The following is a 72089-nucleotide window of genomic DNA, read 5'->3' on the forward strand; positions in this document are numbered from 1 at the left end:
CTGTTACATATAATAAGATCGTTGGGCAGAGATTGGCGGGGTGGCTATCAGAGGACTAAATGTCAGACTGTGCAAAGAAAGCCAAGGAAATGTCAGAATCTGTTTTGCTGCAGAGCTGATATCTGGAAATGCATTGTTCAGCTGCTTTATTTAACAGATCCAGCGGTTGTCAAACTGATTGAAATCTGTTATATAGCGTGAAGGCAGAACACAGCAAGATTTCACCTCACTGACATTCAGTTCCGTAACAGTGAGGCACATATAAAAAGATACATCATAATATTATAGTCCAATTCATCAATGCATTCATTCTATACAAATATTTGTATACCGTACATGTTTGTGCTTTTTTATGGATCAGTTGTGCTGCATTGGACTTGATATTTAATGATCTTTCAAGGGACATTATCTCTTCTCAGCATATGGAGAAATTGTGCAGAGATAAATACTCAGCAGTGAGATCAGTATTGCATGTCAGCTGTGCTATTTATATTCATCATCATTCATACGTTCTAAAGTAATGGAGATGAAGAATGGGTTTGACTGAGGCTGAAGTACTATAAGATGATGTGACATAGTATTCAGTTTCCTAATAACCTAAATATAACTGACAAAACTAAATTAGTCACTAGTGTTTGTATATTAGTCCTGTATGCCATTTATTTCTGTTTTCTTACTATTTATGTTCCCTGCACAGTTGGTGTGGAGCGCCCACAATTTTGTGGTACATGTACAATAATAACAATAGGCCACTCTATTCTATTCCAATGTTGACTGTCACGACTAGTAAATCTCTGTGAGAATGTTGATGAAAAGTAAAGTTTTTATCCACATGCCGAAACATGAAATGTTAACAACTACCACTTTGTCTGATACTCTCTTTGTGCTTAAGTATATTTTCTGTTGCTTTGGTAACTAGCGAAAGGTGCGTGTGTGTGTGTGTGTGCAGAGCGGTGAGCATAGTGGATAAAACAGTTGGGTTATGCCAAACACGCCCCTGTTCCTATGTACCCCTTTATGTGTCTATGTCTCCCTCTCTCTTCATTGCTCACTCTCAATCTGATACCACAGCAACCATAGCACGAAACGTCCTTGCTTGTTATTAGGAAAGGTTGTAAAGGGCCGGTAGACTTGCAGTGAAGGAAGAATGAAAAAAAGAAAGGCTGGTATTAGAGTTTCTGTTCACTGTTCTCCTGAATCCTCCATTAGTTATGCTGCAATAGGTGTAGGCTGCTGGGGGATTCCCAGCAGCCTACACCTATTGACTCATTATTTCCTCTTCAGTCACCTTTCTCACTCAACATGTGTTAGTAGAACTCTCTGCATTGAATCATACTCGTTATTAATCTCTGGCCCTTTTCCACAGCATGTCCTTCATCCTGTCTTCCTTCTCTCACCCCAAATGGTGGCAGCAGATGGCCCCGCCCCTTCCTGAGCCTGGTTCTGCCGGAGGTTTCTTCCTGTTAAAAGGGAGTTTTTCCTTCCCACTGTCGCCAAAGTGCTTGCTCATAGGGGTCATATTATTGTAGGGTCTACCTTACAATATGAAGCACATTGAGGCGACTGCTGTTGTCATTTGTCGCTATATAAATAAAATTGAATCCCCCCCTTTCTCTTTAATCCTGGCCATAACAACATCAAATCAAGTCTGTTTTGGTATCATTGCAACCTGCCTATTCCACAACTCACCTCGGGTAACTTCCATTCAGACTTAAAATCTATCCAAATTCAGTTAAGCAGGTGCAAGGCAACAGTTTTTTTTTTAACCCTTTCAAGGCTGATAGTGGATAAAATGGAAATCTAACCCACAGAGGACGTTTGAAACCACAGCTTTTTCCTCCTTCTTTGAAAATATTAGAATCTGCTTTTGCATATTTAGGATAAGCTTTGTCTTACTGGTAGTATATAAAGAGACAGCTGTTCTTCCCTCCCTTAAAGCAAACACAAGCATCTGCCATCAGAGTCTGACCTGTATACTGAACAAATTATCCAAATTGGCTGAAAATCTGGGAAAATACATTTTAATGACACACAAACATTTTAAGATTGAACAATGTGTTTTATTGGCAACCTTGATTTGTATACAGCTGAATTTGAAGGATTTGTTCTCCAGTGTAGTCGATTTTAAATAAGTTAAAACATATTAATAGGAAAAATTAATAATAAAACAATTAGATTCTTAAATTTTGTAACAGAAACCATTTACATGGGTTATCAATCTAAATGGAAATTGTATTGCCAGTTTTATTGTTCAGTAATGCATATCTTTGTTGTAGAAATGTATAGTGAAGTTTTGAGAGAACTATTTGCATGTTTACCAACACTGACATCGAGCAGATACACTTGACTGCGAAACAGCAGTTGAGCTGGACTCGAAACACTTTATGTACACAACACTAGTGTGGTAGACCAATCAGATTCTTGGTAATTTGGCACCAAGAATCTTCCTCCACTCTAGCTGAGTCCCCATAACTCCTCCATCACAAAGCCTGGTGATCATCAGTCAGAAGTAGTCCAAAAAATTAACTTTAAATTACGTACAATTCTACTCTGTAAGCCTTAATTGGAAACAAACTTTTTAAGAGCTCTCTGGCTGTGAAAACATGAGCCAGGCTTTGTCATGTAGGTGTTTCTTCCTGTATCGATAAATTCCCTTTTATAAAGCTCTCTCTGTTTGTTTTTTCACACCAGGGCCATGCGTTGTGGTTTTTCTAGGTTGGCTCGGAATTTATCAAGAAACCGCGATGCTAATTCGTCGTCCACTAGTCGCCCGTCACTGGACAACGTAACTGTCATCAGCTGCTTAGTGGACAGGGTCTGATCATCCTCACAGAGCTGCAGTTCAGCCCTGGACGTCCCAACAGCAAGGATACATGCCTGAGGCGGGTTAATCACAGCACTGAAGCCACTGATTCCGAACATCCCTAGGTTAGATATACTGTGGGATAAAAAGAGAAAAAGATAGCAGGCGTATTACGTCAGTGGTCAAACTTGGCTGAAGATAATAAAAGGTCAAGATGATACATAAAAACTAACTAAGCAGACAGTTAAGATTATTAACAAAATTAAGCTCAAGAACTGCCCCTAAATATTGTGCACATTAAACAAAACTGACCTGAGGGCTTTCTGATGTTTGCATTAATGGGAGTTCTGGTTCAGGGAATGGAAAAACTAATAGGTGAAGGATATAGACATAATGTATATCCTCAGGAGAACGAAGAAAGTGGCGTCTCCGTAGGAATCCATTGCTTCTGCCTGACACAGAAACCCCATTTGTTTCTAAATGACACCATTAATTCTAATGAGTTAAAAAGCCCCCCCCCTTCACGCTTCTGCAATTGATGGAACAGTAACTGATGGTCTTTGTTGCCCAAGAACACATTCAGTTCAGGCTCACATGAAATGTAGACTATGCATAATATATTGGCTCACTGTGAAACCAGATTTTAATCATAAATGTGGAAATGTATAATGGCTTATTCTTATTACTGAGTTTCAAAGGAACATTGGGGAAATAGTATTAATAGGAAGACAGGAACCACTTTTTGACACATTACAAAAAAAGTTCATTAAATTGCAATTAACTGAGACAGCAGTACTAATAATAAAAAGAAAAACCTGGTAAAAAACACTGACTATAATAACAACTTTACCTAAATGAGCCTCCCTGGTATTCCTCAGGAAGCAGTTTCCCATCTCGAGCCTTCTGGGCTAGAGCCTATAAAAACACCAGATCGATATTCTTAAAGAAATAAATACATTTGATGTATGAAACAGATCAAATACAAAATAGCCAGAATACATGTGTGATATACACAACAGACTTGGAAATGTAGATAAAACCATAAGCATGTGCTGTACTGATTAACTGTAAGTTATTGTACAGTCTGCAACACAAAATACAGAAAAAAAATGTTTTCCTGATAAGGTTCAGCTATTCTCTAAAGCAACTAATGAAACTAATATTAAAATCAAGGTTTCACATTGAAAAAAAGACAGAATAAAGAAACGCAAATGGAATTCAAAACTGAAATTGCACTTTTAAATGTTCACCATGGTCCTGATAGAAATAGATTAGTATCCTAATGTGCATGGGTAAATTAAAGAAATGGGAATGAAAAGCACCCAGAACTGCAGATGAGGCATCTGGTGACACATTAGTTCAGCTAGGTTATGTGAATCCTTGCTCTCTCACAGCATGAATGCTGTCTGAAAAGCTTGGCAAAAACCCAATATAACTGAGAAACAAAGCACGAAAAAGGTATTGTTTCTAGTGCAAACACCTGGTTCATTCAACCTTCTCCAAGAAGGATGGTGATATCAAGCAGTAAAACATTATAAAAGTGCATGCTCCACATTATACCACAGACTGTGTTGAAATAATGAAGAGCTTATTGTTAAAATGCACCACTGAACTTATCTTTTTCCTAAGTTATTGGCTTATTTGAATAGAATTGTTCTTAAAGGTTAATGGTGGGATATAACCAACACAGAAACTTGAGAGTGACTCAAAAGACGCAATAGAGCATGGTGGGTACAATTATGATAAGAGCACTAAGTGCAAAAACAGTCATGCTCCTCTCCATCAAATCAACAGCCAGCAGTGCTCTATTCAGACATTGTGTCGATTTTAATTCGAGACCTATGAAAATCAGCAAATGCACATTTACCTCAAAGCATCAGCAGCACAAGTAAATTGAATAGCTGTGGGTGGTAAAGAACACTTTGAAGGCTTAAGTGGACTGACATGTGTGCAGTGTTACTGCTCGTGCTTTAAAGCAGCTGTTGTGTATGCAAGTATGTTAGCACTGAAACATTCTGATCTGGCATCTGAACAACTGACAGGTATTATATTATTAGAACTAAAATAATCAAAATAGGTTAAGACAATCAATATAAAAATAATACATTGTCTTCTGGGAGTCACAACGAATCAGTAGCAATATAATTAGAAAGAACAGAACACTTTGACCACATAATTTCAGTTCTCTAAAGAAAAAAACAAAAGAAAACAATTGTTTTTCAATATAATGAAAAAGGAAGGAACGCAAAAAGGAACAAAAGATAAAAAAGGAACTGTTTGTGATGCAAAAGGGCTTGAGAAACATAGCAGCGCTTCTGGTCTGACCTGGACCACCACGGCAGCCAGTGGAGGCAAACTATATAATAATACATGTATATATTTCAAAGCAAGCAACTATGTGTATTCAATTGGTTGATGAAAAAATGTAAAATTGTATTGTGTACACAACTGTCTACACATATTCACCTCTAGTTTTGATAGTCAAAGTCAAAGTGAAAGTCAACACAAACAGAAGCACTCGATTTTAAGCAATCGCATTTTTTGCAAAAACTGATCACATGGGTTTAGGCAGTTCCAGTAATAATATGTCTAAAACCTAATCACACACCCACTGCTAAATCCAACCACCAACCTGATGACTATCACTGGCATACACGGACATGCACCGTGCATCAAATGTACTTTCACCCCTCCCAAGTTTAAATTAGCACTCTTGCATGAAAAAATTGCATTTTACTAATACAGTTTCCACCACTGTCACTGCAACAGCTAAGGTTACACGTACTATTACTTGTGCTGACACTCAGCTGTGATGTCGATAATGTTAAAGCAACAATGTGTCATTAGCGCCAAAGGTGTTCTAAAAGTCAGCCCTGCTTCTTGATTATGGAAAGAGTTTTGCATTTTCAGGTTTTATGACTGATAGCTGATGAATCCAACATAAATGTGTACAAAGATAAGTCAGTCATAAAAACAGGCTCTGAAGTTTAGGGAATTTTACATGGGGGTCACTGTACATGTCAAACATTACATTTTTTATTATCATCATCTATTTCAAAGTCATTCATAATTCATCGATTTGTGATGTATGTGTCTTTGATAGAAGTATGTGGCTCTTATCATTAAGTATCTTTTTTGGTGCTTTGCATTTGCTGAGCAAGCTTTGTAACAGTTCCCAGGTGTTTATGAGAAAGCAAAAAAAGGAAACAAAGAGTATTTTTACTTCATATACCATATCTGATCGATCTCTTCTCCAGACATCAAAATCCAAATCTACTGGCCTTTATAGTACATATAAAGTGCTTCTCCTTTTCAGTTGATTAACTCTGTACAACACTTGGGGGATATCAGGTTAAGCTCTGCTATCTGCTGACTTGAAGCTAGCTTAATGACAAATGCTGTTTTAGCCACCACCACTGAGCTGGTGAGTAAGCTGCCCACAGAGTACTAATTTGGACTTTTCCATGCAGTACGTTTTGCTTTGGATTTATTTATTTTTACCAAAGCAAGAAAAGAAGAAATATCCTCTTCAGGAAACATCATCTTTTCAAGAGGTTTTCCAAGCTCCAGAGTACACAATGGTCAAAAATCATCTGCCCATGATCCCAGATTTTGTCTCAGAGCTAACCACCAAACAACGTCTGCACGTGTCACTGCACTCTATGGATTTTGAGATTCTCAGTTTTCTCATTTCCCCCCTATGAGGAACAGAGGAGCTTGTATTGTGTCTGGTGTGTGCACTACGTACCTTCATTGACAGAAGTTCGAATATGACCAGTTGTTTGTCTGCTATGTTAATTCAGCTAGAGGCAAAGCACTGTCTAAACAGGGGCTATCCCCCTGGACCTCCCAAGGTTTGTCTTTGCCTCAGGGTGTGACAGCATAGTCCACCAGGGAACTGGCAACCTCATGAGCCCTATTTAAAGAGGTTTCTGTGAATTATATTTGAATTGCAGCTAGTTGGTCATTACCGCACTCTTGTTCAGTTCTATTAGTGGTGCTCTGACACTGGTTCAGTGGCTACTCTACAGGGTGTGTACATATACTCCATACTGTATTTGTTATACTGAATGAATCAACTGGAAGGGAACAAAATGTTATTACTACAACTTCTGTTCCCTGAAGGAGAGGAAACGAGGACTGAATGATGCTAATGGGAATTAATTAAAATTATAGCCTGAGAGTAAATGAGATTCTACCACAAAATCCGTTAGGGTCCAGTCAAGTCTAAATCTCAAATCTATTCCTAGTTACAATTCAATGGAGAACTCCATATCTAGAACTGAAAGAATACAAAGAACACCTTTGCATTTTGAAGTTATAACTCTCCAACCAGAAACGAAATCAATGGAAAAATGTTTTGAGAAAACACAGTTATTAACTCATAGCATTTTAAAACAATGATCATGTAGTTGTTTTTTGCCTTCAACTCCTTTTATTTTCAAGTTCTTTACCTTAGCATTGGATGAGATCTCCTGGACTCCTTTGTTTGCAGCATCCTTGATGATTGGAGTAATGAGACCTTTGTCTGTTGCCACAGCAATAGAAATATGCACTGAATCAAGTGCACGGGCTCCATCACCAGACCAAGTCACATTCACTTCTGGCATTTCCTAGGAAACAGGAGTCAAAGGTCACCTCATGTCCTCATGTTATCAGGGATAAATACAGGCAAAGAGAGATAAGCTCTCTTCAGTCGAGGTGTGTTAAGCTGCTTCCTTTTTTCTACAGAGGTTGCTACGGATCCACATATTTGATTTGGCACATGTTTTACACCGCATGTCATTCTTGATGCAGCCCTCCTACTTTATCTGGGCTTGTGACTGGCACTAGGAGATCGTTAGTTTGTGATCCCCTTGGGATGAATTTGTATTTCCTCCTGCTCTAAACTGTGAATCTTTTGCGTGTTTTTAACAAATACTCATCAGAAGTGGAGCCTCTATTATAAAATATTAGCGGTAATACAAATTAACTTGACATTTGAGTGGTACACAAATACATTAGTTTATCTAATGTAGTGCAGACGCTGAACCAAACATATTTTCGTCACATGGGATGCCTTACCAACAGTAAAACGCAGTGTCTGTGACGGTGCCTGTGTTGAGTGGCAAATTATTATCATTATGATTTTTTTTTTATAATTCTGTCCTGTCTGGTAGCTTTTGCAATCAGAATTAGGATATGAATTCACTGTTGTGCCAAACACATTTTGCTTTTTTAAGATTAGCTCTATAATCTAAGGAGCTTGGAAAAAAAGCGTGTGGACTTCTTTAAGTTGCTTGAAGATGTTTCACCAAGAAGCTTCTTCAGTTCTAGGATCAAATGGTGGAGAGTCCCAAATTTAAGTCCTGTGGGAGTGTCACCCCATAAGGGACAATGGACACCCTAATGATCCTGTACCTAATTACACGAGCCAAGGTGTGAAAACAGGTGTAGGTCACTATCAGCCAAGGTTTGGGGTGAGCTCATTGTGAAGCATAGCCCCACCCTATCATATGATTTCCTGAGTGGGCGTTAAGGCATCTGGGAAGGGATCTCAAAACTGGATTATAGACGGCAGACAGTTGGTGTCGTAAGCCACCGCCTCTGTTCAAAGATGGTCGCTCACAGTGGACATACAGTGGCTTACAAAAGTATTTGGCCCCCTTGAACTCTTCCACATTTTGTCACATTACAGCCACAAACATGAATCAATGTTATTGGAATTCCAGGTGAAAGACCAATACAAAGTGGTGTACACGTGAGAAGTGGAACGAAAATCATACATGATTCCAAACATCTTTTACAAATAAATAACTGCAAAGTGGGGCGTGCGCAATTATTCAGTCCCCTGAGTCAATACTTTGTAGAACCACCTTTTGCTGCAATTATAGCTGCCAGTCTTTTAGGGTATGTCTCTACCAGCTTTGCACATCTACAGACTGAAATCCTTGCCCATTCTTCTTTGCAAAACAGCTCCAGCTCAGTCAGATTAGATGGACAGCGTTTGTGAACAGCAGTTTTCAGATCTTGCCACAGATTCTCGATTGGATTCAGATCTGGACTTTGACTGGGCCATTCTAACACATGGATATGTTTTGTTTTAAACCATTCCATTGCTGCCCTGGCTTTATGTTTAGGGTCGTTGTCCTGCTGGAAGGTGAACCTCCGTCCCAGTCTCAAGTCTTTTGCAGACTCCAAGAGGTTTTCTTCCAAGATTGCCCTGTATTTGGCTCCATCCATCTTCCCATCAACTCTGACCAGCTTCCCTGTCCCTGTTGAAGAGAAGCACCCACAGAGCATGATGCTGCCACCACCATATTTGACAGTGGGGATGGTGTGTTCAGAGTGATGTGCAGTGTTAGTTTTCCGCCACACATAGCGTTTTGCATTTTGGCTTCTTTCACTCCTCTTTCAAACCATCTGTCCTCTCTGTCCAAAATGTGAACATCGGCATCCTCGAAAGAGTGACCTTAGTCCTTAGATGCAGATGGACAGCTGAGTCTTGTCCTGTGGAGGTGGCTCTTCTATGTTGTGCCATGCGCTTGCGAAGTAGCTGTTTGGTCTCTCCAATGTAGAGGTCTGAGCATTCCTCGCTACACTGTACAGCATACACTACATTGTTAAGTTTGTGTTTAGGTTTGTGCTTAGATCGCAGACACCAAACTGTCTGCAATCTATAATCCAGTGTTGAGATCCCTTCCCAGATGCCTTAACGCCCACTCACATCCTGGGTCATTTGACCTCAGGAAATCATATGATAGGGTGGGGCTATGTTTCACAATGAGCTCACCCAAAACCTTGGCTGATAGTGACCTACACCAGTTTTCACACTTCGGCTCGTGTAATTAGGTAGAGGATCATTAGGGGGTCCATTGTCCCTCTTGGGGGGACACTCCCACAGGGCTTAAATCTGGGACTCTCCACCATTTGACCCTAGGACGGAAGAAGCTTCTCGGATGAGAGGTGAAACGTCTTCAAGCAACTTAAAGAAGTCTAGACGCTTTTCTTTCCAAGCTCCTTAGACTACGATGACCTGGATGACTGAGAACCTTCACAGACATTAGCTCTATAAATTCTCTGTAGGTTCCTCTCGTACAGGGTTTATTTCTTCATTTCTATTCGTGTTATTAAAGTTATTACATTATATGTGGCATACAGTATAACAACATCTAAGACAGGACAGGAAGTCATAAAAAAAGGATAAAGTGCAAACAGAAATGCATGTATCGCCAACTGCCGCACCTGTAAGAAAAAAAGACAATCATCTGGAACACAAAAATTCAAAACTGGGTACATAACTCAACATTCTTCTTGTGGGGAGTGTGTGTGACAGAGAGAGAAAGGGAGACTAGGTGTGTGTGTCTTTGCCATGAAATCTACTAGAAAATGAGGGTGGGAAGTGGCAATATTGCAACACAATATTTTATATTAATATAATAAAATAGTGTTTTATAGTGAAAAATAAGTAAGTCATTATATTCTTACAAAATGTTGCTGGAATAACTACATTACCAGGAGGGCCACATCGTCCACAATGTCCAATGCCTTCCACATATTCTTTAAATCTAACAACAAATCTTAGACACATGTGTCCAAATGGTTTATTAAGCACTGGAAGAGATTAAAATTCTGGAAAACATCGCAATGTTCTAAAAAAATACAGGGTTAGACATGAACAGATGACCCATCTTAAGCAATTACACACATTGAAGAAACAAATGACAACAAATGAGGAGTACTTACTCTGAGTGTAACAGCTGCTGCCTTGATGATGAAGTCATTAACAGACACTTTAATCTGCTCTGAAAAGACAAAGAAGTTATGAGAATAACCTAATCTCTGCTTATTATTATCAGAATTAAGCCAAGCGGAAAGCTGGATAAGCTAAAAACGTATGGCTCTAAATGCCAAGGCAGAGTGAAAGTCGGGTATCTTGTACAAGACCTGCAATGTTTCAATTATCAAAAAACAGTCAGTTAAATAGGGAAAATTCTAAATGAATTAATTTCTATGTAAACAAACTGCAAGTGCATGACACTACACATGTCATTGCATGGGGAAAATGCAATATATTGTTGTTGTTCACTCCAGCTGATCAGAAGAGGCCCCTCTATGCCAAACTCAATGATGCGAATTTGCTTCATTCCCTGCTTGATGTGTAACACACATTGGGGCAGTCAGGCTTGGCATCAGAGCCAACTTTTACTAGGTTCCAATAATGCAGTACCAGACAGTTCTGAATGCTGTGAGCAGTATGATTAATGAGCTAACCGTGAAATCGCACTGGACGAGAACAATGAGAGTCCACAAAAACAACCGGCGAGAGAATCCCTCCGTACACACACAACCTTGCTAATAGGTCTGGAATGGCCATCCCATTTCCTCTATCACAGAGACAGGACCCAAAGAGATTTACTGTTTGTTTGACTGTGCTGAAAAGTTAAGCTAAACAAGGCCAATTACGTGACACGGCATTAAACTAAGTGTTTTAAAATTGGAATCTGACATAGTACTTTTACTTAATCAGCATGAAAAAATGGCCCAAAGTAAGCAAAGGCTCCATTTAGGAAATCAAGCCATTAAGGATAAATATTTTTCTTGTTTTGTGCAAAAGTGAATGTCACGTGTCAGTGTTCACTTTCTGGTTTGCGGTGGAAACTGTCCTTCAATTTACACACCCAAGATTCTGTTTCACAAGAAGTAGATGTTTGCTCAATAACCGTTGTTAGGGAAGGTTGTGAAGCTGAGGAAGTAATGCCCACACTGCTAGTTTCAACCAATGCTTCATTTGATATTAGAATTGCATCAGACTTACAGTATTCAATGTGTATAGTGTCTATTTTATAAAAATTATAAGATTGTAATGATCTATCTTTCTTGTGGTATTCACTGCCCCTACATTTACTGTTAAACCCATTTTTATTCCTTGGCTTTCAGTTCTGACTACTTTTATTTTGTCATTTCTTACTCAAGTTGTCTCATTTTATGCTTCCTTTCTTAAATCTCAGTTAATTATTTGAAATGTACAGCACTTTGGTCAACAGCTATCGTTTTAAATGTGCTATATAAATAAATTTGACTTGTATTCAGAGGCCTTTAATGCCATTTTTTTTAATTCAGTAATACTGTTATTTATCACATGGTGCACAACAACAGATCTAACACATCTAAGTATTAATACGATGCTGTACAATATTAAGAAATGGCTTTGGTAAACATGGCTCTTTCCTAGATCACATCAGTAGATGTCAGCCCTGTGAATCCAACTTCAGCCATTCACAAATCCCTGCTTAAGAATCCATACAGCATGTGCACACTCATCATGCTGAGTAACTCTTTCAGCGTTTATAGTTACTTGTCAAAATGTGGCAAGTACACAAAAATAGTGATACTGTTGATGCTTAACAAAAAGCACAGCAAACAAATAAAGAAATAAAGTTACAAGATGTGCCCTTCGTCAAGAGGAACTGGCTACAATTCCTCTTTGGATTTAGTTTGTCTAAATGACTTCTCTTTATGATCCCAGGCTGTCTCTGTGATACTGACAACAGGGCTCTGTTGCAGCCATAGATATACTGCAGGTCTTGCTCGTGGGGTACTGCTTCATGGATAGGCATTTAAACTTCAAAAGTGGCTAAAACATTTGCCAAGTACAATAATTTATCTGTCCATAAAACAAAAGTCACCTCCTCTGTGGAACACAGATGTGTGTATTGATTTGAAACACAGGAATGGACATGAACCACGAGATGAATGCTCGAATGAAGCGTCACATTAATATTCTGAAATCCACAGCTTCACAGATAAGCTGTCTTACAAATTTCCCTGTCAGTATGCATTAAGGGAGATACCACTTGCAGGACAACAACAGTGTTAATGAAAAGACACTAGTTTCAAGTGTTTTTACCTTTGGCTAGATCTTTGCGGAGCTGCATGACAGCAGCCATGTCACAGTCGATGGATGCATATGAATGGGGGATGGTGGTCTTTGACTGGGTTAGCCTTTGAGCAATCACACGGCGGACATTTGAAGCTGGAACCTCAGTGAAAGTTCCCTGGAGATGTGAAGGAGGGAGAAGGGGAGGTAAATAATTCAGTGAAGGAAAAAAAAGACATTTTGAGAGAGCCAACAGGGATATGGTGGACACATCTTCACTGCTACTAACGACTCCAAAAACGCATGAAGTAAATAAATGTTGACTGCAGCCTTGATAGTTAATGACTGGTTAAAAAGAATCCTCAGTCTTTGAGATGAACAAGCAGTGTATGAATGTGTGTGTGAATGGGTGAATGACTGGATATGTAAAGCGCTTTGGGGTCCTTAGGGACCATAAAAGCGCTATATAAATACAGGCCATTTACCATTTACCTTACAGGATACCACTAACTGATACTACTCAACAGGCATACTAAATATAACTGATAAATATCTACAGCAGCAATGTAAAAGTTAACCATGCAGAAATAGTTATTGTTTGAGATGAGACAATCCCATTACATCCTCTTAGCCAAAAGCAACAAATCCCCAAATGTAAAAGATGGCCTGCTCCATCTGAGTCAGTAGCTGAATTAGAGCTGGGCGATATAAGATTTTTTCATATCACGATATGTTTTTTTTCATTTCAGGCGATAACGATATATATCACGATATAAGCCAAATAACTATATTTATAAGATTTAAATGTGCCGTTGCTCACAAGTAAAATGTGAAATAATCAGCAGCTTGTTTTGATTTAAATATTTATTTCCCACAATAAGTTCAACAGGGTAGATGTACTTCAGGAACATGAGGCTTCAGTTTCAGATAAATAAAGGCAAATATTGCAAACTACACAAAAGGCAGCCGCTAAAGCGTTTAAGTTTCAAAATAGAACAAACAAAACAGACTACTAAATTGTCAATTCCACTTAGAAACAAAATATTAATTCTAAAAATAAATCTTAGTTTGTTTTACAGAAGAACAGACAAAATTGACTAACTTTTGTCAATATCAAATAAACTGAGAACTAAAAGGAAATTCTCAATCTCTCCTTGTTGTATAGCTTAGCTATTACCTCAGTTAGCTGCTTGAATCCTTCATTTTCGACCGTGTTTATTGGTAGCATGTCTTTAGCATGACAGTAGGCTCTGGCATTCGTTATGTCGCTATGTCTCTTAGCTTTTTTGTCATATGGTAAGACGCTGGATTGACTGTTGCTGCTTCGCAGGGATTCTCCTGGTTGTTTTCGATGACGAATTAGTGCTTTCAGTCTACGGAACTTCTCTGGCCCTTCCTTTCGACAATCTCTCCGGCATTGGAACAGTCATCTGTGTTCTCTTTGGTAACCTGATCACCCAAGCTCTCGGTTGATTTTTCTCTAGTGGGCACACTCATTTTCTCCATTACCCAGCCGGCACGGCGGCTGGCTGCTTCCCAAACAAATACACATGTGCGGCTTGGCACTTGTGCTGTACGTAACAAGTCACGTGACGTGACGCTGCGGCTGTGATTGGTTCGGCTCTGCGCTACTTAATTTGGATTGGCTGTGCTTTCTTTTTTTTTTTAAGACAGGAAGAGAGAGAGATGAGGTCTATCGCAATAGTTTCATTTTTCTATCGAGAAAAAGTTATTTCGCAATACATATCGTTATTGTTCTATCGCCCAGCTCAAAGCTGAATGATATCTGGCAGTTTCTTAGTATGACCCCAAATAGAAACTGCGTCATGTAAGAGTAGTTTTGAGAGAATGTGTGAGCAGTGCTCACCGGTGCTCCTGGTTTTCCCGGTACAGACAATGGAGGTATGTTTGGTCTGCTTCCTGGAGGTGGAGGACTGGCTGCTGGAGCAGAGATGGGACTTGGAGGAGTTGAGGCAACCACAGATGGCACTGCTTTGGGAGCAGGAGATGCTTTCAGAAGATTCAGTGCATCTCTGTTAAAAAAAAGAAACATTTTAACACTAAATGTGAGAAAGACACTTTTAGAAGAAAAAAAACACTACATTCATGAACCTCCACTGAAGCTGGAAGCACTGTATTCAACACCTTTTGTCCAACATACACTATCCTGCCTCTGAACATGACCAAACCATCTCAGCCTTGTGTCTTTCTTCATTCTCAGTATGAAGCCATACTGCTGCTCACTGATCATTAGCTCTCCTCTTAGCCTAGCTTCAACAACAGTCCTAGTGATTTTCCATTCACTGAGGCCACCCGGAGGAGTGTCAAAACTCTTTTGGATGCAGGAAAAGGCAGAGACCTCAAACTAGGCACAATAAACACACTGGACTGGGTCAGAGGTTTGTCAAATACTACTCTGGATAAAACTTTATATAAACTAAAAAATTTGCATTTGAAAAGTGGTGAAAAGCAAAAAATTCTACTGAAAAGGGGTAAAGAAGCTAAAATTTATACTGAAAACAAATTTTGCCATGAGCAGGATTCGAACCTGGCCCTCCTGGTCTTAAAGCAGATAGTCATCCCACTGAGCCAAACTCACTTTCCCAAGAAAACAAATGGAGAGACTGACAATTATGGTGAAATGAGCAGAAGCTGCTGAGAATCGTGCTGATAAGAGGAGAAATGGTTGAAAATTCTGCAGAAAAGAGGTAAATCAGCAGAAATTCTGCTGAAAAGTGGTAAAGAAGCAGAACGTTACACTGAAAAGAGGTGAATCAGCAGAATTTCTACTGTAAAGAGGGTTTTGCTGAAAACAGCTGAAAGAGCTGGAATTTGTGCCTAAAAGGGGTTAAGCAGCTGAAATCTGTGTTGAAAAGAGTTAAAAAAGTTCAACTGAGTACTGAAAATATTGTTGCCACAAGCGGGATTTGAACCCGGGCCTCCCGCTCTGAGAACGGCTGCTTATCCCACTGAGCTAAAACACAGCTCAAACCGGCAAGGAAAACTAGTGGCCCCACTGATAATGTGGCAGAAATGGGCAAAAAATATTGCATAAAAAATTCAATATCTCAATAAGTATAGAAGTTATAAGCACCAAAAGTCATAGCACCCATTAAAAAATTCTGCTGTTTCTGCTAAAGTTTGAACGGTGAAAATCGGCTGAAAACTGAGGGAGTAGTTAAGGTCCAAAAAACGTACGGAAGCAACTAGAACTAGAAAAAGTTGCATTTCCTGCGAAAATGCTGTGTGAATGCCTTGCAGTGGAATCAGAAAAAGCAGAAGAAGGAGAACAATCTGCAAACAAGAGCTGAAGAAGCTGAAATTTGTGTTGAAAACAGCTGAAGACTGAAATTTGTGCAGAAAAGATGTGAAAAACTAAAAATTCTGCTGAGAAGAGGTGAAGAAGCTAAAATTTGTGTTGAAAAGAGTTTAAAACTTTCACTTTTGCCATAAGCTGGATTTGAACCCCGGCCTCCCGCGCTGAGAACACCTGCTCAGCTCACTGAACCAAACTGGTTTTCAGGTAACTGATAAGAAGTGTAAAAGCTGAAAATTTTATTGAAAACGGTTGAATAAGCTGAACTTTGTGCAGAACAGAGGTGAAAAACAGAAAATTCCGCTCAAAACAGGTAAAAAATCTGAAAATTCCGTTGAAAACAGGTGAAAAAACTGAAAATCCTGCTGAAACCAGGTTAAAAAGCTGAAAATTCTGCTGAAAACAGGAAAGAAGCTGAAAATTCTGCTGAAAAGAGTTGAATCAGCAGAATTTCTGCAGAAAAGAGGCAAAGAAGCAGAACGTTGCGCGGAAAAGAGGTGAATCAGCAGAATTTCTGCTGAAAACAGGTTTCTGCTTAAAACAGCTAAAAAGCTGAGATTTGCCATGACTGGGATTCGAACCTGGCCCTCCTGGTCTCAAGGCAGCTACTCATCTCACTGAACCTAACTCGTTCTCACAAAAAAAGAGATGGAAAAACTGACAATTTTGCTAAATGAGCAGAAGCTGCTGAGTTTTGTGCTGAGAAGTGAAAAGCTGAAAAATTTGCAGGAAAGAGGTGAATCAGCAGAATTTCTGCAGAAAAAAACGGAAAGAAGAAGAACATTGTACTGAAAAGAGGTGAATCAGCAGAATTTCTGCTGAAAAGACAGAAAGAAGCAATCACAGTAGCTACTCATCTCACTGAGCCAAAGCAGTTCTTGTCCCAACAAGAGATATGATGAGAGAAAAAATATGCAGGGGGGGCCGAAGAAGCTGAATTGTTGTGAAACGAGGTGAAGAAGCATAACTGTGTTGGGTCTGTTCCCACAAACCCGCTAATTCTAGAAACTTATTCATCATGAATGAAAACAAGACAGTCAGCGATCGATTACTTGCGCAAGGGAGGCCTCATCGGTGTCCAGCACGAAAATGACCCCAAATCCGGCCTCCTCTCGCTGCCTTTTATTGAGAGACAGTTCACACAAAACACAGCAAAGCAACAACCACATGGTTCTAAGGCATTGTATGTATATGTGTGAACCTTTATATGTAAGTAAGAATGTGTGTGTGTGTGTGTGTGTGAGACCTCCTGCTGACCAAAGGGTCGTAAAAGCAGGAAGATTACAACACAAGAAACAGATCTTTCAGATAGGATGTATCTACAATAAAACCTCCCCCAACACAAAGTGGTTAGAGGTGCTCAGGATCAAAGGAATGGCTTTGATAATACTGCTTGAACTAAGACTGTACAAATTTAAGAAACACAATGACAACATTCAACAATTAGACCTAACAAACTGTATGCTAGAAACAGGTGAAAACACTGAAATAGTTCTGAAAAGAGGTGAAAAAGCTGAAATTCTTCTGAAAGAGCAGAAGAGGCTGAAATTTTTCAGCTACTCATTGAGCAAAACTGGTTCTCACTTAACTGAAAAAAGGTAAAAAAGCTGAAAATTCTGATAAAATTTGACTTTGGTGTACTTTGACTGCGATTTTCATTGCTCTTTGTACCTCTGTCGCAGAGATATGACGAGAGAAGAAACAGCTTCATTTTCGGAGTTTGAAAACTGAGAGGAGGATAGATTTCCACCCCTCAAACAAACGTAATTTATGGCTCAACGGTAAGATGACTGTAAAAACTGCTCCAACTGTGAGTGTCAGCAGTGTCTGAAGATGAATTGGCACAAGCCTCATGTCCTAACTTTGCTTTGTTAAGCTGATTTTGAACAGACTCTCCATTGACTTTCTATGGAGAGTTTTCAGACTTCGTGTTGCTCTGAGGCGATTTGATAAAAATCTGTAACTTCCACAACAGTGATAGTGACATTTTCTGAAAGCCAGCAAAAATTCCTACGTTTTGATGTACAATTTGTGGGGGTTGAGTGAAAATTGAGTGAGCAGCAAGAAGTTGTTCGGACATGAAGAGAAGTTTCAGAAAGGACCAGTGCTCACTCTGAGTTAATTGCATAGCAACCATAACAACGCATGTATTTTCTGAAAAATCACAAAGCTGCAAATAAAAACTTAAAGAGGCATTAAATTAAAACGGTAACAGTTATGAAAAAGCTGAATCACACAGGAATAGCCCAATAATTTGAGAACGTTTTAAAGTTTGAATTAGAGCTGGGCGATATAAGATTTTTTCATATTACGATATGTTTTTTTCATTTCAGGTGATAACGATATACAGGGAGTGCAGAATTATTAGGCAAATGAGTATTTTGTCCACATCATCCTCTTCATGCATGTTGTCTTACTCCAAGCTGTATAGGCTCGAAAGCCTACTACCAATTAAGCATATTAGGTGATGTGCATCTCTGTAATGAGAAGGGGTGTGGTCTAATGACATCAACGCCCTATATCAGGTGTGCATAATTATTAGGCAACTTCCTTTCCTTTGGCAAAATGGGTCAAAAGAAGGACTTGACAGGCTCAGAAAAGTCAAAAATAGTGAGATATCTTGCAGAGGGATGCAGCAGTCTTAAAATTGCAAAGCTTCTGAAGCGTGATCATCGAACAATCAAGCGTTTCATTCAAAATAGTCAACAGGGTTGCAAGAAGCATGTGGAAAAACCAAGGCGCAAAATAACTGCCCATGAACTGAGAAAAGTCAAGCGTGCAGCTGCCAAGATGCCACTTGCCACCAGTTTGGCCATATTTCAGAGCTGCAACATCACTAGAGTGCCCAAAAGCACAAGGTGTGCAATACTCAGAGACATGGCCAAGGTAAGAAAGGCTGAAAGACGACCACCACTCAACAAGACACACAAGCTGAAACATCAAGACTGATTTTTCTAAGGTTTTATGGACTGATGAAATGAGAGTGAGTCTTGATGGGCCAGATGGATGGGCCCGTGGCTGGATTGGTAAAGGGCAGAGAGCTCCAGTCCGACTCAGACGCCAGCAAGGTGGAGGTGGAGTACTGGTTTGGGCTGGTATCATCAAAGATGAGCTTGTGGGGCCTTTTCGGGTTGAGGATGGAGTCAAGCTCAACTCCCAGTCCTACTGCCAGTTTCTGGAAGACACCTTCTTCAAGCAGTGGTACAGGAAGAAGTCTGCATCCTTCAAGAAAAACATGATTTTCATGCAGGACAATGCTCCATCACATTGAACCAAGTACTCCACAGCGTGGCTGGCAAGAAAGGGTATAAAGAAGAGAAAAACTAATGACATGGCCTCCTTGTTCACCTGATCTGAACCCCATTGAGAACCTGTGGTCCATCATCAAATGTGAGATTTACAAGGAGGGAAAACAGTACACCTCTCTGAACAGTGTCTGGGAGGCTGTGGTTGCTGCTGCACGCAATGTTGATGGTGAACAGATCAAAACACTGACAGAATCCATGGATGGCAGGCTTTTGAGTGTCCTTGCAAAGAAAGGTGGCTATATTGGTCGCTGATTTGTTTTTGTTTTGTTTTGAATGTCAGAAATGTATATTTGTGAATGTGGAGATGTTATATTGGTTTCACTGGTAAAAATAAATCATTGAAATGGGTATATATTTGTTTTTTGCTAAGTTGCCTAATAATTATGCACAGTAATAGTCACCTGCACACACAGATATCCCCTAAAATAGCTAAAACTAAAACAAACTAAAACTACTTCCAAAACATTCAGCTTTGATATTAATGAGTTTTTGGGTTCATTGAGAACATGGTTGTTGTTCAACAATAAAATTATTCCTCAAAAATACAATTTGCCTAATAATTCTGCACTCCCTGTATATCACGATATAAGCCAAATAACTATATTTGTAAGATTTAAATGTGCCGTTGCTCACAAGTAAAATGTGAAATAATCAGCAGCTTGTTTTGATTTAAATATTTATTTCCCATAATAAGTTCAACAGGGTAGATGTACTTAAGGAACATGAGACTTCAGTTTCAGATAAATAAAGGCAAATATTGTAAACTACAAAAAAGGCAACCGCTAAAGCGTTTAAGTTTCAAAATAGAACAAACAAAACAGACTACTAAATTGTCAGTTCCACTTAGAAACAAAATATTAATTCTAAAATAAATCTTAGTTTGTTTTACAGAAGAACAGACAAAATTGACTAACTTTGTCAATATCAAATAAACTGAGAACTAAAAGGAAATTCTCAATCTCTCCTTGTTGTATAGCTTAGCTTTTCAAACAGTTTTAACAGTGACTTTAGTCTGACAAAAGCCGAATAACGAATTAGCGCTTTCAGTCAGACATTGAGCATCACCGCTTTATTGTATTTCTAGACTTGCTTTTCGGCACAATTTACAGTCTGCCGCTTACTCTGTTTTTGTCAGACTTGAAATAGCGAAATACCTTCACACTGAACTTCTATGGCCCTTCAGTTCGACAAGCTCTCTGGCATTGGAACCATCATCTGTTTTCTTTTCGGTAACCTTCGCCCAAGCTCTCGGTTGATTTTTCTCTAGTCGGCAAACTCATTTCCTTCATTACCTGGGCAGCACGGCTGCAAACAACACATGTGCGCCTTGGCACTTGTGCTGTACGTAACAAGTCACGTGACGTGACGCTGCGGCTGTGATTGGTTCGGTTCTGTGCTACTAAATTTGGATTGGGTGTTCTTTTTTTTTTTTTTTTCAAGAGGACAAGAGAGATGAGGCCTATCGCAATAGTTTAATTTTTCTATCGAGAAAAAGTTATTTCGCAATACATATCGTTATCGTTCTATCACCCAGCTCTAGTTTGAATGGAGTTTCTACATGAAAGTATGAGGATGTAGTTGAGTTTCAAAAACAAGCAAGTTTTAGCAGAATTGTGGAAGTTTCCCATTCATTTCAATGGGACAAATTAAAGGAAAAAAAGTGTAATATTTTAAAAAGTATAATAGTAATAAACACCAAAAGTCATAGCCGGCATTAGTAGAAAGAGCAGAACAGTTTAGAGTTTGAACTGAGAAAATCGGCTGAAAACTGAGGGAGTAGTTAAGGGCCAAAAAACGTACGGAAGCAACTAGAACTAGAAAAAGTTGCATTTCCTGCGAAAATGCTGTGTGGATGCTGTAACGCTGAAGCTGTCTGCTGAAAATAAATGAAAAACATGAAAAGGTGCAAAAATTGTATGGCATTGAAGAAACTGAAAATTCTGCTGAAAACAGGTGAAGAAGGAGAAATTTTTGCTGAAAAGTGGTGAAAAGCAAAAAAATCTACTGAAAAGGGATAAAGAAGCTGAGATTTGTACTAAAAAGAGGTGAGAAGAAATGTTGCCATGAACGGGATTTGAACCTGGCCCTCCTGGTCTCAAGGCGGCTACTCATCTCACTGAACCAAACTCGTTCTCGCAAAAGAAAGAGATGGAGAAACTGACAATTCTGCTAAATGAGCAGAAGCTGCTGAGTTTTTGCTGAAAGGGGGTGAAGACGCTTAAATTTGTGTTGAAAAGAGTTAAAAAAGTTTAACTGTGAACTGAAAAATGCCATAAGTGGGATTTGAACCCGGGCCTCCCAGTCTGAGAACGGCTGCTCATCTCACTGAGCTAAAACACAGCTGAGGCAAGCAGAAATAAGTGACCAGATGGATAATGTGTTCCATTCATTTCAATGGGCAAAAATATTGCAAAAAAAATTCAATATCTCAAAAAGTATAGAAGTTATGAGCAGTTGTGAGGCATTCACACAATAAAGTATAAAGAATAAAGAGAAACAGGAACTCAATATCAATTATCAATTATCAATATTTATGATGGCACCGCATGACAATCCAAATAGACAATGAAAACATGCTCGTTTGAAAAAAATCATGATTTTTTTCCAGCTTTATTTGGCTCAGTCTTTGTTGAACTGCACCTGATTTTCAGTTCCAGCCTGTTAAAGAGATAACAGATATCTTTTATTACCTCTAATAACCCTTTTCTTTTTCATTTTTTTCATTTATCAAATGATGACCTAATTTTTTATGTAAAAAACAAATCAAAATATTTTCTTCTTGACTGTTATTAACACAATTTCATCTGTGTGAAACAACACTTACATAACTAAAGTTGATATAAAAATGCATTATTCATCCACATGTTTCTATTTGCGCTACAAGTAACAGTCATCTGGTTTTTGTTTTTGTCAGCTTTTTGAAAAGGTAACATTCAGTTTCTTCTGGAGAAAAGGAATCATGAGAATCGTCCATTCTCAAACACCATCAGCACGGGTAGGATCCGGTGCCAACTGCAGGAAAGCTTATTCAAAACCTTTGGTCTAAGTAGACTTCCCTCTAGCCTAGTGAGTCATGGACAGCCTGACTTTAAGCAGAAAAAAACACTATCAAACACTGTATACTAATTATTTTGATGTAACACTGCATGCACATTAAACAACTGTTTGTATACAACTTGCAGGTCATCCTACACTAACTTGATATAACATAATAACACAGTCCCTTCATCAAGGCTCATAGTTCAACCTTTAAAGTTAAGGATTAAAATCACGCTATCTCGAGGACTCATTTGAATAAGCAGATGTAAAATGTGGATGTGGAATTGTCACTATGGTAACCCAGGAAATGAAAATTTCCAACATGTGGCTAATGTGCTAAAGCAAGCAAAGGCTAAAGCAATTTATTCAAATAGCATTACCTTAGACAAGAGCGCCTGGTTTACAAAAGTTAACAAACAGCATGAGAAACTAGAATTAATAGAAACTCTGAAAAGGACAAACAATAAAAACTATGCAATAACTGAAGGCATTTAAAGGCAGCATGACAAAAAAATATATAAATATAGCTCTAAATCAAACTAAAGTAGCTGTTTTGGCTCTTTTAGTCAAAATGTAATGGTTCCACATTAGTCTCCAGGCCATAGGTCCCACGACATGCCTTCAGCAGCCCTCCAATTTACAAGCTTTGCAGCTCTGTTTCAAACTGGAAAAAAAGGCTCAATACGTTTTGTTCAGCAAGGCTTTTGTGGGCAATATCAGACAACCAAGACAGCTGATTAAATTGGACAACTTGTGAAACTCGAGGTAATAATATTACCGTAAACACAGAATCTATAGTCTATAATTACATCAATCACTGAGCATTATATGAACATTTCTCTCTAACAGCCTACGGTTTCATAAACGTTGTAGAGAAAGTGATTGAAGATATTAAAGACTGCTATGCTAAGAACTAAAATGGGAAGAGAAAGGCAATAAAAGAGAGGTGGTACTAAGAAAACAGCCCTGGATAATTTTGATCCTACTAGTAAGAGTTGGAAGGAGCAGGTATCAGGTGTACTTGTTTGTAGCTCTTTAGTTCTAGTTCATCGGCTATGTAAGCGGTCTTTTGTCTGGACCAGCTGCCTCTGACCTCTAGCATAGCGCTAGGAATAGCCAAAGCCCCACAGCTGCCAATTTATTCCGTCTGGCACAGTTGCTCTTCCCCTTTCTTTTACCTATAAAAGTATGTGTTTGTAGAGGGAAAGGGGCAGCCTGCAAGTCCCTCAGCTAACCACAAAGGACTACAGAGAGTGTTTATTGATTACAGAGGGCTATCAATTTCAATACCACAAAGTATTATGAAAGTCCCATATAAAACCTTTATGTTATTGAATAAATCCAATTCAAGTCAACAGGAACCTACAGGGGCCACTTAAAGATGACACTGCAGATACCTTTTTTTTTGTAAATGTGGCTTTCTGCCATGCCTTTTTCACACCAACCATTTATATCCTTACTGACAGCCAAGGAAAAGGAGCTGCTGAAAGACTAGGAGAAGGTGACTGGAATATTAAAAAGGCACAGAGGCAGCACTCACAGGCACACATGAAAAGACACGTCTGAACACACTGCAGGGATGATGAATTAAAAACAAACAAACAAAAAAAGAAATCAATGCTGTTAAATTCAGGGGAAATTAAAATGACGTATTACTGAAAATAAGTGTAGTGTAATAGAGGATCAGAGTGCAGTCTGACTAGTGTTTTCTTAATGATTTCAGCTTTAAAAATAACATCAGTGCACAAGCACACATTCAACAGCACATTTCCACTGCAAAACTCAGAAATTAAACAACAATATTACTATATTATTGATTAGAATATTGTTTACAAATCAGGGTGTAACAAAAATTTGTTTAGATTTACATCTAAGTGTTAACATCTAAGGTAAAAGGGGTTAAATAACTGAACACTTTGGTATAAGTATAGGCCTCCCAAACTAAAGCTACTTCAAATGCACAGCAATGTGAAAGTTTCAGAATTACTGGCTATCCTTTTCACTAATGCAATCAAAATGAACATAGAAATGATATTTCCCCTGGATTATCACAGGGTTCATATATTCCTGTTGTGAAAATATAACAAACACAGCTTGTGCTGGTTTTTAATTAGCTGTCACAGCATTGGAGTCGATCACTGTTAATGACAACGGTGAAAAAGAGGAAAAAATGCATTTGTCTTTACACTTTCTGCTTTAAAGGCCTGCTGTTGATTATTGACCAGTACTTACACAGTACTTTTCTAATCTATTTCAGCACTCAAAGTGCTTTCTTACTATAAGCCTTTCTTTCACACATACATTCACACACAAGCACTTTTTTATATGACAAAGTGCGTTTTAAGCTAACACTCACACACTTATGCTTTAATGGATGAAACTCATGCAGAATATACACAAACTAGCAGATCGAAGCGCTGACTTTCTGTCAGTTACACAACCTGCTCTATGTTCTATGCCACAACCGGCTAGCATTGAAATTGAATGTGAATTTGGGTCTGTTTTTACTCAAGAAAGCACAAAGCTTATGTCAAATCGTTATAAAAACACTTGGTTTTAGTCTCCCTAAATATTTATTATTCCCTAAATATATACCATATACTTGAAATATGCCTTTCTGTGATACTGCACCAACCAAAAAAGTCACTGGTGGAAAGTAAAAGGCTAAAAACAAAAGCAAAGAAACCACTTGTTAAACATCTTCTCTAGCTGGTAAATCCCACGACAAGGAGTAGGGAAATGGCAAGTCTGGTAAGTAAAACTGGCCGGGCCCCCCAAGCTTTTACTGATATTATCAGTAAGTAAACAACATAGTATGCCTCTGTACCAATATTTTGTATCACCCCCGGCAGTGATAGCCTTGCCTGCAGAGTTTTAGTAGATACCAGCTAGGTAATGCCTTAGAAATAAAGCTTTGTATTTGTAGCTTTTTGCTTGCTTCGTTTGATTTTCTGATCGCTCTTTGAAGAGCACGTTGTTCAATAAAAGAAGGATGGTTAGCCTTTTAATTTTTAATTGAAAGAGTCCCTCTTCATTTGATTTTCTTTCAGCCTCAGCCTTTCTTTTCTGAGGACCTTCTGAGTTAATGAGGCAGCTTAAGTTTCATCAAGTGAATATTCTGCCAAAGCGTCCAAGCAAATCTGGAGCCCAGCTGAAGGTTTAAAGAGAGGTCTCTGAGCAACCACATGAAATACAATTAAAACTGCATCACTAATCGAACAATTTCACAACCTCGAAATGCTGACACACAAAGCACCCAGCATGTTTGTGCTTATAACATAGACAATTAATATAGCTTTGTATTAAAAATACATTTAAAAAATACATATTTAAATGTACCTAGTGTAGAACAGCATATCATACTTGTTTGCTGTTAAGAAACATTTATATACAATTTTTAGTTCGCAATCAAGATGCACATCTATAGAATGGGATTGCTAAAACAAAACAAGTGCCTAATAGGTTTTCTAAGCTTTCTTGCAGCCTTAAACTCACTTGTTAATAAAATTGGTGATATCTTGAAAACATTTAAATCACAGTGGTAAAATTATAAGAAGGATTATATTATGGGAAAAAGAAAAACCCAGCCTAGTTCTAGGAATAATCATTCTTTACAGCATTTAGTTTAAAAGACTTCATGCATACTTCCCGTTACTGTCTAATACATACACGCCCTTGTAAGCATATGGTCTGTGTTTCTATGGTCACCAGTGTGTCCCAGAGACTGGGTTGCTATGGCAACAGAAATTTCTTAATGAGATCCCCCAGCAGGGTGTTAGTTGGGTAACAAGAGCATTCAATCAGGTCCCCACTGACAGCAGGTAGCCATCAGAACCTTGTCCATTTGCCACTTTCTGTTGCATGAACTCACAAGATTTAAATACCTGACAGTTCAAACCATGTTGGAGAAATTACTTAATTTCTCCAGAAATTAAGTAATTTCTCCAACCACATTGACCTGTTCCTCTAACTAACATCTCCTTCCTTTAGAAATTTTGCAACGTTATGGTGACTGATTACCATACCAAACAATTCTTTTTAAGCTGATACATCACTAACAGCATAAACGGAGTACAGTGCTTGCAAAAACTGAGACTGATCATTTTAACTCCTTTCATTTAAACTCTTGACCTTTCAGACTGATCTGCATATGAGTTTTGTCTAGCTTCTGAATCTATTATGTTTGCTAAAATCTCTATAATCACTGGCCAATTCAAGGTTTGTGTGCAAACACTCAAACAACTGGAAATCAAAGATTAAAACATAAGCTATAAGTCATATGTGACATAAACATTTAAAACATTTAAATCACAGTGTGGGACATATGACATTACATTCCGTCATAGGCTGTAGTGTTGGAACCGTCAACAAAAAGAAGAAAAAAAAGAAGTTTTAAATTTTCCATCATGGATAAGCCTGACTGATGCACAGAAGTTTATTATTACAGGAAGGTATATATCCCATATGCTTGCCTTAAGCACCACATACCTTGCAAAAAAAAAAAAAGAAAAGACAAAAGAAAGTTAAGCCAGTTAAGTAAAACAAAAGAAAAAAAACAACAACAAAAAAAAAAAGTTGTGTCATTTAGGCACTTACTCCTTTGTGATTATTCCTCTAGGGCCTGTGGGTGTGGCCAGTTTTGGATCTAAACCGTGAGTGTCCAGAATGTGTCGTGCTGCTGGGCTCAGACGTAACCTGGAAAAGAAAACGAGAGAGTGGCTCAAAACTTTTGGTTTTAAAGACCTCATCTGGTAGCCTCAAGGTAGTTGCAGAGAAACTTCAAATGAGTTTTACATGGGACGGCTTACCCAACACCATGTGGTGACACTGAACTCCATTGCTTAACTATAAAGACTAATAGTGTAATTTAACATCTTTCTTCTGACATATCAGTCAATATTTTTTCGTTTCAAGCACAATAAAATGAACAGATAAAGAAATTTCTTTAACATTCATTACGTGCAGTTGATCATGAGTCCTTGAGCACGCTCTGAACAGATGAGCTGGTTGTTGTGTTTTTGCCTACAGACATGCGCTGCCAACAGGGAATTTGTAGTGTCCCATTTGGTGGGACACTACCAGTAATATGATGACTGAATTATGTTTTTCCTCTCTCTTTTTTTTCTTTTTACTTGTTCATTTATCAGATTTTGTAAAGGCCAATACTGATATATCAGCTAATAGATGCCAGTTGGGCTCTATAGACACAGTCCGGAAATTGGTTTCACTTATATGGTTCATTTAACTAATGCAACAATGTACACGATAACTTTACATCTACAAATATTTATACTGACAGTTAAAAAAGTCTTTAACTGTCAATGGTATTTTCCACTCTAGACAAGACTTCTGCACAGCATATCCATGCTTGACCTTTTGGCCCTGCCACAGTGATGTTATCAAAGTACAAATCTGAATATGTGAATGTGCTCAGCAAAAAACTTTTGCAAAACAAGTTCCGTTTGTTAGGGAGTGGTTCCTTTGAATTTTACCACAGTATTTATTGTGTAAATAGGGGCAGAATCTCACACATTCTGAAATGTGAACAGAAAAAGATCATCTCATTCAACATATTACATGGTGGTAGATACTGCAAAATCCAATCCAACCAGCACAATGTGCAGTAAACAAGAAAAGATAGCTCATTCATTCATTATGTATCTTAAGGCTACGGAATCACTTTATCTACTTTTGATCAAATTGGACTGCTAGAAACCACAATGACCTACTGTGTAAGCACATTGAGCTCAATGGAAAAACCAGCATGAAATTCTGATCAAGCTCGTCGTGTAACCAATAGGGGTTAAAAGGATTGTTCTGTAGAGTGAATAAAGGTCTATGGACTCTACATCAGACTTATTAAACTATACATTTGACAGATGTAATTTCAGTAAGCAAAAACAAAACAAAACAAAACAAACAAACAAACAAACAAACAAACAAACAAACAAACAAACGCGAAAGTGACACTCACTGTCCTGATGTGACTGGTTTTGGTGCAGAAGGTGGAGAGGGAGCAGAAGAGGTCACAACCGAGGTAGCAGCTGCTTGTGTAGCAGGTGTAGCTTCAGATGGAGGTGCAGCATCTGGAGAGGGGATTTCTACATGTTTCCAGTCCTGCCCTTCCTCCACCATGAGAGCAATGAGAGTGCCAAGGCGCACATTGCGACTACCCTCTTCCATCTGTAGAAACAGAGAGAAAGAATGGTAGTTGAAGAGTGTGTGTGGTCGGGGGGCGGGGTATTAGCAAAATTGGTTCAATAATTTCATAATTACAGGCAACACTGCAGGTGAATGGCTCTTTTGAAATAGATGAAGGGAAAGTGAAAGTGGGAAAAGTGGCATTCATCACTTAACCTGTGGTCACTGAACAGATGAACCTGCCAGGAATTATTAGGGGATCCCTTGAAAATGACGCCACCTTCTCAGTGACAACAACACTTCATTTTCTGCCACTCTTGAAGAATCTAACTCTGCTGGAATAGGTTCGTCGAGTGCACTGGATGATGTGCTCTTCAAAGCTGTCAACTATTGATTTACCATGTTCTTATGAAGTAAGCCAAATCCAGAGCAAGCTTTTTCCCCATTCTCCCGAGGCTGTGTGAGTTGTTGTTCCTCACATATTGAACAGTCTAAATGAAAGGCCAAAGCTTAACATAGTGTGCTCAACTGCTGCATTGGACCTCATTTCAAACCATATGTCCTTATTGAGCTGCCTCTAAACATGTAGCTCAATTTGATGAGGAGGACAATTAGGAGGATAAGGAACTAGCTATGTTGTTGTCAAAGGAGTTTGCAAAGAAAAGCGTCTGGACTTCTTTGAGTTGCTTGAAGACGTTTCACCTCTCATCCGAGAAGCTTCTTCAGTTCTAAGGTCAAATGGCCGAGAGTCCCAGATTTAAACCCAGTGGGAGTATCCCCAAAGAGGGACAAAGGACCCCTGGTGATCCTCTAATCACATGCGCCAAGGTGTGAAAGCGGGTGTGGGACCTAATCAGCCAGGGTTTCGGGTGAGCCCATTGTGAAACCTGGCCCCACCCTATCATGTGAATTCCTGAGGTCAGATGGCCCAGGATGTGAGTGGGCGTTAAGGCGTCTGGGGAGGGAACTCAAAACTGGATTATAGATGGCAGACAGTTGGTGTCGTAAACCACCGCCTCTGTTCAAAGATGGTCGCTCACAGTGGACATAGATGGCCTCTTTCACTCCTCTTTCAAACCATCTGTCCTCTCTGTCCAATATGTGAACATTGGCATCCTCGAAAGAGTGACCTTTGTCCTTAAGATGCAGATGGACTGCTGAGTCTTGTCCTGTGGAGGTGGCTCTTCTATGTTGTGCCATGCGCTTGTGAAGTGGCTGTTTGGTCTCTCCAATGTAGAGGTCTGGGCATTCCTCACTGCACTGTACAGCATACACCACGTTGTTCAGTCTGTGTTTTGGAGTTTTGTCTTTCGGGTGAACCAGTTTGTGTCTGAGTGTGTTGCTGGGTCTGAAGTACACTGGGATGTCGTGCTTGGAGAAAACTCTCCTGAGTTTCTCTGATACACCGCTACATAGGGGATGACAACGTTGTTGCGTCTGTCTTTCTTATCCTCCCTCGCTGGTGTCTGGTCTTCTTTTCTGTGCCTCTTTGCTGACTTTATGAACGCCCAGTTAGGATAACCACATGTTTTCAGTGCTTCCTTTACATGTGTGTGTTCCTTCTTTTTCCCTGAGGCTTGGAGGAACATGTTCTGCCCGGTGGTGTAGGGTCCTGATTACTCCAAGTTTGTGTTCCAGAGGGTGATGGGAGTCAAAGAGGAGGTACTGGTCCGTGTGTGTGGGCTTCCGGTAAACTTCAATGTTGAGGTTGCCATTCTCTTCAATGTGCACAGCGCAGTCCAGGAAAGGCAAACAGTTATCCTTTGTGTCTTCCCTGGTGAACTTGATGTTTTTATCCACGGCGTTAATGTGCGCAGTGAAGGATTCCACTTCTTGTGTCTTGATTTTGACCCAGGTGTCGCTCACATATCTGTACCAGTGGCTGGGTACTCTCCCTTTAAAAGAGCCAAGAGCCTTTCTTTCCACTTCCTCCATGTAAAGGTTGGCTACAATAGGTGACACAGGGGAGCCCATGGCACAGCCATGTTTTTGTCTGTAGAAGCCTTCGTTGTATTTGAAGTATGTTGTGGTAAGGCAGAGGTCTAACAGTGTGCAGATCTGATCGGGTGTAAAGTTGGTCCTGTCTTCCAAGGAGCTGTCTTCTTGTAGTCGTTTTCTGACAGTCTCCACTGCCTCCGTGGTGGGTATGCAAGTGAAGAGAGACTACATCAAAGGACACCATGGTTTCATCTGGATCCAGGGTAAGTTTCTGGACCTTGTCGGTGAAGTCGGTGGAGTTCTTGATGTGGTGTGGGGTGTTCCCCACGAGAGGTGCCAGGATGGTAGCAAGGTGTTTCGCAATGTTGTAAGTGGCTGAGTTTATGCTACTGACTATGGGTCTGAGTGGGACCCCTTCCTTGTGGATCTTAGGAAGTCCATAAATGCAGGGTATGGCATCCCCTGGATAAAGCCGGTGATATTTGAGGCGGTCAATGATTTTGTCCTTTTCAAGGTCTTGAAGGCAAGCTATAACTTTCTTTTTGTAGCTGCTTGTGCACCTATTGTAGCCAACCTTTACATGGAGGAAGTGGAAAGAAAGGCTCTTGGCTCTTTTAAAGGGAGAGTACCCAGCCACTGGTACAGATATGTAGACGACACCTGGGTCAAAATCAAGACACAAGAAGTGGAATCCTTCACTGCGCACATTAACGCCGTGGATAAAAACATCAAGTTCACCAGGGAAGACACAAAGGATAACTGTTTGCCTTTCCTGGACTGCGCTGTGCACATTGAAGAGAATGGCAACCTCAACATTGAAGTTTACCGGAAGCCCACACACACGGACCAGTACCTCCTCTTTGACTCCCATCACCCTCTGGAACACAAACTTGGAGTAATCAGGACCCTACACCACCGGGCAGAACATGTTCCCTCCAAGCCTCAGGGAAAAAAGAAGGAACACACACATGTAAAGGAAGCACTGAAAACATGTGGTTATCCTAACTGGGCGTTCATAAAGTCAGCAAAGAGGCACAGAAAAGAAGACCAGACACCAGCGAGGGAGGATAAGAAAGACAGACGCAACAACGTTGTCATCCCCTATGTAGCGGTGTGTATCAGAGAAACTCAGGAGAGTTTTCTCCAAGCACGACATCCCAGTGTACTTCAGACCCAGCAACACACTCAGACACAAACTGGTTCACCCGAAAGACAAAACTCCAAAACACAGACTGAACAACGTGGTGTATGCTGTACAGTGCAGTGAGGAATGCCCAGACCTCTACATTGGAGAGACCAAACAGCCACTTCACAAGCGCATGGCACAACATAGAAGAGCCACCTCCACAGGACAAGACTCAGCAGTCCATCTGCATCTTAAGGACAAAGGTCACTCTTTCGAGGATGCCAATGTTCACATATTGGACAGAGAGGACAGATGGTTTGAAAGAGGAGTGAAAGAGGCCATCTATGTCCACTGTGAGCGACCATCTTTGAACAGAGGCGGTGGTTTACGACACCAACTGTCTGCCATCTATAATCCAGTTTTGAGTTCCCTCCCAGACGCATTAACGCCCACTCACATCCTGGGCCATCTGACCTCAGGAATTCACATGATAGGGTGGGGCCAGGTTTCACAATGGGCTCACCCGAAACCCTGGCTGATTAGGTCCCACACCCGCTTTCACACCTTGGCGCATGTGATTAGAGGATCACCAGGGGTCCTTTGTCCCTCTTTGGGGGATACTCCCACTGGGTTTAAATCTGGGACTCTCGGCCATTTGACCTTAGAACTGAAGAAGCTTCTCGGATGAGAGGTGAAACGTCTTCAAGCAACTCAAAGAAGTCCAGACGCTTTTCTTTGCAAACTCCTTTGACTACGATGACCTGGATGACTGAGAACCTTCACAGACATATAGCTATGTTGTTGTACTTAAACATCCAGCAGGATCACAGATGAGTCAAAGAAAAAAAACTGACCAATAAATAGTCATAAAGAAAATAATTAAATATTATAATAATTAAATAATGCAATCTATCATCATAATGCCAACGTTGTAAACATAATCCACCCCTTACTTTAGGCTTGCAAAATCAAAGTAGGATTTTTAAAAAAGTAATATTAACTCACATCTACTAATCTGCCCCATATGGTAAAACATTAAGTTTTAAAGAAAACATAATCCTTAAATGACAGGTTAAAAATGTATTTTTTGCATTATATAACTGTGCATTAAGCCTATGCGTGACTTATTCTTCATATTTAATGACCCCACAGTGTCCTTGCTCGCGAGTGGGAGGTGAAAGATGAGGTAATATGTTGTTCTGCAAATTTCCACAAATATCCATGTTCAATCATGAAAAGGATTTTTCTATGAAAACAAACACATAAGTTACAATGTGCAGGCCAAATAAAAGAACAAAATGTATCAAGACAGAAACACAAATTCATTCATTCATTCATTCATTTGGATAACCCACCCAAAGTTCTTGTGTGTGTAATAGATTTAAATTGTGTTCTAGGAAACACATCAGCAGGTGAAAATTTGCAGTCTAGTACAATAGTTCTGTGGTAGTAGGCTATGGATTTAACGCTGTTTTGTAGCCACTCCACCAACTCCCCTCTGTCAACCAACACAAATAACTTCTTAAGTGATAGTAAATACTGCTTAATATTTATTTCAAGTTTACATTATGCAGACGCACACAACCAGCACTGCTGATAGCATTCAAGGGCTAATAATCAGTAATGCTGTTACAGTGTATCGTGTACGCACACGCACAAAAAATACTACCATTGCCAAAGCACGTGAGTGGATCTTTGAAGTAAAAATCACATGCAATGTTCACGGCAGGCATTGTATGTATTTGCATAAACAGATGCTTCGTGCACTACGGTGATGCGGGACTCAACACTGCCATCAAATGGTTATGGAACACCAAAACCTATGGGAAGTGCAAATTATGTTTCTAACCTCATGTACATACAGTTAAGGTAACTGAACAAATCCATCTCCACTGCAAGAAAGTTATATTCTAAATCGTTGCTGCTTTTCTATCCTCATGTCGTCTTCATGACCCACAAGCCTCTCCAATCAAAGGAATACTGCTGTTGTGACTTATTAAAGAGATGGTATGGAAAGTTGCAGTGGTGAGGCGTGGACAGTTACTTTGTGGCTAATTTTCCTATTACATATATTTGGAGGCATTTTTATTTCAGACCACATTTGGGAATAACCATATTTAATAAATTACTTTGTGTAACTCTTATGTCCCAGATGGGAAATTTATTGTTATCTGCAACATTATTTGAAGCTTAAAGAGCATGTCAGGTAATCATTTGAATCTAATGTGACTGTGACAGTTTCTACTAGGAGAGATTGCATAATTGCCACAGGGAGGTTTCCCACAGCTGTGAGAGTGAACTCACATGTGTGTGTTTTATCCCCAATATCACAAATCAAGTTTTATTATCCAGGCTATTTTTCTTTGTTTTACTTACTTCTCTTTTGTATGGCAACTGTGTGAAAAACGAAGTCAGCTATCGGTGAAAAACGTGAAGCACGTGGCATTAATGTCTACAGCTTACAATGGTGCTGCAATTTAGGATTTTGCAGAAACGTTAGACTCACTATTCTCACTGCCCTGTGAAAAAAGGTATAGATTTCACATAGTGCCCTTAAGAGACCTCTCATGAAACCTTCAGCACGGCTAATGATATTACAAAACCAGAAAATTTATGAGGCTTACCTTTCAACATAATGTTTTTATGCAACAATACAAGCCCTTTGAGACTTTCAACAGCTTATTGACAATAATCTCAGAATGACAGTTGCTGGATGCTACAGCTGTATAACTTTTTAGATAGGTTACCTGATAACGACCACTTCAGGTCTGTTTTTCAATTGTTATAGGCTATACTGGCATACACAGTGTACAGAAGAAGATGAACACAAAGCTCAGAAGGACCCTTTGATTATACAGTGCATGAGCAGTTTACTTGCAGAAGGAACACAAAAACAGAGAAAATGAGACAGTTTAGTTAGTAAGGCAAGGTTTGTTTCTGATCAATAGAGCATGACAGATAATGCAAAAAGAAGATGGCAGTTATATCTTTCAACTTATCAAACAGACTGACAGTCCAATTTAAGCTCTTCCACATAAAAATCACACATGTGGAGGGGTGATAAATGACAAACTTGACAGGTTAGCGCTGCAGAATGCTTTGGACATCCTTATCAATTCATTGATTCATGAATCTTCCTCTAAATCTTTCCTGCAATTTACTTTTGGTCTTAATCACCACCTAACTGCTCTTGCTCTTGACGAAGGCGGTCGCACTTTTCTCCTCCTCCTCCTCCTCTCCCTTAGCTTCCCTGCTTAGCCTCTTGTGTCCTTGTCTAGTCTCGTGTTTTTTGTATTACTTTTCCCTGGAACACTCTCTCACAGCCTGTTCTCTAAAATCTAAAAGAGAATTATGGATTTGATCAACTGGTCCCTGAATGCAATTGACACCCTTTTCTCAACGAGAAGTCTGGGCTCGGGTGAGCCTGAGTGCTGAAGATATCTACCTATTCGGAACCATGATAACAGGGTTCTTGCTGATCGGAGCTGGCTTGGCCCTGGTTTATCGAAGAATTAAGGAAGCGGAACCGGCTGTTCAAACCCCCACAAGCTGCCCGCTAGATTGAAACGATGGGACGAGGCGTGAGTTTCTCAAAATGGGCTCATTGAGTGCAGCATGGATGAGATCTTGGAGAAGCTCACGGCTGCCGTGAACCCTCAGAATAAGACCTCTGAGTGCAAACTGGATTACATCTGGAGGGGCTCGCTCGGAATAATACCTTCGAGCGCAAATTGGATCACATCTTGGAGAAGCTCACTGCGGTCGTGAGTTCTCAGAATCAGCTCTTTGAGCACACGAATGACAACATCACGGAGCGTAAGTTTGATAACATCATGGAGACGCTCACGGCTCTCCAACGGGAGATTGAGAGACCAGTGTTGGACTGTTAGAACAGCTTTGAAATTCATATGAGTTGTTAGTAAAAACCACCATCACTTCATTTGGATACCCCTTTGGCTCCAGCTGCGGTCTCAAGGCTGGAGCTGAACAACAACACCCTGATAATGGACTGTGTTTAGACTGTTCTTCCCATTCTATGCAAGGCCACCTGGGTTGGCTGGAAGACTGTTTACTTAGCCTGGCAGGGCAAAGGACACTGTCTCAGCTGAACTCTGGACACATACACACAAACGCACACAGACATATATACACATGCTGATGTACACTCATCCCCCCTCCAAACACCTTCAACGCTTATTCCCTTCCGATGCTGACAGTGGATCAAGGAGACCAGCGCATAGGCTGCAGGCCCGGATGTACTGTCTACATCGGCTGTCTCTCACCCTTTACCCATCCCTGTTGCTTGTCATGCGTTTCTTTGGTGTATTGGTGTATTTGGTGTATCACTTAATAAGATGCAGTAATCCATTGTGCTAGTGTTCAATATCATAACACGAGCAGGATCCATCTCCTCTTCCCTTACGCGCGCCAGCCATGGCTGGAAATTGGTAGTGTGCCATAGCAGTACTTGACCCCCATAAATAAACCCTGTGGTGCACAAGTTTCATGTCTGCTTTAGTCTGTACAGGATTGGACCAGCTGCAGGTAATTATCATAGCCTATAAATTAGAAACCCACTGTGTGTTTGGAGAGCCACAATTACACCTCTAAGGCCTTAATGCACTCTGACCCTGACAAAGTGCCACATTTCCATGCCATGTACGAAGAAAATACAAATCTCTGAAACGGCACCAAAGCCTGCTGGTTTTTCCAATACACAAGTTCTTTGTCACAGACTGATAGAATGAAAGCTTGGGGGCTTATCTAATGTAGACCATCTATCTCCGCCAGCTAAAGCCCCTACCCCCAATTCTTTGATGGTTGCTATGGAAACTACTTCATCCCCACAGTAGCTAAGACAAGGATGGAGTAAGGGAATGTGAAAAAGTGCAACCAAGTGAAGACATAAAAATATATATATATATATATATATCTATATATATATATATATATATATATATCTCTCTCTCTCTCACACACACACACACACACACACACACACACATATATATATAATGAAAAGGTTTATAACTGAAAAATTAGTCTATCGTATACTCCGAATTGTCAGTGTATCTGGGTGTATATTTGTGAGTATATCTGCTTGCGAGAACTGGCTGTGTATTTGTTTTTGGTGTGGTTTCAAACACATTGCCTAATTAAACCCTCTTGCTCCCAGGCGTCACTACAACTTGAGCATATCCAAAATTACATAGCCAGAGAACATATTGTATAATAATTACATAAGGCACTCTTTGTGACATGAAGCAATATTTTGGGTTTTGTGCATTTACAGGAACATACGCAGAAAATACCCAACCACTATTCCTATTTTTTCTTTTAAATTAAGGCAAATCTTGCCGAAATTATTGGGAAATTACCTCTGATTCCCCTTGCACAAAGTCATTAAATCAGAAACATGTATTCATAAAGCAATAGATAAAAAATATTTTCTATCTTTCTGAGAGAAAAAAAAATGGCGTACTGATAAAAGAAAACTAATCGGTTGGTCTTTGGCAGCCTATTAAAAATTCAAACAGCCAGCAGACTTGGGGGATGGAAAGAAAGAAATATCTGTCAGTAAAGGCACCTTTGCTGTCACTGGAAAGTGAAAGCTATTTAACAAGCACAGCCAATTAGCAAAGTCAATGAAGGAGCCTTAAAAGATGATGATATCCTGCGTTAATTTAAACGATTCCGTAACATAACATTAACAACCGCACACACATCTAAACACATCCTCAGACCTTCCACTTAATAACTTATGTAACAAAATCATACCCAAGGCCCAAGTATGCCTGCTCTTTGCAAATAAATTCCCTTTTCTAATAATCTGTGTTAGAACAGCTACATGTGTATTTTTGCTCACTCACCAATATCTTCGCCAAGACGCCGTCATCGTTAGATTCCATGGTAACCACAGCCTTGTCAGTCTCAATCTCGCAAAGAGCATCACCTGCTGCCACTGCCTCACCTGAAGACGTAAAACACATCTGAGAACTTTCAGATAATAAAATAAACATTTGTTTGGTATTTCAACACCAAATTTTATATTTTCTGGCAGTGTTTCGGACCTTTGTGGAAGTGCAGCTTTTATTCATTCTATCATGAATGCATGAATCACAATCATCAGTAGCACTTTGAATCGCACTTTATACACAAAGAGAACATATTTGTTGCATGAAAATGAAGGAATTCCACTCAAAGAACAAAAAGTTCATGCAAAAAACGTTTCTCCTCCAGCTTACATATCAAATGAAAGACCCAATCAATGTTTCATGGGAAAGAATGTGAGATCTGAAAATGCAGCAAGTCTGATAGAAGACAAGATCGTTGGCTGTCCCAGTAGGTTCTCACTAGTCCACTTCATGAAAGAGCTGGAATATATTATCATCTGATTTGCAAAGAAATAGGATAGCAGTTAGGAACCACTGGTTCTGTAATGCCCAGATACTTAAGAAAATTCACATTTTTTGCAACTTAAATGGGATTTCAGTCAAGACAGAAACAAATTGATGTTGTCAGTTCTTTGGCAAAAAAAAAAAAAAAAAAAAAGGGAAACCAAAAACCGGCTTTTGCAGTCAATTTCAATCAATTTCACGGACACAGTCAAGACCAGGATCAATATGAGTGAATCTTCTTATTGGCTGTGTGATAACAGGAAGTGGTAGGAACAGATAAGGTTTATAAAATGTAGGTCATTTTTGTGTTGCGCTCTGGCTTCCCCAAGGCCAGGGCGTGAAAAAGGGTTACCCAAATTTGATATCTGGTCACATTTTAATCAGCTGTGAGAGGATACATAACATGGGAGTGTAGCACAAATTTTGAAAACAGCATGCCTAAAAAAATATTTTGCAAAATTGCTAATAATTTTCTAAATGTATAGGATTTATTTCAGGCAGGATGAGGTGTAGGAAAGAACAAACAAACACAAAAATAGGGTAGGTTAAGGAAAGATTAGTTGGAAAGAAATGGGGGAAGGTTGGAAGAGCAGAGGGAGTATTGATCTTGGAAGCCCCTGAGAGTTAATACAGATTGGATTGGTATGAGGTTTTAACACCACATGACCCCTGGGGTGAGGTGCAATGTGCACAAATAAAGATTAAAAAAGGTGACCCTGGGCATTTTCACCTTTGCTCTACTTGAGTGCAATGGACATAATGACAAAACTAGCCTTGTGCCTTGCTGAAGAATTCATCTACCACCAATCAAGTTTCAGCATTTTTTTTTCAGGACATTATGATGTCATAGTCAATGTGACCTCTTAGATATAAATGTAATTGCCCAATCATTTACCATATTAAACACTGTGTACTGTCATAATTAGGACTTTATTCTAGAGTATGGACAGAGTGAGTGTGATCCTTGATCATCAAAATCTAATTAGTTGATCTAATCAAGCGAACATCTATGCCAAGTCCACAGAAATTTAAACCTTTTTAAGTGATATTACAATGGCACTGTACAATGGCATATGTAGCTCGATTTGAGCTAAAAAGTCTATTATAAAAAGCGATAACAAAAATCTATTAACAACAACCAGGACTGTCAGTGACGCAGAGGCAACAAAGTACACAAATCCAGCTTATCCGATTTCTCAAATTCATATAGATTTAGTGTAGCATGGTGCTGCACTGTTTCGAATGGTTGGCTTTGAATCCTTCAAAATCCAAATATTGACTTTCAAGCTTGTTAGAAATGTACAAATATAGCACACCACATATAGTGTGCATCCATGCATTTTTGCACGCTTTAATAGTTTGTTGCACCTAACTATGTAAAGTCTGAGACTTTTTGGAGACGTCTACATCAGTGTGATTTCTGCACACTACTGTAATAAATATATTAGACATGGTTTTAATGCTATGGCTCACTCAAGAATACCTGTAAAAATAAATTCTCCTAAAATGAACCTTTTCACTATTGTTTCAATGTTTTGCTGAAAAAAATGATAAAGGATTCATTTGACCCTTTCAGATAGATCCTGTTCAAATATGAGTTCAAGCAGCTGTAGTATTGTAGATATATTTTTCTTAAATAATTCATCTGTTTTTTTCCACCTTTCTTACTCACTCACACACAAACAAACTCACATCTAACGTCAAGTCACAGCACATAGCAACACAGCAGAGAAGCCAATCAGAATTCAGCATCTGGCCTCTTGATAAATTAGTGTGTGGCTAAGGATCCTGGCTATGCAGAGTTGCTAAACAGTGACTGATATGACTGCCATGGTCCTTGAGCCAATTAGCCACCAGAGGCCCTCAGGTGACCCATTTCTCAGGCCTCCCTCTCTTACTTTAAGAACTGAATATATTTGGAAACCAACTGAGCATTCAATTTACAAAAGCACTACAGGGGAGGATATTACAAGTACAAGAAAAGTGAAGCATCTGTCCCTTTGGATAACACATTAAAACGCACAGAGGTTTAAAATCTGTCAAAGAAGCTCAGTACAAATGTGTGATGAGTGTCTGTTAAATTTTCTAATGAAGTCTTTTGTCAACATGTGCTTTCTTTACCTTCCTTCTTCAGCCATTTGACTATGTTTCCCTCCTCCATGGTTGGAGAGAGTGCGGGCATCTGCACTTTGAGTGGAGTGACGCCTAGAGGAGAGAAAGAAAATAACATATGATTTACGACGACACATAATGTCAAGGGTTTCATTAGCTTAAATTTAAAACACCTCCCCACCCACCCCCCTTCTTTCAGAAGAGAAAAAAAATTAGCCCTTCCAGTAAGGTTTTGCAATTTCATCTAAAATATGTGAATGTCAAAATGCATCAAGTAACAAGCTCAGAAGTAACACTGAATAGCTCGAACAAAGCCCTTGGGGGTCAGTATGTTCAACTTGCAGCAGAGCACAAGAGACAGCGGTACCATGAAAATGCTGCCATGTCACTTATACAACTGTGCTCCTGGATGACACCGCACCAGAAGCTGCAGAGGCATTTGTATCATTGTGGTCCCCAACTGTCACCATCTGTAGTCACACAGAAGGCCAGAGTTCACACTAGAGCTTCAGGCTGCCAGAAGAAAACATACATCCAAGATCACGGCTTTACTACATATGGTAGTAAAGCTGAAAGCAACAAAAATAAGGTTTAGAGCTCAAACACCGTACAACTTAAAATGCATAGCCCTTTGTTTTACACATTCTTTATGTTCACTGAACTACACACATATTACAGTAATTTATAATAGAATTTTTTTATGCATATATTTTTTTTAATTAAACCTTCTGTTAGCAGAAAACAAGATTAACCCAAACAGGTAAAAGAAAACCAAAAACTAAAAGTTAAAAAAAAAACCTTTCCATTTGACTCCACACTTTAAATTAATCTTACATAATAAAACTCAGGCAGTCGAGTTAGTCAACTTAAACTGATTAAAGTTATATACATGTAATGTAAAATAAAAAATGAAATTATTTGGGGATTCGATGATTCAAATTTTTGGTATGTTAGTTTTTATTGAGGGTGTTACATGGCCTTTGTTTCATGTTGCGTGGTCTTGAGCCAAACTGTGAGCTGCTGCCACCTGCTGTATGTTTGGCAGTGGTGCAAAACTTCAATGTATAAAGAGTTGTGTATTTATATGTCATACGTGTTGCTTCAGTACTCAAAAACAGAAAATCTGTCTGTTTATATTTTATCTTCTTCATGCTTAAAGATTTATTTCTGGATGAGATTCACTGTCAAAGAATGACATCTGTGTAACTTTCCATATGAAATCCATATGCTCACAGTGAATTTGGGACTGAATATTTTATTTTCATCACTGACATGTTTACATGTCACAATGGGAAAACAAAAATGTAATTAAGCGTGGGAATCATGGGCATATCATGGGCACAACAAGTTCCACCAGAACAGCTTCAGTGCATCTCTTCAAATCTGCAAATAGTGAAGTGCCAGTGCCCTAAAACAACATCATCATGAAAGAGCTAGTTTAAGGTTTCTCAATAAGCTGCCTTTAAATAGAGTTCTGATATACCACATTTGGAACCCTTTAAGAGTCATGGCAACAGATCAGCCTCCATAGCACCCTATCCCCAACGTCCGATTTTGTCACACCAACCGTCTGTATCTTCTCCACTACATCCTCTGTGGTCTTTCCTCTTTTCCTCCTGCCAAGCAGCTCCACATTCAATACCTTTTGCCCAACATATCCATTATCTTTTCTCTGAATATATCCAAACCATCTCAGCCTCGCCTCTAACTTTGTCAAAACGTTCAATTTGAGCTCTCCCTCTGATATACTCAGTGTTAATTTTGTCCATTCTTTTCACTCCCAATGGAAATCTTAGCATCTCCAACTCTGTCTCCTGTCTTTTAGTCAGTGTCACTGTCTCCAGACCTTACGTCACAGCAGGTCTGGCTGCCATCATGTAAACCCTCCCTTTCACTCATTCTACTATCACAAATCACATCTGACACTCATCTGCACCCTGTCTACACTATCTTCACCTCTCTTTTGCACTGTTTATTGTTTTGGATGTTTGACCTTACGTATTTAAATTCATCTACCTTCACTCTTTCTCCTCCTTGCCGCTTCACTGTTAGAACTTTTTGGAGCTAATATTCTTTTTTTAACATTTAATGGTACTGCTACAAATGTGACACAGCTTTGATGAGGGAAGTTGGCTTACAGGGAGAGAAATAGGACTGGTTGGAGGGATGCAAGATAATCCAAGTGATTTAGAAAGCGGTATTAGCAGATTTCCGTACAGTTAACTGCAAAAAATAACCATCACACTTTTCGTTTAACACTCATGCCAACCCTCTCATTTACCAACACTGCTGCTATCTGTCATGCCATGACAAAACGAGAGCAAAGTAACGTTGCACCATTAAAGGGTAGTGACGATTGCAAATGCCAGCGATTGTCAGCACAGAAAGGGCAACAGCCATTTACCTGGTAAACTGTCAACACTTACCGAGTACCCATGGCGACCGAAAGAAGTGTCTGACTTGGTCTTGCCATTGGTGTGTCGACCTTAAACATTTATTAAAATTATTCAGTCTGAGGCCAAATAACATTCCCTGACGACCCAAACGCAAGGAGGCCGCCATGTTATCGTCCTCCGTCGCCGAGACGTGTCCATACAGATGCCTGACGACAAAAAAACAAGGAGGGGGGTGGGGTGAAGAAAGACAGAGCCGTTTTCTACCATAAAATCTGTATTTTTAAAAGAAAAACATGAAGCACAGAAAAATGTTCAAACACAAACACTGGACTAATGAAAAAAATTACCCCGGTGATGAATGTATTATAAGCTCGTGTTGACATTAACGAGCAGGCAACAAGAGTCCTACCTATATTGGTCCTTCAAGTGCCTTTACAATGTAGTTTTGTCGCTTTTAAATAGACTCAGTGAACTACTGCCCTCTGCTGTGAAGGTAATTTGTTAAAGGATGAAAAGGGTCGATGCTCATGCTGAAACTGTTGTTGTTGTTAGTACTACATCGAAGAGGAAAGATATGTACGCAGAGCCAGGCTGTGAGAAGAACAAATTCATTCCCGTTACCACAACAAAACTATTTATTAATTCATCTATAAAACAAGTGTTTTCATTATGGAAGAGTGTGTCGTTGGTTTAGTATTTCTCTCTGTAACTCAGAGACTTTTAGACAAGAATGTTTGTAATAAATGCATTGTAAATTGCACACATATTACCAACGACATTTAATTCAAAATGTTTCTTTATCCATTTTTATTCTGCTTATTCATTCAGGGTTGAAGGGGGACTGGAGCCTATCCCAGCTGTCAAAGGGAAAAAGGTGGGGTACACGCTGGAGAGCTCAGTGTATCACAGCCTAACATGCATGTCTTTGGATTGTGGGAGGAAGAGATAACCCACATAGACACAGTGAGAACATGCATGCAGCACTTTTGGAACCAGGAAAGATCTTGCTGTGAGGCAAGATCTTTTTTTGGCTCAACAGGCAAATTACATAAAAAACAAACAAACAAAAAACTGTTGCACAAATATTATATAGCCTAGGATTGATCTATTTAGTATATTTATTTATTTCTCACACAGTTTTGACTGAATAGAAAAATGTATGAAGACACCAGAGTTTATTACTTTGCAACTTTTTGACAACAATAGATTTTTAGTAAACTGCTACCTGTCTGAAAACAAAACAAGCCCAGAAAATGAGTAAATGTCATATCTATCCTGAACTTTATCGTCATCTGTCATCAATCTCAGTTGTGCTGCTGGTAGCGAACTGTGTCCAAGACAGTATCATGACTATTCTGGGAAAAAACATACGAGTGTGAACATTTGATCCTGCAGTCTTTATTTTCATGAGATTTTAACAAGAAATATAAATAACAGAGGTAATGGTGGATGGTTTTATTTAGCTGCTTTGGTTTTGCAACAGTGGTAGAGCTGGTTTATATGCTTTTAATATTTTGATGTTCAAATTATTTTTGAACTTTGTTTTCACTGAGGATAAGGGAAATTCAGTCAAACCAAGAAAAATGAGCATTGTGTTTGGGTTTAGGAAATCTTGTGACTTTACTCAATAAAACAGTTATTTAACTATTTTAAATAACAGCAGAAATAATGAACTTTGTGTTTTATTTCACGCCAAAAAACATTATCACACATTTCAAATATAATACTAATGCGTTTAACCTTCATGTTTTTTGCAAAAAAATGTAGACTTGACACTGAAGTTCTACCTCATTTTTTTTTTATTTGGTTGACACAAGGAAATTACAGCTTCAATTAATGGCCAAATGCAGACAAGGAAATAAACATTAATGGGAACTCCAAAATCTACAGAGGATATTGGCTTCGTAACATACTGGAAACAAATAATTTTGTGCATTTTCATGAATACTTCCTCATATTTTTGGTTACAGCAAAAAATATGAACAAAGGTCATTTCAGAATTAGTTTTTGTTTAATGCAAATGCAGAAGAAAAACCAAAATACTTAATTTCTTCACTCTTCATTCTTCACAAGTAGTTTAAATGCTACTTTCCTTCCCTATCATAAGACTATGATCTAGTGTGTCATTTTGTAATGGGTAATAAACTGTTAGATAGACCTGCCCCTACCCCCAAAAAGCAAAGCTGCATCAGTGACACAGCACTAATCTTTCCAACTCACAGTGTTGGGTTGGACGCCTCACAGGTCCATTTGAGTATGAGACAAAAATGATAAGGGGCCCAGATAAGCTGAGCCAGTGTATCCACTGAGAGAACACAATAGCCCCACTTATTGGCATGGGATGCAGACATAAAATCACATCTTGCTGTCTTCATGCCCATGCTTAGGCTATCTTTTATCACTTCCCTGTTCTTCCTCTTGAATCTATCTGATTGAATTAATGCTCTCCCTTTTAAATAATAAAATACCCTTTGCTTGGTTTATTCAAATCAGAAAATCATTTTGTAACTATAAGAGATAAAGGTACTTGTGGGGAGGTATTGCATATGCTTTTTGGCCAAACAAAGGCAGCCATTGTCTAATAAATCAGAACAAGGAGACCACTAGATAATTCCACCCCATGTAGATTTTGTTGTCATCTTCCTAGACAATTGTCTGGACTGTTCTTATTATAATAGCATGTCTGTAAAAAAAACCAAAAAAAAAACCAAACAAAAAACTCACACAAGAATTCAAAGTGCTAAAGTGAGGCACATGGATTAAATATCTCCTCAGGTGCAAATGTGTTTTTTTCTTCCTTCCCAGATCTGTTACAACCGGTTTGGGCGCATGTTTGCATGAATGCTTTCGTTACCAGCACTCGGTGACTTAGAACCAAGTCCTGTAAATACATGTCACGCTGGTTTAACGGTGCTCTCTTGAATTTGTCAGATATGGTGTCTTGTCATACGTGCAGCTTGCTTCTGGGAGCCATTCGGTCACATACAGCACTATTCGTGTCACAGTATCAGAAGTATGTAAAGCTACGATTTGTGATCACTGGGCAGTGGTCTGTTAGGAAAATCATGCTCTTGTCTGCAGAGGTTACGTGAGTCTAACATTTGCATAACTGCTCAATCATCTTCAGTGACTCACATCAAAGTCTTGTCTTATCACAGCTCACAGCAGTGATATAATATGCTTAATATTATTACAAAGTCAAACTAAGGCTAAATGTGAGCTGTTGATGTATTCCTGTGCTTCTGGTCATTACATTCATTAATTTCCCAATTCATCTCTTTGTAATACAGTATATCAGCGTTCATGTGCAATGAGCCTTAATTTGCCTTAAACCACTTACTGGTATGGTATCACGGACAAATGCAGTAATGGTTACATAATACACAATTCAATATCTGCCTTGGTGTTTGCTTGACAGTTGCATCTTTCGCCATGAGTATCCAAAGCATTAGTTTCGTTAGTCAATTTTGAAATTTTCTTGTCACATAAACAGCACAGATTAATTTCATTATCATTTCTTTCTTCATTAATTATGTGTCTTATTTGTGAGAAGTAAATTTTAGGAAGTTCACAACGGATGTTACGACACAAAGCTGCTTTTAAAAAAAATTCAGTTAACTGATTTTGACACTTGATTTGATACTTTTTTTTTAACTATAGTTGACATTTTCCATTTTACCCTTTCACTATTTAAGGGTCATGTACAATCTGTAACTTTGTATACATCGAGCCTTAAATACAACTACGTTTGATTTTGTATACATTTCAAATGTATGTATGGATTGCAACAAAAGCAGCTCCAGAGAAACTATAGAGTGTGATTTCTTGATAATAACTCTAAAAACAAACAATGGGATTTGATGAAGAAACACTTCATTTTGAATTACATTACTTCATGTAATACAACAATACGACAATCACTAGCAATTATTTCAGTCCAATCAGGAAGATTCTGTTTGTACCACTTTACATCAATTCATTCACCCATCCTTGAAACGCCTCTACTCAGATATGTTTTTTCACCAATAAGGAGTGTTCTGTTTATCCTTCATACATTCCATCAGTTCTGATCACAAGCTATTAACAATTATACTTTAAGAACAGGACATGTATTGTCTTTCAGTCTACAGCATGCAGTTATTGCCTTATGACGCATACGCATAAGACAGAATAGTGACTAAACTGAAAACAATGCAGTGCAGCACAGTGCGAAAGTGCAAAAGATAACGACGGAACGTGGTGTCAGTCATCAATATGTAAAGAAGGCTTGCAAAAGCCAGATAAATCAAAGTGAAGATTAGCCATGGATTTGCTTGCAAATGCAAGCCAAAGAAGGCAGTCTTTTACTGGCACTACCTTTATCTTGCTGGCCATCAAGGCCCTCTCATTTGTCTGCTGCCTGCAAGAACCAGCTTGGCAGCTACGGCACACAGTGGCAAACAATTAACTGTGTGGCATTTCACACTGTCATGATAAAGCAGTAACTACCAGCACTATCTTTAAGTGCATGGCTTTTCAGAGTCAAGCTTGTAACAGATTTAGTGGAAACAAGGCTTTCACTTGTGGATCTAAACAGCACTCTGTAGCTCATCAATATTGTTCAAGGTTGGGCAAGAATAGCTGCAGTTTGCATATTAGACTGAAGCCAAATGCTGATTTACATGTACATGTCTAATGCTGATTCATACAACTAAAATTCTTGAATTCAGTCTCAGGTCCTGGGGCTTTTATATTTGGAATTTGAATGTTCTCCCTGTGCTTGCTCGGGTTCACTCTGGCTTCCCTACCGCAGTCCAAAGACATGCTCGTTAGCTGGTGATTCTAAATTGGCCGTAGGTGTGAATGCGAGTGTGCTTGTCCAGAGTATCTGCTCTCGCCTAATGACAGCTGGGACCGGCTCCAGTCCCTGACACCCTGAATTGAATAAGCAGTTAAAAAAATGGATGGATGGATTTCAGTTTCTTAATTTACATTCAGATTGTACACACGGAATTCAGGAAAATAAAGAGTTTCATAAAATAAAAACAGTTACAAGCTTTATTTGTAATATCAACAAACATTTACACACTTTCTGGACAGTTCAATTGATGCAAAGTATGAAATAGTACAAACCATATTGTTACGTTGTAAATATTTCTAGTTCATCACCAGTTTATGTATTCTGGTATTTCAGTGCTGTGCTTTGGCCTTATTATTTTTTCTTATTATTGTTTCTTTTTTTTTGTTTGGTTTTTAAGCAGTGAACAATCATCCTTTCCAAAGTACACTTCACAGTATCAGTGTCAAAACACGCTACATACATTTCTTTGCCACATGTGCTTTGAATGTGTTATCAACATGTGCTCTTTTGGTACTTGGAAAAAGCATCTGTTTGAAAAGAAACATCTGAAAACTCTTTAAAAAATTGGTTATTATCATTTTTTTTTTTCATCTTTTTAAAGCAAGATTTTAAGTGACCATATCTGAGGTTTGACTGCTATTAAGGCACAGTAAAGAATATTTCAGTGCAGTATCACAACAAAGTTATGAATTAAAATAAAAAAAACCAGACAGAAAAACAGTTTAAACATGTCGTCATCAAAAACAGCCAATGCAAACTATAATAAAGCATTAAGCACACAACACCAAATAAAACATAAATTAATGAAACCGTCACTTGTCTGACTCTCTCCATCCTCTTGCATTTCTTCCAAACTTGTAAACCAGCCTTCGGCCATCTACTCGTTCTAGGATTTCTCTTTTGTAGTAATATCTGTAAGACAGGACGGACAAATAAAGTCATTTTAGGTTATCAAAAACATATATGAAAAAAAAGTCTTGCATATTTCACTTAGTTGGATTGACTGAATTAAGTAAAGTTTTACTGCTGTTTGTGTTTCACTCCATTTTCCCCCAGTCAGTTCAAAATAATCCGCAGTACTTTTCGATAACTTCCAATCTTTTGCATTTCAACTGACAGTTGAAATGCAAAAGATTCTTTGCGTTCTTATCTGCCATTTGCTGGAAATGCCAGGAAACTTACTGACAATTCAGGTTCTATCACCTTGGGCTACCTCACAATTTACAGTTTACTTGCTCTTAACTTTCTGTTTAGAAAAAGACTGGCAACTTCATACATATACTCGCTTGTGCGACTTTAGCTTTGTGCTTGCATTTCAGACAGAGTTTAAATTCTTGCACCCCATTAATTTCAAAAATAACTCCTACACAAGTTTATTCACACCTATTTACACATGTAATATTCTGCATAACCTATTTACAGTAAGAGTCAAAACAGGTGCAACAGTTACTCTTCCCTGCACAAAGAGATGAATTAATGCATCAAAGAGAAGCACAAAGTACAAGTTTTCATCTTTATTCATGGTCATTCAAACAAAAGTTTTTGTTGTCAGTTACTGACAGCACCAATCTGAGACAAACAACATCCTAACGTCTTAATTGTGATTGTGTGTTTATTGTATGCAAACATAAAGTTTATATTTGAATAAGTAATGTAAGAGAGCTGTGAGGGGTTGTACCTCATTGCACGGCTTAGTTTCTCGTAAGTCATGCTGCTGTTATTTTTCTTCTTGCCCCATAATTGTGCCACTGCCTCTGACTTCAGGAAACGAAAAATACCCTCTGTCCGATCCTCCCACTTGATCAGTCCTGGGTTTCGCTCTGGATTCAGTAGAATGTCCCTGATAAACTCCCACAAATGGGTCCCCCTTGGGTCTTTGGTAAAAACAACAAAAACGTAGATAGTGGTTGTTTAATAAACATCAAAATTACATAAAAGGCATTAATTTATAAAGATTATTTTCTATTACTTACTGTGTTTTTTGACTGGATGTGGACGGGTGAAAGATCGTTTGATATCTGGGAAAGAGATTATTAATTGTGAAACACAATTTTCAGTTACACAGTTTGTTGCTCGCTATATAGTACAAATAAATCTTCACCTGGACTAGGAGCCCTGGGAGAGGCAACAGGTGCAAGGGGGTGAACCGAGGGGTCATAGATTTCTAAAAAGAAAGAAGTCAAGTCAATATTTTTTGTCTGTGATGAATAAAACTTGAATAGACGATAGCAGTAATATCACAGCAGTACCTCCAGGTGGATAGCTGACATCTGGAAATGGACAAGAGAAGTCTACTGTGAAAGAAATAGGTAGGAAGCAGGCTTAATTAGGGCAATAACACAACGAGTACAATGAACAGGAAAATGTATTCATTATAATGCTGATGTTTGTGTTTTTGGCTAACATTTTGTGTGAAGGACTCTTACATTCAGGTTTGCTTTCCATTTGCCCTATATCCACGTGGTACTGGCCTGTGCAGAGATATGGACGGAAAAATAAATGAAATATAAGCATAAATTGCAAATTAACTTTTAAGTCATAATGCTTATTAATAGACATTCAAAATCCATTACCCTATTAGCGTCAGCCTAATGTATATTAGGTAGATTTTCCAGCCCACCTAGCAATAAATCTCTTGTATTGCATGGTAATTTATGGCATATGCAGCCACTTTTTTACAAGCCCAAACAAGAAGATGTTGTTGTATTTCCAGAGCAAACAGAGCCAGTACATTCACTATTTTCAAAATGGCTGGTATTGAGGGATTGGTCAACAAATTACTTTCTGTACTCCTCTCTCTCATTTTCTGGCTGTCTCAGTAGAAATGGGTAAAGCAACAGAGAAGCACCAACAAACCTTTTTTGACCAAAAAAAGTAGTAACATCAGAAATGTATTCTAAATTCCAATAACCACCAATGTCTTCAAACTCATATAGCAATAACACCCTGTGATCACAATCAGTGTGAGAACAATATTTGATGTATTAAAATATGACACCTTATCTCAAGAAACTGAGCTGGTTTCTTACAGTTGGTTACAACAATAGCAGAACTGTTCTCTAGGTTCAGTTTACCTCGAAATTCTTTGTAACCTCAGGGTTAAACCTGTTGTGCTAGATCTATTGGTGCTACTCTTGAAAAGGTATTAGCTTTATTTGCTAGATAAAATATAGTCTGCTCGTGTAATTTACATAAATTTGGATTATTTTATGTTCTTATTTAGCCACATGCTATACATACAGTTGCAACAGGTATAAGCCAAAAACATGAAGGATTAGGCCTAAGAAACAAAAAAAGGAAAAGAAAAACGTTTTGAGTTTGTTTAAAAACTCTAATTAAAAAAACAATGGATGAACCAATTCTCAGCTTGTTTCTCAGCTTCACACCCCCTTTGTGCTTTGTTAGGAAACCCATTCTAGCAAGAGCACAAACAACAAATCCATCATCTCTTTGGCTCTAAGCAATCCTTTGCCCCTCTACAGCAGCATGTTGTGCGACCGCCTGACCAGCTCTGCAATCTGTTCTCAACAACTCATCATCAAGACCTCGTTCCAGACACAACTCGGATCACCCAGCTTCTTTTTTATTGGCACTAATCATCTTCCTTTGCTGCCCCTTAAACCTCTCCCCCAGAGTTTTTGAACGTACCGCTCCACTTGAGCTCTGTGATGCTGTGGAAGAGAATGGGCCCCACGCTGCCAGCTGCACGGATGAAGTCCTGGTAGCTTAGGCTGCAAAGCTGATGGCCATCAATGTCAAAGTTTTGGAATGGGATGCTGGAGGCATCAATTTGGTGCATGTCCATAACTTGCTGCAGCCATTCCCACACTTGGTACTTACTCCAGAACTGAGGCTGGGACTCATGAGGCCACAGACGGCTCGTGTAACCAGCCATCACCAATGAACCTGCAGGCACAGACATAATTGCTCTTTTGTTAGACTTAACAGTGACTTAATTTCGTTTGATTGTAAAGGTGTATCTGATGAGGGAAGCGTGACTCCCACAAGCAAAGGTATTTGTCTACAATTAACTGGCAAACTCATTTACTGTAGAACTATTTCTCAGCTGGGTATGTCTAATTCATGCCTTGTTTTTCAGAGCTCTGGGCTCTCCAGGTGAACAATACATTAGCTACTAATTGTTGAATTATTTACATTTTGAATTGCAGCTTTGTAACCACTGAGTGAACTGGAGTCTTCAGAATATAAGAGTAGGAATAAGAATACAGTAGGCCTCATTCTGATTGTGTCAGTGTGTGCAATTATCCTCACCATCAGGATAGGGGTTAGCAGGGCCCCAGGCACTGGTCAGCTGGCTGTCGAGGGTGGTGGATGTAGTTACACTCATACTGCTACTTCTATGCTCAGATGTACCATGGCCCAGGGGCTGAGGCAGGAGGGTAGTACTTTACTGTAAAGACAGATTCAAAAATAATCTGTCAACCATGGATGCACACATACTCGCATAGATAAAGGTAAAGAAAATTGAACTTTTGACCTTGACGATGATATTCCATATTAAAAGATTATGTATACATCTCATGCATGACTGAATCTACTTTACTGAAGCACAACAGATTCACAGGATGTCAGCACAGACACTGTCCTCTTTACACTGCATCAAAGCTAAAGTAACGTGCTAATAATGCAGACAGCAAATGCTGCAGCTGCTGCTTCACATATCTGCTGTAGCAGTATTCAGTGTATTCGAGCTAACTGCCATCTGGAAAGTAGCTGCTCAGTAAATGTTTTCCCTTATTTTTACATTCTTCTCGCTGTTATTGTGGTAACCACAGGTGTCAGAATCTCAGCATTAAAATCAAGCGCAGGTCTGATTGTTTGTTACCATCAAAGCGTGGTAACAAACTAATTCTGTGTCAGCACAGGTGGCAGGTTGGGCATGTTGTGTACTCATTATGAAAAAAGGGTCTGTTGGGTTTTGTATTTTAATCAAGGTCTAATCTATTTGTTTTTGCCCAGCTTAAAACATGAATTTAATTTGTTCTTCAGTGGTGTAATCATATTTTTGGTTTGCTTGTAGCGTCTTCCTCGAAGAAGTAAAGTAGCAGAAGACTAACAGAAAGGTAAGCTCCGCTTAATCATTATATGCAATTACAGTACAGCAGCTTATGTCCCCGTTGAGTTGATTTTATTAGCGTAATATCGACTCACTGAGGACTCGTTATTCACAGGTGCAGTTACTTTTGAAGGGTGAGGTGTTCACATATAAAAAGTAAATAAAGACATGTTTCAAATGTAACCACAAGTATATTTGCATTCCATGTAAATAAAGTCAGTCTGAATTTCACCACCTCCACTGTTTTGGTAGCAGAAGTGTTGCATGTGGACAATAGCTTAGTCATATCTTCGATGGTCCACTGCCAGCATCTGGTTTTCTGTTACCGTTGCACTGAATTTCCCTCTGAATGTTCAGAACATAATGCAGACATAGAAATCCAAACGTCCAGCTAATAGTGCTGTTGTTAAAAGAAATGAAGTGCTGTTGGTATTGATGGGATCGTATCAATAAAGCTTAAAGTTTTGGGACAATCATTTATTATTTTTCTTAAAATCTTCTTTAAATCTCTATCTGCCCAAAATGACATGAAGAGCTGCTCAGGTGTGAGTGCTGTTATTCTAAATTGTACTGACTCACTACATAATAATGAAACTATGAAAGGCTAGCAGATGAGATACGTGTTTTAAATGGCTACACATTAAACAGTGTAGTACACAGTACTCTGACTGTTCCATAGAAAACCTTGGCTGCAGTTTTATGGTAGGTTATAAACAAAATAGCTCCAAGCCATGTCACACATTTCTTCAGTAAACACTGAGTCGCCAGGATAACACATCTATATACAGTTAGACAAATTTATCGCTTTAAAGACCTAGCAAAACAGTTTTATAGCAAACAAAAGCCAAGATTTATGAATTAGATTTCTACAGAAGATAAGGTATACATTCGTCATATCAAAGCAGAACATCTCCTCAGCTGCCAATCAGCTCAAATCTCTCATGTGTGTATCTTCAATCTACGAGTACTACAAGTGCCAAGCACGTATCTTAACAAGAGAGTCGTTTCTGCTACAGAAAGTTGTTTCTGTCAATACAACTAGCACGCAGCAGTCCAATAGAAAAGAGTCACAGTCATGAATCAATATGCTGTCGGCCAAGTCACTGAGAAAACTCATTGCACAGGATATGTCATGATGCAAGGAGACGAGCAACAGTTGAAGAATAAGTTAACATGAACATTTTGTCTGCTCTTGACAAGACTGGCTGCTTTTCCTTTCAGTCAGAGCCAAAGCCTTGTGGTAGCACTGAAACATAACTGAAAGTAACTTGGTGGGCTTTTTAAAATCTTATTTGTCTTTATTTTTAATTTTGTATTTCATTTTTATTTAATTTTGTATTTTATTGCACAAAATTGATTTGTAAAGACTTTTCATATTTTCAAAGTAAATGTGAACAGATATAGTTAAGTTCAGGGTTTATGCACAGTTTTGAACATTAACCTCAAAGCGGTACCTCTTAAAGATTCACTTTGTGAATTATACAATACAGCTTTTAGTGTCTTTAAAACTGATGATGTCCTGTATGAGTGAAACAGATAGTCTAGCCAATGCATAACTAAAAAGTATTGTAACAAGAGACAAACTGTGAAATGAAAATACCACATGCATTGCCAACCTGACTAAAACAAGGTAAAGCATCAGCATATTAAAGCATATTGAGAATTCTTATTATGATTTTGAAATGAAATAGTACACTTTGAGCCTTCGTGTTAATTATACTGCAACCAGTCATTAGTGCTGATTATCTAGAACCAGTGTGGCAGCCTACCAGAGCAGTAGAATGGAGTCTGACCAGACCTGTTAGAGGTCTCGCGAAGATCCACTTTCAACAGTCTCCTGAGATTCCGGCACCGTAGTTTACTAGAGTGTAAAGTCAGATAAGGTGAGTCCTGTTGCTAACGAAAGCTTAGAATTAACAGAAGCATGTAGAAACTGCAGGTGCTGCCCCACCACAATGGGTTTTTTATCCTGTTAACTTCCTTATCCCACTCCAATTGGCTACCTGTTCATGCTCATACCAGATAGGTATTTGCATAATGCACACCCACACACAGAAACATAAAACAGATCCACACACACACCTGACAAAACTTTTTATTATCTCTGTTGGCAGCGTTTCCTCTCACGGAGTCAAGCACACAAACGCAAGCTCACTCACGCAGAAAAGCTTACACTTATGAGGAAACATGTACACAGATACACATACAATAGACCACAAAGTTTAAATCCTCAAAGTTCATGTGGTTTCTCAAAATAGTGCTTAACCTTAGAGAAACTTCCCTCTGTGCTATTATGCAGGAAAACAGTTGCTTGCTTTATTTCATCATGATGAACGAGGTGCTGACAGTTTGGTAGGAGGGCCTGAGAGAATTTGTTCCTTTTACTCTTTTAAAGTTGCTGGAACTGACAAAGAAACATTAGTAAGTGTGTGCCTGAAAAGACTGTAATAAAATGGGGTTATAGGGGTTAGACGTTTATAAATGTCTATAATTTTACACTGTGGCCTCTTTCAGCTTTGAATTTGCATATTAAATTTGTCTCTGAGTGATGATCACTATTAGGGGGAGCTTGTTTCAGACTCACTCAGAGCAATGCGTGGCCTCACCACGTTGTAATCACATCCAACTTTGATCGTCTCGTAAACATACTAGCTAACAACATGCAGGGATCCACAGGTCTCTGAGTAAAGAGTGACAAATGCCAATTAGTTTTGGTATGTGTCCTACAAATTCCAGTCAGTATCACAGCACTGTGACAACAGTGAGCCTCTTTAATTTATGTGAATTATTTGCCAGTATGCTCCTGTCAGGTATTATGTATTTCCCTGTTGCAACATTTACAAAATCTCCTTTTGAAAAATGTGTCAAACAAGACTTAACTAAAAATGTGAAATACTGTTAGATGGAAAGCGTAAAATCTTGTGTGTAATTGAATGAGCCCTTGTACACTAGGAGAATGTATGGCAGTGGATCTGTTTTCAAATTCCTCAAAACATGTTTGTCCTGTTTAGCTATTTTTTCCACTTGACATCAAACATGAGCAGAGCAGGTATTTCCAAAAGACAATTGTACGGTTCAAACAGCATACGTGCACAAGTTAGTGTGTCAAAAAAACAAAAGCAACAAAACCCATTTTTACTAAACTTTGTCACCATTTATATCTGCTGTTGGCCCATACTGACAAAGATCAGAGGAAGTTCAAAAAGTCTATTTTTACTTGACGCCAATTAGAGTTTGGGCAAATTGTAACGTCTTTGATCTGAGATCTAAATCGGATCTATAGCATTGTACTATTACAATACCTCTCGGGACCAGAGGCACTCACAGTATCACGCTGATAATTGAAGTGACTTTGAGCAGGGTTGAACTGTATAATAGGCTGAAGCAGAGAGAAGTGAAAGCCAGGGATGTCAGGGATTTCTCAGAGCTTCTTCAGCAGAGTCATGTGGAGGGAAACAATAGGTGACGCTGAACAAATTAATTTGCTCTTATGTAACATTGATCTGTTGAGCATGTAATCATATAAAATCCCTTCAGAGTCAGAGAATATTCAATATTTTCAATAATAAAACATGCATTGCACTATTAAACTGAACATTGTGTTATCCCAACAGGCTGACTTTAATAGCCTCATTTCCTAGATCCTTATGATCAACATACTGCCCGTGTTCATACTGTGCTCACTTTGGGAGCTCTCACTCTCTGAGCGTGTGCAGTATGCGTATTTTTGCGTGACTTGGACTCTTGCCCATGGCTGAGCTTCAGAGGTAATGAGGGAATTCAGTGTAGCATGATTATCTCTGAGAGTTCCCCTCATCTGCACGCCAGAGCGCTACAGTCCTAATGGCAAAAACCACCACTCCTGATCTCCCCGCAACCCTCTGACCCCACCCTAGCTGCATGGGTTACAGATAACTTGCCTCCAGCTCTCCCAGCAGCCCATCTACTGCCTGTTTGTAACACAGGTGCTATTTTCTGGATTTTTTGCAGAACTTTCCTATCCTCTTTTTAAAGGGTAACATGCCTCCAGGGTGCAATTTGGGACCTAAGCTGCATTTGGTGTCCTGACCAGATTTTATTGCAGTAAGATTAATATGGCCATCAGCAGTGAACAGAAGTCACACACTTCTCATTACAGTCCGCCGTTTAGGCTGCTTCGCACCGCCTTCTTTTTTGTTCTCTCTCCATCAGGCTTTTCATTTGCCCTGTCACAAGGCGAGCCCAGTATTTGTCATCTCATTTCATGGATCTTCATTCTGCCTTTTCAGGGTGGTTGTGGGTCGACATATGTAAAAGTCCACTGGGGCAACAGAAAAAAGCTGGAGAAACAGAGGGGGAGAGATCAAAGCCTGTCATCTCTGCTCCACTCTGTGTGAGTCAGCCCACCAGCACTGCGAGACGCAGTGAAGACATCCTCCCAGACTCAAGAAAATGTCATCAAAATGCTGGCATTATAGACAGTGTCATCTATTTTTAAGTAGAGTCAAGTAGAGGCTTATGCCATCCTCCAATAATAGTACACTACTGATCCATTTATAAAGAGGCTTATAACTTGCTTAGTGCTGCTGTGAATTATTAACGTTTTATCTGAGCATGCGGTCAAAAGTTTCCCTTTGACAGGAAAGGCTGTCAGAACTGTCAGTCAGAAGAAACAGACAAGACAGGAGGAGGGTACAGTTGTATGCTCTAATGAACAGGAACTTATTAGCTGGAGTATGTCTATTACTGTCCCACTTGCCTCCCATCTTTCATTAACTGCTTATCACGCCTGTTAGTGTCATCTTTAATACTTCACATTTTGATTAGCATATGTTCCATGGGGAAAGAAGGAAAAATCATTTTATTAGCGTCAATTACTGCTACAAATGACAATTTCACTACCTAAATTGTAATTTTACATTTCCTCCCTGTCAAAGAACAATGGCTGTGTAATTACAGTAATGAGAAGTGCAACAGAAAAATGAATTATTCAGAATCAGTTTTCTTTCATGTTCTTTTGAACCCCACTGTGTCTGTTTGTTTGACATCTGCCTGGCCTCATTAATGTCAGTGCACTGAGAAGACAGGTTCTGTCCATCTTGCAGGTAATATATACGAGGAGCAAGAGTGCGTATATATTAAAACACACAAACCCCCCCCCCACTTTTTCACCCATTCACTGTCCAGGAGCAAAACTGCACTTGACTTGATAGGTTGCAGATCTATTATTAGCCCATAGGTGACACTGTTGTCCCGTGTAGTGCCAGAGATCTCTGAAATCATGCTTATTGAATGAGTGATGAATATAAATGTGATATGAGAAAGTGTAGGCGATGGAACATGCTTCCTAACAATTACTGACTACAGTGCCTACAGAGGGAGTTAGAATAACCTACATAAATTATTAGCTTTGTTACATACGTGAGGAACAAAGAGAAGAACGACTAAGGAGGGAGGGCGGAGAAGACTTAAAGCAGTGCACGGCCAGCTTGCTTTAACATAACTATACTGTAATATGGGTGTGCCACAGGTGGTGGCAGCCTTTTTTCTTTCCATAAATGGGTCCCTGAGTTCATCTATCAGAACCGTCCTTTTTGGGCATCATTGTCTGCTTTTCTGACCAGAGGTGCAACACATCAGTGAAGCAGCCTGTCATTTAAAATGAGACGATGAAAGCTGCAAAATGATGATGTAGACTCCAGCATTTAACCAGCAGGACTGCAGTACAGCATGATCACTATTATAAGTTTAAAATGATTTAAGTTGTCACAAGTTTTATAGCTGATCTTCTTTAATAACGTATTCAACTGAAAAGAGCTGTGCACAGGGACAAAACTAATGATTATTGTTACCAGACTCTGCATTTCCCCTGAGGTGTATCAAAAAATAAGCATTTTGTTTTTACACTTTCCTACTTAAAAGGTTCCTTCTGCTAGGCTTCATCTGTGTCATTTCAAAATGCAGTTTTCCAAAAAAGAAACCAAAAGAAAAAACCATTGCACAACCTACTGCACGCTCTGCCTCAAAAGACACACAACCAAGAGATGCAAAAAGCTGGAGCAAACAAAGCTCCATTTAGCAGCTAAAGAGCTAGATATTCCTGTCAGGAACTGGTAGAAAGCAAAACGTAACATACAGGACAGTGGATATGGGACATTTATTAGGGGGTTTGAAATATGACTCTGAATGGATGTTCATGTAATGTTCATGTTGATTTTCTAAATATGTACAATACAATAGGCTAAGTAACCTTTAACTAAACAGTGACATAATCTATAAAACTGTATTCCACCATATCCAAAAATTGCTCTGTTAGTTTAAGATCTGGAAGCCATTTGAGAACAAAAAACACATTTTCATGTTCAAGGAACCAGTTTGAGATGATTTGAGCTTTGTGACAGGTCATGCTGCTGGAAGCAGCCATCAGAAGATGGCTGAACTGTAGTCATTAAGGGATAGATGTGGTCAGCAACAATACTCAGGTATGTGTTACAAGTTAAATGGGCTAAAACACCATGATAAAGAAAGTGTCTGAAAGAGAGTCCCTTCACTCACTCTGAATAAATGACAAATATACATATGTTAAATTCTTATTACCAACATGTGTAACTAATGATTTTCTGGGGATAATGATAAAGTCAGTGAGTGAAGAGGTTTAGAGACAAACTGGCTGGTTCAGCAACAAAAGACAACAACAGCCATTAGTTGCTGTGATGGATAAGGTGGAAAGACAACATCCAATCCGCTTTCCACTTGCATTCTTTAAACTGAAGTTCAGGCAAAACAACACAGCTATACATGACATGACAACATAGCCTCAGTCTCGGCCTTAACTGTTTCTTTAGGACTTTCTACGGCAGCTTGCTGAGACACTACCCAAGACAACCATAAAGGCTAAATATATGAGCCATATACAGTAGCTGACAGTCATGTGAAAAAGAAAGTGTTCAGTGTGCTGTGAAAAACTAAATACACCCCATGATTCAGTAGCAGTGGAACTGCATTTAGAACCAATAATTTGAAGTAATCATTGTCTGTATGGCTTTATTAGTCTCTCATGTCATTGTGTTGGAATTTTGAGTCCCTTTCTTTATAATACTACTTCAGCTCATTGAGATTTGTGGTCATTCATTTATACACAGATCTCTGAATGTTTTGCCACAGGACTTCAGTTGGGTTGAGGTCTAGGCTCTGACTGGGCTGTAGCAACACTTTGTTTCTTTTCTTCCAGCCTTTCTGTTCTAGATGTGCCTACAAGCTTTGGATCATTGTGCTGTTGTATGAACCATTTTGGGCCTAGCGTCAGATGTTGGACAGATGGCCTCACTTTTCACTTACAGAGGAGTTCATCATCAATGACTGCAAGGCGCCCAGATCCTGTGGCTGCCAAAGAAGCCCAAATCATCCGTCCTCCACTGCTGTGCTCGACAGTTGGTATGAGGTGCTTATGTTGATATGCAGCGTTTGTTTGCTTTTTGCTTTTGCTTTTAAATGTGGTGCTGCAATATGCCCAAAGATCTCCATTGGTCTTGACTGTTCAAAGGACATTTTTCCAGAAGTCTTGTGTTTTGTTCAGATGCAATTTTGCAATCTCATGCTGAGGTTGTTTTTAGAAAGAAGAAGCTTTTTCTTGGCAAACTTGGTTATACCAAACAAGCAATACCTGTTCAGGCTTCTTATTGTATTGTCATGAATGTAACTGAGGCCTGTAACATTTGACATGTAACTCTTGACGTTTTTGCAATTTCTCTGAGCACAGTCTGCACAGTCTGACCTTGCAAGGGAATTAGCTGGGATGTCCACTCCTGGGAAAGCTGTGGCTTTGTGTTAACTCACGCTTGAATGCTCCAGAACAGGAAACTGCCCAAACCTCTGTGTTTATAGAGGTAATCACACTTTCCAGTGATCAGTTAATCAAGTGTATTTGATTAGCAGCACCTAGGTGCTACTTTTCATCTTTATTTCTCTGGAAGCAGCTACAATCCTGTTTTTTCGTGCTTCCAATAAAGGCAATTAGGCTTTGTCTATATCTCCAAGAGGAAGGCAGGGGATCACTGAAGAAAGATCAGAAATCCTGGAAAGAGAATGAGTTATCAGATGTGAAGGTAAGTCACTTCTGACATTATGTTCACATACAATCTATGTCCATCAGCTATCTACTGACGTTGGTTTGTTCCTTACTTCGAGTCTGACATGTTGACTAATCCAACCCACCTGGCCGGAATTGGTCATTCACAACCAGTGCCATATCATCCACAGAGCAATCCAGTGGACAGATTGAACTGCAACCTCTTTTCAGATATTAAAGAGATAAATGGACTCCATATACAACATGCTTATGTTGTAAATGCCTACAACTGCATGAGGTGTAAATAATCCACTATTTAAATCCACTTTATTGTTTAACCTCCATATTTAGTTTTTAAGACACTATTTTTTTTTTTAGATTTTCAAATATATTTTTGCAGATATTACTGCAAAGACAATGCAGTCTGTATATGAAATTAGAGCAAAAAACTGAAAAATCCCAAAGTGAAAGGTGTTGTTCTCCTGCCAGGTGACAGCGTTGGTGAAAAATGTGTCAGACAGAGTTAGGCTTGGCAATCTGCAGGCTTACTGGGAGCAGGTAGGGCAGCCTTATGTTCTTATTATACTACCTTCAGTCTATTTGGAGAATTAGAGGAAGCATGCACAGTTGGTGCCTTTTTAAGGTAGTGTCTCAGCAGACAAGTCTGCGTGGTACAACAAATTGGAGGATACATGGGCATAAAGAGAGAGAGCCTTCCAAACACCTTCTGATAATGAAAGTTTGTCACTCAGCCCCAAGTGGACCTTTGTATACTCATAGATGTGGAACGTATAACACTCTCATTGGAACGATTTCAAAACAGTGTGTGTGCTCTACAGGAACCTGCTGCTGCCAGCAAACAAACTGTACCTGGAAGAAAATACAAGCAACACTGGAATAACAGAAATAGAACAGTGTTACAGTTCCTTACTTCATGGCTCAAAAGAACTTAACATTTAAGATACCACAACACTGCTGCCACTTACTCAGCTTTTAATAATGAAAATATAGTTACTAAGTTGCAAAGGATAAACAGAAGCACAAACGGAAGGGATTCCTGGCTAATACAGACAAAAGAGGCAGGAGACCATAAACCAATCACACAATGGGCTGTTGGATTCAGGTTTCTCCCATAAACTAGTTTGGTAAACTAATAGAAACAAAATTAAAAACAGACTGCCAGTAACTCTAAAATACACTTAATAAATGAAGCTGTAAAAGCAATAGCAAGTTAAAGCCCGTACTAATTCAGATGAAGGAAGAAGGAGAGACCAAGACCGCAGTTGCCAACGACCATGCTCTGCATTCTCTGGGTTTACATTCGTGCAACCGATCTGCACTAAAAGTAAAGCAGAGTGGTGAGAGAATGAGCAGGTAATGTCTAATAAGAACGCCACAAGGTGATGACTCGACCAATGCACTAAGGTTGTGTGTAACAAATGCTCATGAACCAAACATAGACAGGATAGAAAATGCACTTACAATGACATTTCATGCTACAGATTGATGAGATCTCAGCAAACAGATCATCATGCAAGAGTCTACTTTTGTCAAGCTGACCTGAGTGTGTGAAAGACTCAGTTCAGAGAAAATAAGCATTCAAAAATGAGGGTGGAATGGATGTGCCACAGGACACAGGACAAAACTCTTGAAGGTGAAGGACCAGAATCAAACATAGGAAGAGATACAAAACGGATCGGCCAAAAATGCTGTAAGCAAAGGATGATGCATACCAGAGGGAGGCTGTGGCAGTCACAACAGTCAAGAGAAACATTCACCAAAAAATTAATTTACCAGAAATGGAAAGCAAGGATGAACTGGTATCTGCCAAGCCATCCTAATCATTTTCAGCTGCTGTAGTCCTTATGCCCTTGTCAATACTTTTCCACACCAGCAATAGTATGAATGGTTAAATGCATTTGTTATCATAGATGATACAAAGATATATCTTGGACAAGTTTGTGTGTGTGTTGGAAACACTTCTAAATGCTGTCTAGTACACTGCCATCACCCACTAGGACCCTAATATAAGATTTGTAAAATTAAAATTTATGAAATAGCTCTGGAACTTGATTGTAATGTACCTTATAATTTTGCCAAAGAGTCTATATCTACTTTAGGCTGACATTTACTTGTTCTCTCCCAAGCATTTTATTCTTTCATTTTACAGTGAGGCAGTTTAATTCAAGATATATAGTACTAAACCCATTGGTTTGTCAGTAAAATCAAAGATAATATATCAAATCACTCTTCATAGCTCCACATAAAAATTACTTTTACATATGAGATATGAAAAAAATCTTTTAATATAGAGCTTTTGCTTAACAGATTGATTGAGTAAAAATAGGGGGTGAAAAGGGGGCAACAGTAGAAAAGATATAAGCACATGAACTGTCTAATTAATAGGGGTAATTAGGTTGTAATTAGTAGGGGTTTGGGGAGACTTATGGCTATAGTTAGTTGTAGTTACAATGTAGCATGCCTCTCATCTTTGTCCACTTCTTATAAAAACATACTGTTCTAGAAGATACAGGTTTCCTATGTGGAAGAACTGAATAGAATTACATCAATGATCAGTTACAGAAGACCACACGACTGACTACATTTCAGCCTGAGGTTTGAACCATAATGCCCACTCTGGAAAACCTCAGCAAGCATGTGTTATCAAATAGTTGGGAAAAGTCAAAGCGTATTGATAGGTTTTCTTGACCAAGGCACTCAGTAAACACATAATTTTACTAAATTATGATGTACCTTATAGTTTGATTCTTCAGTAATGTCAAAGTAGTGCTTTATGAATGCAGTATTACTTTTCTGTCTGCTAAAAGTAGAACTATTCCCACCAGAATAGTGTCATCTGTATTTATTGAGTTTTATATCTGATATGTGTAGCAGTGCTATATTTCATTATGTTCATTACGGATCATTTAGCAGAGATGGGATGGTGGCTGCATACAGCACTAGGACTCATTTTGCAGACACAAACATTTCCAGTCCCTGCTGCTTCGCGGGTTTCAGTATGCTCCACGGCTTTCTAGTTTCAAATGCAAACAAAGAAACAAACAAAGAAACAAAGAAACAAACCAAAAAAGAGGTGCTTTACCCCTAAATCAGCTACTCTTATTGATAGAGGAAGATTTGGATTTGAATGTTAACAGTGACTAAAGTCAGCTACCCTCTTATTCTTACCTTTTAACTTTATTTGAATCTCATTCTCCCTCCCTGTCTCTCTCTTGCTGTCTCTATTATAAAGTTAATAGGTTCTCAGCAGGGAAATTTAAACTGTAATTTGAAAGCTTTTCTGAGCAACTTTGACAGTCTAAAAGTGGCACACTATGCCACCTGCAGAGTGATCAAACGGGGGGAAAGAAAGAGGATGTGAGGAATTGTATAGAAAGAAATGAGTGAGTGAGGGGAGGAGAGCAACACTTAGCATTCCTGAGGCTGCATGTGTAACTAATTATGTGTGAGCATTGTGACAGCATGGCTGTTGAGTGCAGTAATGGGATCCCTGCTGCTTAATGAACATGTCACAAGCTTCTGCCTGAGCTGAAGGAAAGAGACAATGTTTGATGACCACCGGGTATCTGCTGGACATTGTGCGTGTTGCATGTGTTTTGTACGCTATGCCCTTTGTGAGTCTTCATGCCTTTGTGACAATTTCATATAGACAGTGGCACGCAATTTCACAGTCATTCACTTTTGTTAACATTATTAACATTCAACATATTCTTTGAGTTTTCCATGGTTGCACATACACAGATCTTTACTTATTCAGGCTCTTATATACTATAGGTCCATTGTGTGTTAATTAGTTATTTTCTTGATAATATTGTGCATGGGTTTTTGTATGAAGAACTTGTATATGGGTAGCGTGCACTTGATTGATGCTTACATATAATTTATCTTCATTAATAGTTACTATTAATCAGTGTGTTGTGTCATAATCAATAATGTTTTAAGTAGTTTCATACACAGTATTGTATAAAAATCCAGGAGCTGATTCATTTCTTTATGGTTGTTATTGATCAAAATTAACTTTGTGAAATTTGTACAGGGTGGGCCATTTATATGGATACACCGTAATAAAATGGGAATGGTTGGTGATATTAAAGTCCTGTTTGTGGCACATTAGTATATGTGAGGGGGCAAACTCCTCAAGATGGGTGGTGACCATGGTGGCCATTTAGAAGTCAGCCATCTTGGATACAACTTTTGTTTTTTCAATAGGAAGAGGGCCATGTGACACATCAAACTTATTGGTAATGTCACAAGACAAACAATGGTGTGCTTGGTTTCAACATAACTTTATTCTTTCATGAGTTATTTACAAGTTTCTGACCACTTATAAAATGTGTTCAGTGTGCTGCCCATTGTGTTGGATTGTCAATGCAACCCTCTTCTCCCACTCTTCACACACTGATAGCAACACCGCAGGAGAAATGCCAGCACAGGCATCCAGTATCTGTAGTTTCAGGTGCTGCACATCTCGTATCTTCACACCATAGACAATTGCCTTCAGATGACCCCAAAGATAAAAGTCTAAGGGGTCAGATTGGGAGACCTTGGGGGCATTCAACTGGCCCACGACGACCAATCCACTTTCCAGGAAACTGTTCATCTAGGAATGCTCAGACCTGGCACCCATAATGTGGTGGTGCACCATCTTGCTGGACAAACTCAGGGAACGTGCCAGCTTCAGTGCATAAAGAGGGAAACACATCATCATGTAGCAATTTCAAATATCCAGTGGCTTTGAGGTTTCCATTGATGAAGAATGGACCCACTATCGGACCCATAACCACACCAAACCATCACTTTTGTTGTTCCAACAGTCTTGGAGGGATCCATGCAGTGTGGGTTAGTGTCAGACCAATAGCGGTGGTTTTGTTTGTTAACTTCACCATTCACATAAAAGTTTGCCTCATCACTGAACAAAATCTTCTGCGTGAACTGAGGGTCCTGTTCCAATTTTTGTTTTGCCCATTCTGCCAATTTGTGCGTAGATCTGGGTCATCCTCGTCTGCAGTAGCTGGAGTTTGTAAGGGTGCCATTTGTGAGTAGCTAATATCAGCCGAAGGATGTTCGACTAATGCCACTCTCCAGTGACATGCGGCGAGTGCTACGCTGTGGGCTCTTGCTGAATGAAGCTAGGACAGCCACTGATGTTTCTTTATTAGTGACAGTTTTCTTGCATCCACATTTTGGCAAATCCAACACTGAACCAGTTTTCACGAAACTTAGCAAGCAGTTTGCTAACTGTAGCATGGGAGATGGGTGGTCTCATAGGGTGTCTTGCATTGAAATCTGCTGCAATGACCCGGATACTGCGTTCACCAGATATCAACACAATTTCGATCCGCTCCTCACGTGTTAACCTCTTCGACATGTCAATGGCTGTGAACAAAGAAAACTTGTAAATAACTCATGAAAGAATAAAGTTACGTTGAAACCAAGCACACCATTGTTTTTCTTGTGACATTACCAATAAGTTTGATGTGTCACATGGCCCTCTTCCTATTGAAAAAACAAAAGTTGTATCCAAGATGGCCGACTTCTAAATGGCCACCATGGTGTGGTGGAATTTTGATATGTATAACTATGTAACTATATACACTATATATCTATGCGCACTGAACATATATATTTTAACTTTCATGTGGAGTCTTAAGCACAAGACATTTTTGCTTCACCGAGGTTTATTAAGTTGGTACAGTAACAGGGCAGTTAATGTAAGGGAGAGTTCTCTTGAATAATTTACTCTCTGGTAACTAACCTTCCTAATACACACTCAATGTCTTTAATGCAGCACAACCAAAACAGTAACATTGTAACAGAAATCCTGAACACACACACACACACACACACACACACACACACACACACACACACACACACACACACACACACACACACACACACACACACACACACTTTGAACCCAAACTGAAGTGTTTTTATATATGAGAAAGCATGTAACCTATGTATTATATGTTATAAGATTGTGCCACTTGCTGTATAAGATTTAATAATTAGGATTAATGTGTGACCTTTGACCGTGTCATGACCTATTGTGATAAGCCAGAGCAAGGGTACTCAGAGTCCTGACTGGCCTTTGGCCAAGACCTTGGCCGCTACCTGACCCCAGCAGCTGTGTTGGGTGTGTGGGAAAGTTACCCAGCAGCAGGGGGGTACATACTGGTCCCTATATTAGGGGACCAGAGGACAACCCCAGAGCTCTTTTCCTCCTGCTGCTTCCTGTCCGTCTCTGTGTCGCTCTGTTGTCTGTGCTTAAGGCTGTACACCCAAAATTTTTCCTGCTGTTCATATGATTCAGTGTATTAAACTCTGTTCCAAGAATTCTACTCTTTTACAGAGCATCTTTTGAGTGTCTTGGTTTTAATTGGTTTGGATCTCCACATCGTTGGTGGAAGAAGGTTATCAGAATGGCTTCAAAATTTGCGACCACAATGGTCACCACCCATCTTGAGGAGTTTGCCCCCTCACATATACTAATGTGCCACAAACAGGACTTTAATATCACCAACCATTCCCATTTTATTATGGTGTATCCATATGAATGCCCCATCCTGTACAATTGACTTGCTAATGGCACAACAGAGAAATAAAAAAAAAAACAAAAAAGAACCTCATATTAAATTAACTAAGCTAAAATGTAATTGTGATTTTTTCATACAAACACGTACTACCTTGTATCTGCACCATAATTCTCTGGTCCTGTTACAATAATAAGAATTGAGAATTATTTTGTCAGACCTAATTGCACATATTGAGTACCATTTTTAAATCATTTGTATCATTTGTGTAAAATAAAAATATCATGTTCACTAATATTATGGGTGTTCCAACTATGTCTGCCAGCCAACCCCCCAAAAAGCTCAGTCAGTTCAAAATAAAAAGTTGCATTTTACTTGCTGCATTAAAAAAAGAAAAATAACAATTCACGTTGCAAACCAACTTCATGGATAAATATTTTGGGGGGAGAAGAGAAGTGAAAAACAGTTGTGCCTTCCTGCTCAGCTGCCCCTGCCTCTGCTGAATCAAGTGAGAATGTTGTAAAGGGTAGAATTGAGTTTAGTTCATTGATGCAGCCCACCACAACAGTCTCAGTGGCCTTCTGGGAAAATTAATTGGCCTGCTAAAAAGAGTGGGATTGTTGGATACTGATGAGTCAAGCAGCCTTCCCTGGCCGTAAACCCACATGCATCCTCTGTTATTTAGAAGGGTGGTTGAGAGAGCCCAGGGTGCAGATCAGATCCTTTTGGATGCTGTTGTAGTTAAACAATTGGATAACTTATGAAAACTTCCGCTCATGTGAGCCATCTTAGTGTAATCAAATCTGGGTGTGTCCAAGTTAGAATAACCTTCAGCACTGCATCTGAGAAATAAAGTTTCTTTATCATGCAGTCACCTTTTGTTGCTATAGTCCTTGGTCAACTGTAAACAAACTGTCCTAACTGTTTGGTTCTTTGTTGAAATTGTTGTAGCCACTTTTGTCTTTAGTCTGCCATGTCTCATTCTGTGCTCAGTCAAGTGCAAGTCTGGGAATTAGCACCCTGTTCTTTATGGTGTACCTTTCAAGACGTAGTTAGTAAATATCAAGAACTGTCCTTCTCCCCATAGCACTTCTGACTGTACGACTGACCTTATATCTGATGCACTCCTCCTTAGCAGCTGCTTCTAAAGCCTTTCCAAACATGAACAGGTGGCTATGAAAAATATGTCAAAGACTCTCTGGCTGCCGGGATTATCTGTCCAAGACCCTCTGACTGTTCATCAACTTCAGACGACCCAACAACATTATGGTAAAGAACAAGTACCCATCATCACTAATTAACTCTGCTTTTACATCTCAAGAAGCCACGCTTTGAAAGCCTTTCCTTAAAAATTCCAGAAGATGAGTGGAAGATGGTTTTCAGCATTCCAGAACACTTGAGATATCTAGTAATGCATTTGGGAATCCTAGATTTCATTCTGTATGTCAACGTGAAGAAATGTAACATCTCTTTCATTCCTGGCTCTCATCTTTATCAAGGGACAGCCAAAGATAGACCTAGACAGTGTAAAAACAGTAACTGAGTAGGTAAGCCCTGTCACATGTAAACAGCTAAAGAAATTCCTTACTGGCACCTCTAATTGTGCTAGCCTGAAAGTTAGAAAAAGATCCCTGAGGCAGAGGTTGCCTACCAAAACCCTTAAAAGTACCTCATCTCAGCCCTCTTCATGATTGAAGCAGACCCATCTCAACACTGTGTAGTGGAAGTGGATGTTTTGGACTTTGTAGTGGGGGCACTCCTCTTGCAATGTTCTTTGAAGGAAATTAAGCTTCATCTTTGTGCTTTACTGTCCGATCATCTTTCCTTTGAAGCTTAATTGCAATTCTGATGTAGAAAGCAGTGGATAGTTAGCTGCTAGGGTAGTACAAGAAAATTGCTGCATAACCTTGAAGGACTGGCGCTCCTTTTCATGGTTTGGACTGATCATAAAAAATCTGGCCCCCATCCTGCTGCAAATGGCTCAAAGCTCAATACTAACAATGTTGTTACATGGGGAATTTAAGGGGAAAAATGTAATCCACACACTAAACTCATTACAGGTAATGAGCTCCTGGGCTGTATATGTTTGTCCCCAAAGTTTGTTAACTCCCATGGTTCATTCCTTTGAATTCACCTATTATCTTGGAATGACCCACTGTCTCTTTACAATAGAAGGAGAAGAATCTAGTGTCCCAAAATCCAAGAACAGCTTTGCAGCTTTTTTCAGCTTTTTCCCCATAACCTTTGTCCTGTTTGTGCTCAGATCTTGTTGTGTAAATATACAATTCCTCAGGCCTGAGATTTCCCAAGAGAAATGCGTGTAATTTACAAATCCAAAGTTTGGCAAGTCCTCTTTCACATAGCATTTAATATATCCAATGTAGAGACAAACTCCTCAAATACAATTAAGTCAGCATAATCACTTTCTCAAGATGACAGAGCATGAGGAAGATTAATGGTTTAGAAGCGCTGAGGGACAGGGTGCATTTTTCAACACTTGCTTGCTTCCTTTTAGCCTCCATCCTTTTAGAATAGCTGAAAAGTCTGAGATACATTATTGGAGCTAATCAGAGCCGAATGAAGAAAGCACAAAGGTGAGACAGCAGAAATCGCCTCCCTCCTCAGCCTGCCTGTGTGCCCTTTTTCATCAAGCTCCTGTCCACATGTTCTCTGATAGAGGTAGTGGAGCAAAGGTGCAGGGAGATAATGGTAGCAGGGGTGCTGCTGAGGTTTAGTCATAGAACTGTGACTATTCCAGTCTGAAATCTGAAATCAAAGAAATGATGAAATGAAACTCTAAGGCAATGAAATGAGATTGAATGGATGAGACTAATAACACTTGACTAGTATGTTCATGAAATATATAATCATGGAAACACATAGTTATATATTTTTTATTATTATTATTTCTGTTAGCAGGGATCGCAAAATCTTTGCTACAGATGAAAAACCTGACAACTTTATACAAAATCAGTTATTGAAGTACAGGAATGAAAGTTTTCAGGAATCCAGTCATACAAAAATGTACCATACCATCTTTTAGTTAACAAAATGCAGTCTGCAGTGGGCAGTGAACTTCTAGTGCAATTTGGAAAAGAAAGAATTTTAATTAATTCATCAAGTTTTTAATTTCTCACTCGTATGAATGGAAAAAAGAAACATACCATCATTTCTTCCTAAAAGAAAAAAGAAATCTCTAGTTCCTCTTTATTTGTAAACAAACAAACAAATAAACAGAATTTTAAGTACTAAAAAATATAAGTACAAAATGACACTTTGGACCCTAATGGATTAAGAATATATCATTTTTATTTGTTGTCATGCAAATGCTCGAGGTCTTCACACTAATATCACAATGAGGTTACAGAAAATACTTAGAGATATAGTACACAAGTTCCTTACAGTATGAATATAATATTTCATATAACCTTATCAATCGTAAAATCCAACACTGACGACTTTGCTGGCTTGAATCCTAAATAAAGTATCTTTCACCTGCAGAGTGAAATTAGATTACACCTGGGTTGGTGGGGATATCCAGGGCTAGTTGAAAGGTGATAGATGCAAAAATATTCAGTATTTAAACAGGTAGATTTCCAAAATACAGGTTTAGTGGCAGGTAGCGTCAGCAACCTCCTACATGCTAACAATAAAAACACTGTTAGGACTTCCTCGAAATCATATCCACTATATCAACAGTTCAAGAAAACTTCCTCATTCCCTTCCTCATTCTCATGTTGGTGGTGTTTCCTCATTCCCATATGACATGTGTTGCCTTGTTTATTCTCAGCAGAGACTTTCTCATTCTCTCAATAATACACACAGACAGACTGAAGCAGTAAATCTGGCTAAAGGTAAAGCCCTAAGGCCTGAGAGGTGATCACAAAGAGGTTTGAAAAAGCAGTTTTACAAAGGGTCCCGCTGACAGGTGGAGTTCAAGAGGAAGTCTCAACTGAAACAAACCAACTTCACACTGATGGCACCTATATAAAATGTTTCGTAGGTCATTAACTGCCGTCAGACCTCTGATTAAGATAAGTTAGACATGAAATAGGCACTCCCACCCATACAGTCATGTTGACACAAACAAACAGGCATTTGCCTGTTTTATGTACACCATTATACCATCACCTCTTAAGCTTCTGTCATGTCAGAGGATGATCACCAGTTTTACCAAGCAGTGACAGCCTGCTCTGCCCATTCTCATTCTCCCTGCTGGCAGACCACTTCTCCCCCTGTCCCCTTGCATTATCTCTTTACACATGGCAATCCTACCCTCCGGATGGACAAGAAGGCTTAAAAGGTTCATTAGGATTTATTTTTGTTCATTTTGTGGTCTGCCTATGGAGTGTTATGTTGCCTCCACAGCAGGAATGACCCTGCGGTTCAAATGCTCTAACAGCCCATAAACAGAGACAAGGCCTGCAGATGACAACCTGCCACCGCCCAGGCTCCATCATGTGCACTGAGCTCTTTAAATAGGTGTCTAGGGTGTCATCGTCTCTGAGGGCTGCCTTATGGGGAAGTGCATAATAAAACTAAGACTATAAACCTGAGTGTAAGTGGCACAGCCTCGCCGGTGGCACATGTTGCAACTTTTGAACAGCAGAATGTGGACTTTTTGAGTTGTAAGAGAGCACGAGAAGAGAAGAATGATGAGAGAGAAGTAATGAAAGAAAGACTTTATGACATTAAGGAATGAAGGCAATAAATCAGGATTAATGTCAGAATAATGCATTCTCTGCACATTTTTCATGCAAGCCAGTATTCTGTCATCATTGCATATTTGTCCAACTTTGGCTATTTCTATAAGTTATCATTAGCACATTGACTGGATTTAATGGTCTTAAAAAATTAAATTAAATTAAATTAAATTAAATTAAATTAAATTAAATTAAATTAAATTACATTAAATTAAATTAAATTAAATTAAACCCTTAATGAAGCCAAAACTCCACTGATTGATTCAGTCTATACAAACCCTACAACTGAGAAGTCTCAAACCACTGAGCTATTTTCTTTCCCTGGAATTTACTTAGACTAGGCTTGTGTTGAGCAACAGCTCTCACAGTCTGGCCAATAATGATGCTTGCTTTGTTCAGTGTTGAGAAAAGATGGCCAGTCTTAAACCC

The 72089-nt window shown here is 39.1% G+C and overlaps 2 protein-coding genes across 4 annotated transcripts; both read right to left on the minus strand.

Moving 5' to 3' along the window:
- Positions 1 to 2038: 2038 nt before the first annotated feature.
- On the minus strand, positions 2039 to 42633 carry pdhx (pyruvate dehydrogenase complex component X). Its single transcript, XM_031728621.2, has 11 exons — positions 42467 to 42633; positions 40050 to 40133; positions 37401 to 37501; positions 28300 to 28508; positions 26922 to 27020; positions 14530 to 14695; positions 12693 to 12840; positions 10529 to 10587; positions 7258 to 7416; positions 3654 to 3718; positions 2039 to 2938 (listed from the first exon to the last, which is right to left on the minus strand). Exons 1-11 carry the CDS (start codon positions 42600 to 42602, stop codon positions 2683 to 2685), a joined length of 1482 nt encoding a protein of 493 aa, XP_031584481.1. The 5' UTR covers positions 42603 to 42633; the 3' UTR covers positions 2039 to 2682.
- A 4817-nt stretch (positions 42634 to 47450) lies between these two features.
- On the minus strand, positions 47451 to 54294 carry ehf (ets homologous factor). Of its 3 annotated transcripts, none has more exons than XM_031728616.2 (9): positions 54123 to 54294; positions 51549 to 51687; positions 50925 to 51182; positions 49703 to 49747; positions 49526 to 49546; positions 49378 to 49440; positions 49250 to 49294; positions 48955 to 49150; positions 47451 to 48188 (listed from the first exon to the last, which is right to left on the minus strand). In XM_031728616.2, exons 2-9 carry the CDS (start codon positions 51622 to 51624, stop codon positions 48089 to 48091), a joined length of 804 nt encoding a protein of 267 aa, XP_031584476.1. In that variant the 5' UTR covers positions 51625 to 51687; positions 54123 to 54294; the 3' UTR covers positions 47451 to 48088. The 3 variants fall into 3 exon arrangements, with proteins under 3 accessions (XP_031584476.1, XP_039470235.1, XP_031584475.1); XM_039614301.1 differs by having other exon boundaries at positions 49526 to 49567; XM_031728615.2 differs by having other exon boundaries at positions 49526 to 49570.
- Between the last annotated feature and the right edge of the window lie 17795 nt (positions 54295 to 72089).

This window comes from Oreochromis aureus, linkage group 7 (assembly GCF_013358895.1).
Source record: "Oreochromis aureus strain Israel breed Guangdong linkage group 7, ZZ_aureus, whole genome shotgun sequence".
Taxonomy (NCBI): Eukaryota; Metazoa; Chordata; class Actinopteri; order Cichliformes; family Cichlidae; genus Oreochromis; species Oreochromis aureus.

What these genes read in the sequence shown, in the direction of transcription:
- pdhx (XM_031728621.2), bottom strand. Translation starts at nt 42,602, where the DNA reads ATGGCGGCCTCCTTGCGTTTGGGTCGTCAGGGAATGTTATTTGGCCTC. An exon ending in TCGGTCGCCATGGGTACTCG is followed by an intron (nt 40,134 to 42,466) that starts GTAAGTGTTGAC and finishes TCTCTCCTCTAG; the next exon opens with GCGTCACTCCACTCAAAGTG. An exon ending in CAGCAGCTGTTACACTCAGA is followed by an intron (nt 7,417 to 10,528) that starts GTAAGTACTCCT and finishes CCTGTTTCCTAG; the next exon opens with GAAATGCCAGAAGTGAATGT.
- ehf (XM_031728615.2), bottom strand. Translation starts at nt 51,624, where the DNA reads ATGAGTGTAACTACATCCACCACCCTCGACAGCCAGCTGACCAGTGCC. An exon ending in CACAGAGCTCAAGTGGAGCG is followed by an intron (nt 49,748 to 50,924) that starts GTACGTTCAAAA and finishes ATCTCTGCACAG; the next exon opens with GCCAGTACCACGTGGATATA. An exon ending in AATGGAAAGCAAACCTGAAT is followed by an intron (nt 49,571 to 49,702) that starts GTAAGAGTCCTT and finishes TTTCTTTCACAG; the next exon opens with TAGACTTCTCTTGTCCATTT.